The sequence below is a fragment of the Martes martes genome (assembly GCF_963455335.1).
Source record: "Martes martes genome assembly, chromosome: 4".
Lineage (NCBI taxonomy): Eukaryota > Metazoa > Chordata > Mammalia > Carnivora > Mustelidae > Martes > Martes martes.
The window spans coordinates 10,758,570-10,830,658 of record NC_137891.1 but is presented as its reverse complement, the minus strand read 5'-3'; positions in this window follow the sequence as shown (position 1 = coordinate 10,830,658).

The window sequence follows — 72,089 nt, the reverse complement described above, 5'->3', positions numbered from 1 at the left end:
CCTCTCATATGTTCTCTTGCTACAGCTTTTCAAACCATCCCCCTTCTCCACTCCTACACCTTCTATTCTCTGCACAGCAGAGAGAATGATGGTTTACAAAGACACATAAAACTGTGTTCAGATTGTTTGGACTCTGGGTTATAGACCCCAACTGGTCTCGTGCCATCTCTTCCCTCTCTGCTAACACACCAAACTCATTCCCCTCTTTGGCTCCTTCCCTCTGCTGGGATTATCCTCTCCCCAGTCTTTCTACTGCTGGATCTTTCTGGGCCTTGGATTACAGATTCAGATTAAAGATGACCACTTCAGGCCTGGACCATCAAGTGTGCTTTTCCCAACTAGTCTTTTGCCTATTGAAAAAACTGGTGTGATGGGGCGCCTGGGTGGTTCAGTCAGTTAAGCGTTTGCCTTCCGCTCAGGTCATGATCCTGGGGTCCTGGAATTGAGCCCTGCATCGGGTTCCCTGGTCAGCGGGGAGCCTGCTCCTCCTTCTCCCTCTACCATTCCCCCTGCTTTTGCTCTCTGGGTCTATCTCCCTGTCAAATAAATAAAATCTTTATAAAAAATTTGTGTGTTTGTCCTCTAATTATGGAGTTGTAGGAGTTCATTATATATTATGGACACAAATCGGATGTCGGATATACATATATGCTCTTTAATTAGATCCTCAAATTAAGGGAGTCTTTGGCATCAGTTTTTAAAAAGTGTGCAGGTGATTCTAATATGAAGCCAGAGTGGAGAACCTGTAGTCTGGTCTAGCCTCATTGCTCCAAGTATGGTCCAAGAACCAGAAGCATTGCTATCACCTTGAAGCTTATTAGAAATGTAGAATCTCAGGCCTCATCCCAGCTCGACTTAATCTGAATCTGCATTTTAACAAGATCTTCAGGTGATTTGTACTCACATTACAGTATGAGAAGCCCTCTTGATGACAATCTTCTTGGGCTGTTTTTAAAAGGGCAGTCGGGGGCTGAGCCTGGGTGGCTCAGTGGGTTGGGCCTCTACCTTCAGCTCAAGTAATGATCTCAGTCCTGGGATGGAGCCCTGCATCCGGCTCTCTGCTCAGCAGGGAGCCTGCTTTCCCCACCCGCCCGCCTCTCTCCCTACTTGTGATCTGTCTCTGCCAAATAAATAAATAAAATCTAAAAAAAAAAAAAAAAAAAAAAAAGAGTAAAAGGGCAGTCGGTGAAGAGTGAGGAGCAAGCCAGAGTTACGAAGGTCAACCCTAGTCTCCTCCTGCTTCCATGGAGTGTGCACATAGTGCAGGCTCTTATGGTACATATTAGAATACTGATTGTGTCAAAAAAATTTAACTGAGTAAATTGTAAAGGTCTTACTGGCTTTATTCAATGGTTCCTGAATTGGGCGGCATCCAATCCAGTAACAGAAAGGAGCTTGGAGGAGCTGTACAAAATGAAAGACTTTTATAGGCAGATGGGAGCAGGAACGAGGAAGTTACACTAGGCAAAAAAGTGGGTTGGTCATTGCAAGGTTACTTTCCTAAATTTTGGGGAGAGCAGGATCTATCATGCAGATCACCTAATAGTGCTGGTTTCAGGTTTCATTTCCTGGAGAGCAGAAACTGTAATTAAGTTAAATGTCAGTTTGGTGATGTGAGGCTTAATGTAAGTGATTGCATTTTGGGCCTGTCGTTTTATTATTTGTTTGTTTTAATTGAAATACAGCTGATGTTCAATGTTGTATTAGTTTCAGGTGTACAACATAGTGATGTGACAATTCTATACACTATTGAATGCTCACTACAATAAGTGGGCTCACCATCTGTCACCTCCCAGAGTTATTACAATATTATTGGCTTTGTTCCCTATGCTGTACTTTCCATCCCTGTGATTAATCTATTTCATAACTGGAAGTTCTGTTGTCCTGTGTGTGTGTGTGTGTGTGTGTGTGTGTGTGTTTTAAGTAGGCTCCATGCCCAGTATGGAACCCAATGTGGGGCTTGAACTCATGTCTCAGAGATCAAGACCAGAGGTGAGATCAAGAGTCAGATGCTGAAATGACTGAGCCATCCAGGTGTCCCTGTTGTCCTGTTTTTAACAATAAGTTGGTCCCCGAGTTTCCAGACATTCCCCCATGCTTTTGTTATTCTTCAGTTATCCATAAAATTTCTGGAAAGGCCTGCAGGGACAGCTCATTACCAGCAAGAAAAATAGTTTAATCAGTAACCCATCAGAAACAAATGTGGAGTCTGAAGACGAGGCATTTGTGACTTCGCCAGGTGTCATTTTGTAATCTGTGCTGTCTGGCTTGGAAGGGGACCAGGGGCCAGGAACCCCTCTTTTGCTGCTGTCACCTCCCCATATAGTCCCCTATTGTTTCTCCTCTCTCTCCACCTTCTCTTCTCTTCTCCTCCTTGTGTGAGAGGGCTTTCTGATCTTTCAGATCTTTAAGGTAGAACATCTGCCAGAGGAGAAAACTGTTCTCTTTGGCATTAAAAATCCCTCTTAGAGCGTCACACTGAGATATTCTTATGTTAGCAAAATATCCTGTCTCTTCACTGAGTTACCAAAGGAAGCCTCAGGAGATGAGGCTGCAAAGGGAAAGATCTAGATGAGGAAAAAAAGTAACCCTCACCCTGCAACATACATATAGAGACATGTTAGGTTTTCTTTGGGTGTTTTACAAAATTGAAATCGTAGTGTGTACTATTTATATAGGTGCTTTCTTTTTTATTTAATAATATGTCACATGCGTGTTCCCATGCCATAACTACACGTTCTTTTTCAGCACTTTATTGAAATATGATTTACATACAGTACAATGAACAAATCTTTAGTTTATAACTCAATGACTTATAACATATGTATATAACATATATATATATATTCATGTGTCTACAAATCATAACAAGATATAGAACACTTCTATCACCCTAGAAAATTTCCTCATGCCACTTTCTGATTAATCTACTCCTTGCCTCCTGGCCCCCACCTTAACTAAGACTTTTGTTTCTATCACTATTCTCCCCTGTTCTTCCACTTCATTTAAATAGAAACATGTCATATATACTCTTGAGTGTCTCCCTTCTTTTGCTCAACATATTGTTTTTGAGATTAATCTTGTTGTTGCATGCATCCAGTGCCCTTAAAAAAAAAAAAGCTGATGCGGGTACCTGGGTGGTTTAGTCGGTTGCATGTCCAACTCTTGATTTGGGCTCAGGTCATGATCTCAGGGTCATGAGATTGAGCCCCCTGTTGGGAGGGGTCCTCATTCAGCAGGAAGTCTGCTTGGGATTCTCTTCCTCTGCACCTCTCCCACTCTTCTCTCTCTCTCTCTCTCTACAAGTAAATAAATAAATCTTTAAAAAAACAAGAAAACTGATGCGTTGTGAGACCCCTTTTCCTCACTGCAGATTGCCAACTTCTTATTGTAGCCTCAAATTGTAGGAAACAAAGAGAGGAAGCAAGTTCTCTCCTGATTCTTATAAAAGCACTAATTCAATCATGAGGCCCCTATCCTCATGACCTCATCTAACTCTAATCACCTCCCAAAGGCCCCATCTCCTAATTCCATCACATTGGGGGGTAGGGTTTCAATACATGAATTTTGGGGGGACACAAACTTTCAGTCCATAACACGAACTATGAACAGTTCTGTACAAAGCTTTTCATGGACAAATGCACTTGTGTGTACATACTCGTGGATTGCTGTGCCACAAGGTAGGTGTATGTTTAAGTTCTTTGGAAACTGCCAAACATTTTTCCTAAGTGGTTCTCCCAATTTATACTCCCACCAGTATGAAGATTTCCACCTTTACCCACTGCTTGCCAACATGGTCTTGTTCATCTTTTTAATTTCAGGGGTTTGGTAGATATTCTTTGGTAATGGTTTTCAATTTCCATTTCTTTAGCCACTATAAAATTAAGTATCTTTTCAGATTCTTACTGGCTACTTAACTATCTTCTTTCAGGAAGTGCCTGTTCAAGTCTTTTGCCCATTTTAAAAACTGGGACATCTGTCTCTTACTATCATAATTTATAACAATTCTTTACATAGTCTGGGTATAAATGCTTCATAAGATACATGTATTATGAAATTTTCTCCTGGTCTTTACCTTGTCTTATGATTTTCTTACCAATGTCTTTAGATGAACAGAATTTTAATTTAGATAAAATCCTACTTACCAAGTTTTCATGGCTATTTCCTGTATAGCTGAAGATGTCTTTGTTTACATCAAGTTTAAGAAGACATTTTCTCATATTTTCATGAAGGAGCGTCATGGTTTAGTTTTCACATGTAAGTCTATGATTCATCTTGAATTAATGTTTGTTTATGGTGTGAGACAGAGATTAAGTCTCATTGCACACATACATTCAGTTGTTCCAGTGCCATTTATTGAAAAGACTTTCCTTTCTCTCTTGGTTTGTAGTGGTACCTTGGTCAAAGAACCAGTCATCAGATATATGTTGACCTATTTGTGGACTCCCTATTCATTTATATGGGTTTATTTGTCTATTCATAATGAACCATTGTCTTAACTCCTGTAGCTTTATATTATAGCTTGAAATATGTTAATGTGAGTCTTCCATTTCTGTTCTTCTTAAGATTATCTTGGCTGTTCTAAGTTCTTTCCATTTCCATCTACATTTCAGAATCAGCTTCTTAACTGTTTACCTTTTGAGATTTTGGTTGGAAGGTCACTGAATCTATAGATCACTTTGGGGAGAATTTACATCTTAACAAAAGTAAATATTTTAGAACACTTATACAATATATCATTTTTAAAAGGTCTTTTTTTTGTTTTTAATTAATCTCAGCAATATTTTGTAGTTTTCAGTTTGTAGGGGTGGGCACATCTGTTAATTTATTCCTAGATATATGTGAATTTTTTTCAGTTTATTGTGTTTATTGTTATAGCTACTGCAATAGTCTTTTGTGAACTTCTACATCCTAAACATAAGCAGAACCCAGTATAGTATGATTTTAATATCCATACTATACTTATTTTAGGTGCATTTTAAAGAATCCTTTATTGTTGGATATTTAGGTTATCTAACTTCTATTCATTTATAAGTGAAACTGAACTGAATGTTTAAATGAAATATACTGAGCCAGATACTGTTCTTAGCACTTTGTTTGTATTAGTTTATTTAATCCTCAGTAAAGCCATTTTGTTAATCTCTCATTCTTTCCATAGGATAAATCACTAGACATGGAATTGCTAGAGAACAGAGTGTGTATGTGGTTGCAAAGCTCTGGCAGAGCAGTAGGAACTTCATGCCAGGTCATTTCAGTGCAGTAAGGCTAACAGTTTGAACTGTCTGCATCTTGGCATTCAGTGTTTCAGCTTAAAAACCCAGGACATAGGAAATGCATCAATACGTCTTCGTCTAATGGGTAAAAGAATGGAGGGATGTTTCGATAAGCCATAGAAGCAAGAGGTCAGCTCAACTGGTGTGAACTTTTCCTGGATCTGAGCCAGCTCTGTCCTTGCCTAACTGTATTCATAAACTTCAAATTAAAAACACAAACACCATGAAAACCCACATTGGTTAACTGCGCATGCCTTGCGGTTCATTAATATTCATTATTAGGGACTCATTAACTTTCATCATCAGAGAAATGGGTTAGGATATCATTATACAAATCATGCCGGTGTCTCCTCCAATCTATCTCCCATTTCATACTCCCACCCATACTGGTTTCAAAACTTTGGATTGCACTTCATCTTTCCTCCAGCAGCCAGGCATGTTGCCCATGTCCACAGTGCCAGCACACAGCAGAAGGCACATTCGTCTTCCAAAAATCTCCTGGCTTTTGACTTCATAACGTCATCCTGATGAGACCAGGAAGGACAAGGCTATTGAGAGTGTCCTAGAACTCATGACTAGAATCACTGGACAGACCACGGAGGTGGGGAGACAAGGTAATGGGAGTCAGTTTTCCAAGGGTCTTTCAAGTTTCTGCACATCTTGTGGGCAGAGACACTAAGAATTTTGTTGCCAGTTATCCTTCCAATGATGTTTGTACAACAAAGAGCTTTGGAATGTAGAGATAGTGTCTCCTTCTCGGGCAGAGGGCAGATCTGTTTGTTGACCAGTAATGTCTCTCTCCAGGGCAAATTTGGGAAGATTTGCTGATAGCTCCTTTGAAAGACTAGAATTTCTTAAACTTGGGATTCCTGAGTGTGCAGGAGTTACCTGGCCCTCATTTTATTGCCTTGTGGGAACTGGGGTTCAGGGCACCAATGCTGAAGATGATATTCTCTCTATGGCTACTGTTGTGAATTATAAGCCGTCCTTTGTATCTGGCCAAGAATGTCTCATTTTCTGCCAGCATCCACGAATTATAGTAGGTTAACATGTCAGATTTCAGGTAGGATAAAATTCCAGATCCTTCACAGTTCTTCCTGCAAGATAGGCATCCAGAGCTGAGAGCTGGGCTGAATGCAGAATTGCTATTGGAAGTCAAGACTATGAAACAACTTATGGACTTACGTAACTTCCTGCTATTTTCATGACCTACTCAGGCACCGGAAGAAGCCTCAGCCTCAGACTGGAGACCATTGCTGAGGCCTCGTCTGGGAGGCAAAGAAAGAATGAGAAAAAACTAGGCACTGTCAGACAGAAGTTAAGACCCAGTCAATCCTTGTTGTTGTCAACAGCTTTCATTAAAATCAAAATGGTATGGTGAGAGAGAAAGTGGTGATAGAGCATCATGGACAAATTCTGACACTATGCTTTCATTCACTCAAGTCTTCATTGCCTCCTCATTGTGTGAAGGTCAGTAAAGAGCTGCTGTGCTCTCTCCTTCAGGGTTGTAATGAGCCTCAGATGAGATGATGTATGAGAAAGCTCTAAAGCAGGAGTGGGGAAAGGAAGAATGTCATTCTCATATACTGCCTGGTGCTCTGTTAACTGAAATAATTAAATCTAGTGTTAGGCTGAAAGTAATAATAACTACCATTTGCAGGGCACTTATTGTTCTGAGTGCTTTCTAGTCATTATATCATTTAATTTTCACAATAAGCCCATGAGAAAGGTAATAGTATGCTCAGAGCAGGAATGAGGGAAATGAACACTTGAGCTCAGGCTGAAAAGAAAAGATAGAATTCAGCAACTAAGAAATGAGACAGGACTATTGAAGGACTGTGCCTACTCCTTCCTCCTTGCTTTTGGGAGTCACCTTTCCAACTCCCCTTTCTGAATTCTTTCAAGATGCAGTGAAAGGAGAGAAGTCAGCCCTTGCCCAGCCACTCTTGAGAGGACCCTGGCTGGTTCTGTGCCAGAAGGTCCCCACCTTCGGAGCCCTGCTCAGGAACTCTGAACTTCCCACATCTCACCCTCCGAGCGTCAAGAGGCCAGGGCTGCATGTCCATAGCTGAATATTCAAGGAGTGTAGGAAGGAACTCCAGTGTGGCTGGGGAGTGAGAGAAGTTTGGTCAAGCAAGGACAGGAGCTTGATTCAAAAGTAAGTATGAAAAGGTCATACAGCAGAAAAGAGAATCAGAGGCCAGACTAGTGTCAGTGTAAGAGGCAAACATCTACATCAAAACTCCTCCCTGGAGAATGGAGTGAAAGAAAGTAGGAGATGGGGAGCAAGGAAAGGAGGCTCTTCTTCTTCCCATGGCTTCCTGAAAGAGAAGGAGAGAACCTGGTGGGCAGGTCACCAGGGGTAGAGTCCTATTGTCATTAGACCCCATTTGGAGCATGGCATTCAGCTGTGGACAACATGCGGGACAGGGATAAATTGGAGCAGCATCAGCTAAGGGTCTCCCAACTCTCTCACATGAGGAACTGTTGACAGATCTGAGAAGAGATGACAGAGAGGATATGATCATTAGAAGACCTATGTTGGGTGGGAAGGGTGAGAAGATCAGTTTTGTGTGTCTTCAAGGGGAAGAAGATACAAAGAGGGAAATTCAGGACAGTATCCATGATTATTCTCCGAGGGTACTCCTGGAATTATCTTCAGGAGTGGGTTCCCATTCCTGATGGCATTCAAAGAATGTAGGACCATTGGCATCAGACAGGGAGACAGTCTGGTGTGAGATACAAGTTCAAATCTAGGCTCTAACATGTTCAAACTGTGTGATTTTGGATTAATATCTTGAGTTCTCTGAGCCTCTGTTTCCTTGTACTTGAAGGGAGATAATGACACTCGTCTAGCTGTGTGTGTGTGTGTGTGTGTGTGTGTGTGTGTGTGTGTGTGTGTTTTAAAGGATTAGTGGTTATGTAAGAAGATTATCTGATTCCCAGGTGGTCTCTATAAATGCTGGTTATAATTAACCCTCATGATTCGATAACGATCTTAGGGAAAAGGTGGGAAGCTAGAGACCAGGTGATCTCGAATGTCTTGTCCATTATTCCCAGGAAATGAATTAAGTTTCTAACATGATCCTGGACAGTTTGCAATGCTATTCCCTGCCAAATCATTTTCATCTAATACATGATTTTTTCCACATATTTATGTCCCTTGTCATTCCACAAGAGTTTGCTTGGCTAAGAAAGGAAGAAGACAGATATGCCTGAGGGAGGAGAACATCTAAATAAACGATTACGACCATGAGGTGATGGTTCTAAGGGTGACAGGTGCTGTGAAAACACTGATCCAAAGAGGCATCTTGGACCCGGCCATGCGTCCAGTTGGCAGAGTCCATCTCCTCCCCCACGGCAGTGTCCTGGTGCCAGTTGGCTGCAGCGCTAGTGATAGAGAAGGCCCCTATTTGGCTCCATTTCAGACAAGTTGAATGAACATCATTAGAGCAATGTAAAAGGGGTGATGGGAAACTTGGATGAAATCACAAAAAGAGCGCTGATCAAATTTGCATTGGACTCAAAGCTGGGAGGGAGCGCTTCGATGCTGGGTGACATAATCAGGATTCTAAAAGATCCTGTCAGGCTGCAGCGGTGAACCGACATTAACTGGGTCAAATGCAATAGGGAAAAATCACGGTCCTGCATCTCGATTATAAAGCAAATCAAGTTTTGCAAACAGAATGACAAGGACAGAATCTAAGATGGCAAAGACGGAAGACTTGGCTCTAACGAACTATGAAACAGATGCATGCCCAAAACACTATAAACAAGATAAAAAGGCAAACAGTAAACTGGGAAAAATAATGGCAGCCTAGATGATAGGAGACTGGGCTGACGGGCTTAAGAGGTCTTTCAAATCAATACAGAAAAGAAAAATGCTCCATTAGAAAAATGAAGCCCGAATGTACACAAGCAGTTCAGAAACCAAGAAGTCAAAATGGTCAAACAGCATGTGAAGAAATATTTACCCACACTATTTAAAAAATGCAAATAAAACAAAAGTGGGCCTACAGTGACATAAATGAGTAATGATAATCAATGTCAGCAGGACTCAGGGATGCACACAGGCTCAGCCACCATAGGGGAGCACAAATCGGCATAGCCTTGACGGAGGCCAATTTGGTAGAACGTATGAAAAGCCTTAGAAATATCCAAGCACCCTGCTCCAGAATTCCACCTTTAGGAATCTGTCCCAAGGAAAGAACTCAGGGAAGAATACAAAGATGCCATCTACTAGGGTATTCATGGCAGCACAATTTAGAACAGCAGCAAGTTCCCAACAACCTAACGCTCACTAATGGGGGGTTCATCAATTAAGGTAATCGAAATGTTGGAATGCCGTGGGACCACTAAGAGTCAGAGTTGAGAAGCGTTCACAGGGCATTGCAGGGGTAGACGTGGAGATGTGGCACTCGGATCCAAGTCCAAGGAAGGGCTTGCTACCAGGTCCATTTGCTCCTTCAGAGTTTGTGTCCACTGCAGAGAGCAGGTTTGGCTAATGGCACATCCTTTTTGGCTGGTCCTCGTCCAGGGACTGTTTGAAGGAGGGGTATAAAAGCCTGGCCATTTTTACCCAGTGTAGAACATTCTGGTGCATCATTTATGTTCCAGCGCTCCCCAGGAGGTTGGCCAGGTTGTATCAAGGGTGCTGGGAGACAACTCTCCATGAATATTTTCATATTTTCTGCATGGTCTATGATTTTTTGAGCCAAGAGCACTGGCGAAGTTGGTTGAAGGCTGACTTTTAACCAAGAATTGCTCAATGCCTTGGAACTTAGAGATAGTGTATTGTTCCAAAGTGATTTAGAGACTTATGCTCCTAAAGCCATGTGCTCACATTCTTGGGTAAAAAGCCTGGAGATGCCTTGTGTTCTGCAGAAACATATAGTTCTATTCCAGAGTAAAGATCTTCATTTCCCCGAGGAGAGAACGGGCAGACATGCCAGCCCCTTCATATAAGCTCTGAGTGTCATGATTATGGAGTTGTAATCAATGGTAGCAGTTCTGATGAATGCACGGGGTGACGTCTGTCTCTTGTGGGCGGGGAGAGATTAGGGAACGGGAAATGGTCCTAATATACTCTGAGTGAATAGGAGACGGTTCTCGCAACCAGAGATGTCATGTTTCCGGTTAGAATTCCTCCCTCACTCTCTCTCCGTGTAAGCACGTATGTATGTATGTGTGTATGTATGTATGTATGTGTGTATCCATATATTTATATATAAACTTTACACTTGCACTAAAGCTTGACTGCTATGCCCAATCCTGCCCCCACCACAGGGGCTGACCCCTAATAAGCATCCTGCATGCGCCCCAAACCATCTCAGAGTTTACGTGCCAAGAACCCAAGCTGCAACAGCTACTATGTTGAAAAGCAGCCTATGGAACTGTATGGAAACATAATTACAATCTCTGCATTTTGTACGAGGCTGCATTGAGAAAGAGAAATGACAAAACCACAAAGTATTAGCGATTGTCCTCTCTTAGCGTGTAAACATGTGTAATTGTTTTCCTTTTTCTTGATGCTTTTCTGTGCCTTCCCGGTTGCCTGCACTGAGTGTGCATCACTTTTAATTGCAGGGCCTGCGACGGCTGCTGCCATAAGCCGTAGTTAACAGGAAGGGAAGGTGGGCACAGGCTATGAGAGCTAACATTTGCAGACTGCTGACTGCATGCCTGGCGTTCTTTTAAGCACTTCACATTTCGTTTCTCCTTACATCCTTCCTGCAGGCTTAGAGGGGAGGTATTATTATCTCTTCCTCATACACGGAGGAAAGCAAGACCCAGAGAGGATGGATGAAGCCCTCAGGGCGTGAACCCAGGCTCTGTCGTCACACCAGTGCCTCTCCACCTCTTTGGGGGTCCCCGCCTGACCCGCAGGCACGAATCAGGCCCAGGCTTGCGGCACCTAGTGAGTCAGGCTTCAGTGACTCCTCTCTGCCCAGACTGCAGGCTCCTGGTTTTACCTCCAGGCCCCATGTGACCTGCCCCAGCCTCTATGCGCCACCTGCCTCCCCGCACGTTCCCTTCCCTGGGCTCCTCTTGCTTGGCCCTGATGCCGTTTTCCATCTTTGGGGCCTCTGCCCTCGCTGGGGCTTCCACCCCTTATGTCCAGCTTCCCAGTCCCTTCGTGGAAACCTGCCCCAGCCGTGCTCAGTGCTCGCCTTGCCCGGGCTTTCCTCTCCTGCCATGATCACCCCACTCCCAGTTTTCGTTGAGGTGGCTCTCGGCTTTCAGTGCAGACCTCTTGTCGTTGGCCTGTGGGGGATGGGCTACAGCAGACGTGCTTCTCAAATCCAGTGCCTCCTCTCCTGGCCGGGCACCGCCGGGTGTGGAGAAAGGACGCACCCCGATTTTTCCTTCCGTATCTTCCCTCTGTGTCTTTATTACTCACCAGAGCCTTGTACCTCTGACCACCACAATGTGCTTTAACCAGCGATTCTTCCTGACACCGACCGGGTGTTCTGTAATTCAACCCACTTCTAAACACTCCTCCCCAGGAGTCAGAGTCAGATCCCATGGGTGAGGGGCTCCATCCCACGAGAAGGCCCCTTCCCCCCACTTAGATGTCAGCTTGTCACCTGGGCTTCTGACTCCCCAGCTGTGTAGCAAGGTTCCCATGACTCCCTCCTTGGGATCAATTAAGTAGCTAGGTCAGTGCACAGAACTCAGGGAAACACTCGTGTTGTCCAGTTTATTAAAGGACATGATAAAGGATACAAGTGAGCAGCCAGATGAAGCGAGACACAGGAGGTCTGGGAGGGTCCCGAGCACAGGAGCTTCTGTCCCCATGGAGTTGGGGCACATCACCTTGCTGGTGGAGATGTGTTCGCCAACCCAAAAGCCTTCTGAACCTTATAATTTGGGGATCTTATGGGGGGCTTCCTCATGTAAATGTGATCAATTATTAGCTCTGTTTCTAGCCTCCTCCCCTCTCTAGAGGATGGAGGGATGGGGCTGAAAATTCCAAGCTTGTAATCATGACTTGGTCTTTCTGCTGACCAGCCTCCACGAGTGGCCTTGAGGAGCTCACTCAGAGTCACCTCAGTAGAAGAAAAGATGCTCCTGGTGTTCTTATCAGTCATGAAATTACAAGGGTCTCTGTGCCAGTTAGTGGGCATAGAGACTGGTATATAGTTTCTGTTATCTTGCAGCAAGTTTGTTAACTTCTGTGCCTCGGTTTCCACATCTGTAAGCAGTTTGTTTAGAATCTTGCCTGGCACAGGGGCACCTGGGTGGCTCAGTGGGTTAGGGCCTCTGCCTTCGGCTCAGGTCATGATCCCAGGGTCCTGGGATCAAGCCCTGCATCGGGCTCTCTGCTCAGCAGGGAGCCTGCTTCCCCCTCTTTCTCTCTGCCTGTGTCTCTGCCTACTTGTGATTTCTGCCTGTCAAATAAATGAATAAAATCTTAAAAAAAAAAAAAAGAATCTTGCCTGGCACATACAGGAAGCCCCGTCTGCCTGTGAAGTTCATGACAGCAAGGACTCCCATCTCACCACCATGCATCGAGCTTCTAACATAGTACCTGGCACTCACAGGTGCTCAGCAAGTACTTCTTCTTCTTCTTCTTTTTTTTTTTTTTTAAGATTTATTTATTTATTTGTCAGAGAGAGGAAGAGAGAGAGAGAGAGAGCGAGCACAGGCAGGCAGAGTGGCAGGCAGAGGCAGATGGAGAAGCAGGATCCCTGCCGAGCAAGGACCCCAATGTGGGACTTGAATCCCAGGATGCTGCGATCGTGACCTGAACTGAAGGCAGCCGCTTAACCGAATGAGCCACCCAGGTGTCCCTCAGCAAGTATTTCCTGAATGAAGAAGGAACGTGGAGGTTTGACTCTTCTAACTGCTTATGGAGCTCAGACGCTTCATACTTTCATCTGTCCGGCCATAGCTCTGTTGAGGGAACACCTTCTCTTGTTCTAAGCTTTGTATCTGGACAGAGGACGGCCAATGTAGTGAACCTGGGCCAGGCCTTACCTTCCTGGACCCCTGAGGGTCTGTGCAGTGCTCTTTACGGATATAGAGCTCACATATGAACTCAGTTCTGGCTCACAGTTGGCGCCTAAGTGCGTTCCTCCCGCCCCCCCCCCACCCCCGTTAGTCTCAAACCTTTGAAGTGAGCTGGATTTGGAAAACCCTTGTGTAGAGTTTAGGGCCTCATAATTCAAGAAGGACCACCCACTCTCCATCGTCTTGCCAAAGTCAATACCTAACACTAAAAGAGCTTTAGAAACTTTGGTTTTATTTCCCATTTTCATTTTTCATGGATGACACAATCTTCTAGCTAAAGATACTTTTGGCACTGTAATTGTTCCCTTACCATCTCCTCTTTCTAATGATGATCTGCTCAAGTGCAGAAACCGCTCCTTGTTCGTAGTGCCTGGCACGATGGGGCACTCAGTTCAGCCCCATCACACCCATTGGTGATGACTGAATCCATGAATGAGCGTCCTACACTCATGTTCAGTGAGGGCAGGGCCATGTTTTCTCATCCTCGAATCCTCAGCAGCCCTGGAACAGGAGCTACTCAAGGAGTTCTTACAGTCAACTACTTATCAGCCGTTCCTGAGTGAGTGGTAGGTCCCACGGAGAGTGTCGGAGCTCTGGGAACAGAGATGAGCCCCATAAGCTTCCTGGCAGAAAAACCTGAATGAATAAATGAATAAATGAGTGAATGAGTGAATTACTTTGCTGACTGATTACCTTAGTTTGTAAAACAGCAAACACCACACTCAATCCTAGGATCTACTTGCAACACAGCTTCCCCCAGAGAAAAACTGGGGCACCGGTAGGGTATAAGTGATATGCACTGAGCCGGAAGACTGAGCAGAAGAAAGTATAACACACAGAGATTTAAAAGGAGCTGGGAAGGTCCCATGTTTGCAGAGAATGAAAAACAAAAACAAGAACAAGAACAAAAACAAAAACAAAAAAACCCACAAAACCCACAAAACCCACAATAAGAAGAATCAAGAAAAAATCAAGCAAATTAGTAGAGCGGCCTTGTTCACCAAGAACCTGGTCAGGGGCAGGACAGAGGACAGGATGTCAGGAATCTCTAGAGTGGGAGTTGTCAGGGTGAATCCAAGAGAAATCTGGTTGGCCATAGCAGCTGGTTTTGGACATGTTCTCCAAACACAAGGTGGCCGGTTCCCAGGAGGACAAATACACCAAGGACAGTCCCCACCAAAGAGGAGGTATATGTGCCTTTCCTTATATTTAACCTTGATGGTCACCGAGTCTCTCTTAGCACAGATCAGGGGGGAAACACATTCACTCTTCACTCATTTTCATACTTACATAGTAATAACCACTATCTACTCAGAGCCTGTTCAGTGCCAAGTGCTGGCCTAAAACTGTCCTCACAACACCCCTTTGATATGTGCAGTTATAGCTCCAGAGAGAGATTGAGAGAGAGAGAGTGAGCAAATGAGCGAGGGTGAACACTTCCTTGCTGATGGTGAGGAAACTCAACACAGAGAACTTATATAACTTGCTCAAAGTCACTTATGTGAAGGGGACTCCTAGATGGGGATCCAGTTCTGCCTACGTCAAAGACTTTTCACCGTACCATGAGTGCAGGACTGGACTGCTGCGTGATCACTCATTGCCCAGGAGATGCTAGGGAGAGGGACGGTTAAGAAGTAGTGCTTTTCCTGTAAGGAAATTTAGGGCTTAAAACGGAGGTGTTGACAAAAAGCAGGTAGATCAATTAGAAGACTTTCCAAAGTCCCTTTTAGTCCTTAGATGCTTCATCATTTCCCCAGAGAGTACTGTGGTGGCAAGATGGTTGATCTAGAGTCTAACACTTGGGGTTCCATTCTCTGTCCTGACTTTACTGGCTGTGTGCCTCTGGGCAGGACACATCATCTTGCTAGACCTTGGTTTTCTCTTTGTGACAGGTGTTTAATGAGATAATGATGAGATGTGCTTGCATCTTGGGGAACGTTGAATAATTGATAAAAATCAGGCCAGAAAAATGTCTAGGCTTGGGATTTTGGTACCAGATGTCAAATGCAGAAAGTTGTTACTTGGGCTTTTTCCTACATCCAATTTCTTTCCTTCTTCTCTAAAAGAAAACCACAAGTAAATATAAGGAGCAGAGAAGCAAAGCAGACCTCAGCTCTCCCTATAGAAACGCCTTCTGAGGGTTATTAGCTCAGCCATTTTCCATTAACAAAAATAAATTGCTCAGAACATCTGGGCCACATTCGTCAGGAATCTGCTCTGTGCTGGCCTTTCGCTTTCAAACCCTGAGTCATTCTGGACCTACTGCGATGCCCCTGAGAACTCAGAAATGTTGCAGAGCCTGCTGGGCCTCCCTTTGCCCCATCTCTCTTTTCGTTTCTGAAAAGCTTGAGGTGGCGGCAAGTAGGCAACCTCTGGGTGGACTGGTCACTCCTGGCTTGGACGGCAGCCCTTCTGCTAGCTATCAGGCCTGTGCACCAGACCCCGAGCTCTGGGGCGGTGGAGGGCATGCAGGCTGGTGGTGGGAACTAGAGTCTAAGGGCGCCATGGGGACGGGCAGCAAGATTGCATTTTCAGCTCAGAAGGCCTGGGATCTTCCACCATGGGAGGATGAGGTCTCCTGTGCTTTCCACCAGCTGTCCTCTTCCCCAACCGCTCACTCATTCCCAAGAGGTTCTTATAGTTCATCACTGTATCCATGATGAGACTGTGACTCAGCCCATCCCAGCAGGTCCCCTGGGGGCTTGATGTCCTTTGCAGATGTCCTATGTGCCTCGGGAGGCTGGTGGATGCCGTGACTGTCCCCTGGCCTTCACCAGCCACATGCCTGTGCGGCCTCGAGGCGGGTGTAGGGAAAGGCTGTAGGGATTTAGACAATAGATGGTCACAAAAGGAAGGGACCTCATCTTAGATGCGGTTCCAGTTTACAGATCAGGGAGTGGACACTCAGAGAGGGGGCATGATTTGCCCAAGGCCACATTTGGAGGCTGGAACCAGTTCTTGCCGCAGTTAGCCTGACGATCTCAGAGCTTCCCTGAAGGGATGCAGATGAGTTGTCTGGGAGATGGTGGTCCTGCTGGTGCCACCACGGGCTCAGTCAGGTTCTTGACATGTTGACTCCTGCTTACGTTTGATCCCGTGCGGTATCTGATCACTCCGACTGACGTTAAGAGGGAGAAGAGAATCTGAGCTGGTGTTTTAGTTTGTGTGTGTGCACACGGGCATAGGTGGGGGTCACACCAGGTCAGCTGATAATGACGACGACAAGCTCTCTCCCCAAAGAGGGAGAAGCCTGGGCAGACGGGGGAGGCCTGGGGTGTGGAGGTGGTTCAAGAGGAGCAGCGCTGGGGGCAGAGGCAAAAGTCAGAGCTCAGGGATCAATTAGACAAATAAATTCTGTTTTGGTTTTCTAGGAGAGTGATTTTACCTTTATTCTGGAAAGCTGCATTGGGCCTGTCAAATCCATCATTCGAAACGCATCGGATAAGAACACCAGCTGACATCTGAATGGAATTAACTATCTCTCCCCAAGACAGTTTGAGTTTGCTGACGTTTCCGCCTCAAGCCCTTCGTCCTTAAGTCATCTTCCTGTCTCCCTCTGCTCCAACATCTTCCCATCCTGCCACTCCCAACAATGCTTTTCTGTAGCTGAGGGGTTCAGATTTAGGGAAAAATGTCCTTCCTGCTTCTGTGTTCCCACTCCCTGCCCACAGCCTCCTGGTAAAGACAGAAGAACCCTTAGGACTCTATCTTGACAGCTGAGTAAATGGGAGCACAGTGAGGTTGAGTGCTTAGTGCCTAAGGCCCCCCCATCTGTCTCCCACTTGTGATTGCCAGACCCATGCCCACCTGTCCCCTCCCCCAGTTCTTCATAAAGGGACAGCCTTCATCAAATTCAAAGGCTGACCATGTCTCCTGCATCAGCTCCTCTCTTACTTTCCAAACCCTGCCTCTCTCCAAGGCCACCCTGGGAACTCGTTGTGCCTCATCTGACCTGAAGGCCTCTACTACCACCCACACTCCCACTCCTTCCCCTCCCAGTCCTCATGGGCTCCCCAAGTCCACAGTTATGACATGTGAATCTCGTTCACTTATGCAGAGTGAAGAAATCCAGCACTGCCGTTGACCTGGCTCTCCAAACCTGAAATGTAGCTGAAAACATCATCCCAGGCAAAGGGGAGGATGCAACCATGGGAGGGATGGTTGTGGGTAGTGGACAGGGGAGAGAAGACCTTGAATCGTCCTTCAGGAAAGAAGGTGATGGATGCCCAACCCTTGCTACCCATTCTTGCTTGAAGCGGGTAGTGGATTAGAGTGAGAGAAACACTGTACAGAGGGCTGGTTGACTCGGGTTCAAAGCGTGTTCAGCCATTTACCTAACTGTGACCGTGGATAAGTCATCTGTGTCCTTCTCCGCCTCAGCTTGAAGGAGAGGTGGTCAAGATGTCTCCTAATGTTCCATCTGGGTGTGATTTTCTGTAACTCTCTGGCAGACCCAGGCTCATCGGATCAATGCCTCCTGTGAGCTGAGGTTCACGCCAAATCAGGGTCCTGGTTGGTTCTTTCCCTTCTCTGCTATGGAACTCTCTCTAGGGTCAGTAGCTGCCCCCAGTTTCCTAGGAAAGAGCTCAGCCACCACCCCTCTGCCCTGGCAGTGTCATCTGGGATTAATTCCCCTCCGGAGACAAGAGCCAAAAATAAATCGTGCCCTGCTCTGCAATCAGTCTGTACCTCCCGTACCTCATAAATGACAGCGAGATCAAGGCTAAGGGGCCGAGGCTACTGGGCTCTGATGCCAGGGTGGGGGCCTATGCAGGCACATGGCCAGCAGACTGGCTGTACTCAGAGGGTTGTTTTCAAATTTGAAGTGGAACCTGCTTCAGGCCAGAGCATGGTAGGTGGTCTCAGTTCTTGGATCATAAATCACTGGAGGTAACTTATTTTTCCTGGCCCCTCTTAGGATCCAGTATAATGTTATTGTGATTGGAAGGGTGATGGAGAAGGGAATTTTCCCCCTTTCTCATTCCCAGGAAGCCTGAGATGCTTGCGTGTATAAAACTTAGCCCTTTCTGAGTCGCAGGGTCCGCATATGATACTGTAGAGAGCAGGGAGGACTGACCCCTCTGGGACCCGGGGCCAGCTCTGTGCCATTAACTCTCTGTGAACCTGGGAAAAAATCCCTTGTCTTTTCTGACCCACATTTTTCTCATCTATAACAGAGGAAGTTTGAACTGGTATTCCTCTGTGGCCCTTCCAGATCTAACATTCTGGGCTTCAAGGATTCGGCAGTAGAAGGTGTTCGTGAATCAACTGGTGAGGATCAGGTCTGCTAACATGGCTAACTGAGCTGGAGGCTCCGTGTGGCAGCTGGGTCTCTCACTGCCTCCTTGCCTTCATCTCCACCTGCCTTCCACACACACTCTCATCCTACCCAATTCTCTTCAACACGGCTCCTTCTTTCATATGTTCAAGCTCTGGTGCACGTCCGGAGGTCCTAAGATGGTGCACGTCCATCCACCTAGAATTCAGTCGTTAAGTCCTCTCCAGTTGGTCAAAACTTTCCATCTTTCCATCCTAGTTCCCCCGTCACCTCCTCCGTGAAGTCTTCCTAGTCTCTAGCTGGTGGATCACTGACTGTCCTCTGGGGGTTCCCAGAACTGCAGGAAAACACTTCCTTTATATTGTTCCCATGCAGGCTCTTGGTATAAGTTAGGCCCTGGCGTGGGCTGACTTGTGCCCCTTGGCCCGAATTTGTATGTCAAAGTCCTAACCCTTAGTACCTTAGAATGTGACCGTATTTGGAAACAGCATCTTTAATAGGGTAAATTAAAGTGAGATCATTAGGGTGGACCCTAGTCCTATATGCAGACTGTTGAAATGGTCTTAGACACAGACATGCACAGAAGGAAGACCATCTGAAGACACAGGGAGGAGGAGACGGCCATCTGCCAGATAAGGAGAGAGGCCTGGGACTGATCCTTCCCTCCCAAACCTTGAAAGGATCCAACTCTGTCATTTATACGCTTATATATGAAACCCCAGGTCATTCCGAGTCCCAGCTCGGTCTCCGCTTTCTACTCCCCACCCCCTTCTGTTTTAGTGCTCCTGAGCCTTGCTCTCGCTTCCATTTCAAACGAGAGGCCCTGGAAATGGCTCTACTTCTGCTCCACCTCTGGCCCGATTCTGTCTTCATCCTCAAACACGGAGCTTTCCTTTCAACCCTGTAAAGAAACTTGGATATACCCCTGCAGTTGAGGGCCAAAACATCTCCTGGGGCCCTGGGGTTGTTGACATTATTTCTTCCCAGCAACGGCCCTCCCTGGTTGAAGTTAAAATTGATAGCACCTTTGGAAATTCCATATGGAAACCATGCCAGCCCGCTCTCTATCCCAGGAGGCAAGCAGGCGATGAGATGACCAAGCATTCTCTTCTGTTCCCACATTATAAATTATAACTTGCTGCGGCCAGTGGGCGGGAGGTGAGTCTGAACGGTGATTTACAGAACAGTTTCCAAGCATGGGCTGCTAGCTCATTGCTGAGGCCAAGAAAAGACCCAATGCTCAGGTGCCTTTTCTATCTTTCTCCCAGTGATAGCTCCTGCCCCAGCATCAAAGGCTAGTTTCCTCTGTGAGGCCAGCAAAAATGTATCTGCGCCTTTTCAGGCGTGAGTCATTGGTCCTTTTATGATTGTCCTCTGGAGCTCTTTTGGGAACAAGGTAATTACTGAGTCTGAGATCATGGCCGTCCTTAGGGTGTTCACTTGAGCCATCTGGTCCCCAAGATGTTCCCAAGTACCTTTGTACCCAGCAGGCCTCTGTGAGTGCTCTGAGAATTCACCCGAGCAGTCCACAGACTGCCTGTTCATTGCCCTGCATGGTGTCTTTGGCACTTTCTCTCTCATTATGTCCTGGGCTGGTGTTGAAGTCATTGCATTAGGCAACATCCCAGAAACAATGGTCATGGTATATTTTTAGAGGAGGCCACATGCTATTGTAGAAGCCACTTCAGTAATCCAGGCCTGGGATTCGAACTCTGGCTCTGCCACTTATCAGCGGGGCAAGTGACCTAATCTGACAGTACCTCAGTTTCCCTGTGAGCCCAGTGAAAATAATTATGCCACCCACAGAGTTATGGTAATGAAGCAAAACCGATCTATGTATGTAATGTGCTAAGAGAAAGGCGTGGTTCTCACTAGACACCTCAACAATGGTCAAATTATGTCCCACTTTCCTTGAGTTTTTATTATCACATCTTGTATTGGGAGGAATTAAAATTCAGCTGAGATTGCTTTTATGCAGAGCCAGGGACAATATTTCTCCAGTCGTCATCTCTGGAGGAAAGAAAAGCTGGAAAGGAGGACACTGAACACATGCTAGGTGGCACAGTGTTTGGAGTCACTTGCTCCTCCTGTGTCCATGCGGTGTGTTGGGGTTTGCAGAAGTGCTCTACATCAGGTGCTCTGTCTTCTTCTGTGTGGCTTCCTCCATGGGTGGCACCATCTGACCCTCTGTTGGTAACGGTCAGACAGCTGTCAATACCGTTGGAGCCAATGAGGGAGAAGATTCAGTTGCTGCAGCCACATAGTACTTGGCTGGAAAACAAGAGTTACTCAGACCTGCACTGAATCCTCCATGATGCCCTGGACCAGCTATAAACACATGGCAAGTCATCTATCTCTCTGGATTTCAGTTTCCTCTCCTACACACTGAAGATGGCAATATCTACTTGTCTCCAGGATAACGGGTAACAAGGAAGGGAAAATTCAACTCCAAATACCGTAATGATAAAGGAGACATGGCATTATAGAACTGAAAAGTAAAGAGGTAGGACTTCAGGCATAGTTTGATCAAGGATTTGGCTCCACACTTCTGCCAGGATCTTAGGTCCAGCTCCAACTTATCCTATGTGTTGGCTTTATCCTTAGGCTGGCTGTCTTCATGTATTAAGATACCCACGTGTAGTTCCTTTCCCATAATTAGAAAAGTCTTAGCTTCGATGGGACCATCTTAGGTAACATGACCACTATGGCACTTTGACCATTTTCAGCCCACTCTGAAGATGGTGTAGGTTCAACTCAAATCATCTGCTACACAGGAAGAGATAAAATATGTTGGAAGACAACTACCATTTACCCAGAGTGGAATTTTGAGGAGTAAGGAGCCACCAGGGTAATACTAAGACTGAGAGTTTTTGAGCATGGACGCTGTGTCTCAATCCTCACAATGACCTGTACCAGGAAAGTAGTTAGCTCTCTTAATTGGTATGTGGCAGTTTTCTTTCCAGACTCCTCTGACTATTCTGGGTCTCAGATTTCCCATCACTCTATCCACCTGCCTGCTCTGACACTAATATTAATTTATACGGCCATCTGCATAATGAGTGCCAAAAATATTCACATTCTAACCCCAGGACCTGGGAATGTTACTTATAAAGCAGAAACTCTTTGCAGATATCATGGGGTTAAAGATCCGGAAATGGGGACATTAACCTGGATTATCGGAGCAGGCCCTACATGTGATTGTAAGCATCCTTCTCAGTGGGAGGCAGAGAGGTACTTAACAGAGGAGGACAAGGGTGACAGCAGGAGCAGAGACTGGAATGTTGTGCTTTGTATGCGAGGAAGGGGCCACAAAGTTGAGAAGCCCCAGCAACCACTATGAGCTGAAAAGGCAAGGAAGCCAGTTGTCCCCTCAAAGCCTTCAGAAGAAACCAGCCCTCCCGTATTTTAACTTCAGCCAGTGAAACCGATCATAGAGTCCTGACCTCCAGACCCAGAAGAGGAAGCGTTCGTGTTGTTTTAAGCCACTAAGTTTGCGGTGATTTGTCCAGCAGCCACAGGACACTAATGGAGAAGGTAATAAAATAGCTATAAGGTATTGAACCAGACACTCATCGAAGTATTTTAGCTTTGTCTCACTTGATTCTCACAGTCCTAGCGGGTGGTCAGTGTTGTCATCATTCCCCCTCTATAGATGGGCAAACGGAACCAAAAGGACGTTGTGCAATTTGCCAAACACACAACACTCACACGGGGCGGAGCCAGGGCTCACACTTGGGCTCTGGCGTCAGAGTTGGCTCTGCTGTTCACTGCTCTGTACTGCCTCCTGCTGGGCAGCTTCTCCCTTCCTTCTCGCCAACTGTTTGCCTGCCCTGTGCGCCCTTGGGAGACCAGATTCCCCGTGTTCTTAATGGAGTCCTGCTCCTCTCTGCTGGGCTTTTCTCCTGCAAGCAGAACAAATGTGCTGGCCCCTCCCTGTCTTCTCTCATCTCAAGAACTAGCACATTCTCCCTACCCAATCTGAACCCGATCGGGCATCTAAAAGAGGCGTTGGGGTGGGGGATGGCATAACTGGGGGATGGGCATTTAGGAAGGCATGTGATGGAGTGAGCACTGGGTGTTCTGTAAGACTGGTGAATCACTGACGTCTACCTCTGAAACTAATAATACACTATGTGTTAATTAATTGAATTTAAGTAAAAAAGTAAATTCCGTAGTTCTCGCTGTTAAAATAAATAAATAAATGAATGAAACAGGTGTTGAAATCTGGTGACCCATTGGCTGGAGGTTTCATCCACCCGGGGCTATGTTTAAAGGGCAGTAAAACCAGGCAGGTGTAATGCAGGGCAAGCAGCTTGTTCCCTATCTTGTCTCACATCTGCTGCAGGAGGAAGGTTCTCACATTACAGATGAGATGGGGGAACTGAGGCCAAGAGAACCCGGGAAAGTCAATTGGCTCATGCGTGGTGGAAGTTGACTTTAAACCAAGGCAGTGAACATCCGAACCTGTGATCTTACCCACCACCTGCCTCTCCAACTGCCTAACACCTTGGTGAGTCTGGACTAAAGGGAAAGCGAAGACAATCTCCCCTGTGACTGCATCGAAAAGGCCACATGGACACATGTATGTTTGTGCAACAACATCCCATCCTCGCACTCTGAACTCTCTGAGCAGAAATGGAGGGAGATGAAAACTCTCAGGTGAAGACAAAGCATACAGAGTTCATCTCGTAGAGCCTGGCAGGGAATAAGTGCTCAGAAATTAGATACGATTACTTCACACGTATGTGCTTAACTATATATCAGATATATATTTATACATATATATCATATGTATATCTCATGTTTGGGTGTGTGTATGTATAAATAGGTGTATAAAATTGTCTGCCTCTTATCACATTGCTTACAAGTGACTGGACACATTTCTAGAGTGTGAGATAATCTCACATAAACGCTGACCATGTGCCAGCTCTGGAATTCACTTTCAGGGACTTCGAGAATGGACATCCCAGGGTGCAAGGCGAAACTGTGGCCGGGCAGAGGCCTACAGGGCTGCTGGTGAGAAGCAGGACCCTGTGCATGTGATGTGGGCAGAAAAAGAAAATGAATATCCAGTGTGAGAAAGGGCGGGCAGAGCGCGCCTCTGAGTGCAGAGCTATGAGGCAGACCCTCTCAGTGCAGACGTGGATGCCTAGTACAGATGCTTCGTACTCCACGCTCCTGGGTGAGAGATTCCCCTATGTAACCATACGCGCCAGTAGTGCCTTGTGCCCACGTTGTGAGTGACACACACCCGGGACAGGAGGCTGAGAGCGGTGCAGCTGGAGTCAGAGATGGAGCCGGGAAGACCTCATGGAGAAGATGGACAGCCATTTTGCCGTAAAGATTGAGTGATGGCCTAGAGCGGAGTGAAGAAGGCGGTCTCTGGGGGGTTGGAGCTGGGGGCTGAAGTTAGAGTAGACACGAGACCGAGAAATGGGGATCCGTGGATTGGGCAGCTTGGGAGGCAGAACAAGTCAGAAGAAAGGAAGCAGGAGACACACCATGCTTGGATGTTCACTGCAGGGGCCCATTTTGTTGAGAAAACCATGGATTTCTTCTATTTTATTTTATTTTATGTTATTTATTTTTTTTGGAGAGGGGGAGGAGGGAGAAGGGCAGAGGGAACGAGAGAGAGAGAACCTTAAGCAGGCTCCATGCCCAGTCCAGAGCCTGATGAGAGGCTCGATTTCACAACGTTATCTTAGCCCGAGCTGAAATTACGAGTTGGCGGCTTAACCAGCTGAGCCACCAGGCAACCCACCCATGGGTTTCCTCATGCAGGCAGGACTGACAAGTGCTGGGTAGGGAGCTGCTTCCTGAGTTAAATTTTGAGTTTTATTCAAGGCTTTGACACTGTGTTACCCAAAGCAGAAAACTCTTTGAATTTATGACATGTTGGTTTATTGCCAGTATTTTCCCCACCAAAGTCACCTATAAATATTTTCCCACAGTAAACTGCTTCAAAAGGTCTTCCAATACAATGCGTTTATGAAATTACCCATTTTTGTTTTTGTATGAAATAACTAGCTTGCTAAGTGGAGCAGGTATAATTCCAGGAAAAAGCAAAAAGGGCTATTTTAATCAGAAAACACAGGATCTACTTGCCAGTCTTTTTGAAATGCTGAAAGTAGCTTAAGTAGTTTATTACTTCCTTCATGGTCCCCAAATTGAACACTTACAGAGTAAAGAAAGAAGAGCAGACACAGAATTTAAGTAATCTTTATATTTTTATCTATCAATACCGATGGACATATACCTTATGTGCATAGAAAGAAATGGAGAAAAATGTCTGTAATGGTTAGATGTGTACACCTGGCTAGGTGATAGGACCCAGTTTTTAATTAATTAATTAATTAATTAATTATTTTTAAAGATTTTATTTATTTATTTGACAGACAGAGATCACAAGTAGGCAGAGAGGCAGGCAGAGAGAGAGAGAGAGAGAGGAGGAAGCAGGCTCCCAGCTGAGCAGAGAGCCCGATGCGGGGCTCGATCCCAGGACCCTGGGATCATGACCTGAGCCGAAGGCAGAGGCTTAAACCCACTGAGCCACCCAGGCGCCCCATAGGACCCAGTTTTTAATCAAACCAAATCTAGGTGTGGCTGTGAAGGAATTTTGTAGATGGGAGTAACATCTCCAATCAGTTGACTTTAAGTAAAGGAGGTTACCCTTGAAATGTGGGTGGGCCACCTCCAATCAGTTCAAGGACTCAAGAACAAAACTAAGGTTTCCCAAGAAGGAGAAATTCTGCCTCAAGATTGCAGCATCAACTCATGTCTGAGTTCCCAGCCTGCTGGCTAGCCCTGTGGATTTTGGGCTCATCAGCCCACACAGCTGCATGAGGCAATTTCTTATATTAAATATTTCTCTCCACACATGCACGTGTGCGCGCGCACGCGCGCGCGCACACACACACACACACGCACACACATGCACACTCTACTCTGTTTCTCTGGAGAATACTGACTGATATAATAGACATGAATAGTAAACAAGGTCAGGCTCATTTAGAATGACAGCATGTACACATTCACATCCATATGCTGACATTCGAACATCTAAGACCACGTGCGTTGTATGTTATCGGGTAAGATACAGGCTCCTGGCAAGGAGTGGGGAGCACTGAGCCGCTGCAGCTGCAGGTCTGCTTGTACAACCAACTGCATCAATAGACCTAAAAAAAATCCAATTGTGTGTATATCACCTATTTGTTAAATAGTCAAGTATTTATTTATTAATAGGTGAAGTGTTTTTTTTTTTTAAAGATCTTATTTATTTGACACAGAGAGAGAAAGTTTAGAAGGGGAACACTAGCAAGGAACACAAGCCAGAGAAGCAGGCTTCCTGCTGAACAGGGAGCCTGATGCAGGGCTCGATCCCAGGACCCTGGGATCATGACCTGAGCTGAAGGCAGACACTTAACAACTGAGCCACCCAGGCACCCAATGGTCAAGTATTTGCTGAGTGCTTACTAGGAGGTTCAAGTGTCTTTCAAGTGAATATAGATACCATTGCGTATAATCAAATACAAAATCATCTGAAAAAGTTTCTGAATTCACAGCTTTTACCTATTTGAATTACCAATAGATTCCAAAGGACAATCACACTCATGTGGGCATTTGTGATCATTTTTTTTTAAAGATTTCATTCATTTATTTGACAGACAGAGATCACAAGTAGGCAGAGAGGCAGGTAGAGAGAGAGGAGAAAGCAGCCTCTCCACGGAGCAGAGAGCCCGATGCGGGGCTCGATCCCAGGACCCTGGGATCATGACCTGAGCCGAAGGCAGAGGCTTTAACCCACTGAGCCACCCAGGCGCCCCATGTGATCATTTTTGATATTAAAGAGGGTTCTCTGTGTTAGGAAAAGTGGGCAATCAATGAAAGATCATAAATATGTCAACTACGACATGCCTGCGATGGATTCCACTTGAACTCTGATGGGCTCTGTGGGACGTACTTATCATATCCAATCAGCACTGGTTTTTCCGTATGAATAAGATATGGACACTGGAGTCCCAAAGGGATCAAAATAATTAACTTTAATACAGATCCCTGGATTAGTGAAGGGGGCTTGGACCTGAAGCTCAGATGGCTGGCGGTGCTTTCCCCTCGAATGGGACTTACCACTGGGGGCTAAGACAGAGCGGGTGGACAACCTCAGGCCTTTCCCCATCTGGACTCCCAGAGGAAGAGACTATCGTGCCTAGCCCACCTGAAGGCACAGGGAGATGAGAGAGGAACACGGGCCACGTCCCAAGGACAGAGCAAGAACCAAGAAGACAGGCCTATGGTGCTCACTGCTTCCTACCCAAAAATGCACCATGTGGATCCATTGCTTACCGTCCTGGGAGAAGACCAAAGAGGGTGTTTTGCTGGATGAGTGTGGTAATGCTCCCAGGAAACTTGCCTGGTTTTCGTGTCTGACTTAAAGAACGGTGAATACACAGAGTCTTTTTTTGTTTTTTTTTTTTTTAAGATTTTATTTATTTATCTGACAGAGAGAAATCACAGGTAGGCAGAGAGGCAGGCAGAGAGAGAGAGAGGGAAGCAGGCTCCCTGCCGAGAAGAAAGCCCGATGCAGGACTCGATCCCAGGACCCTGAGACCATGACCTGTGCCGAAGGCAGTGGCTTAACCCACTGAGCCACTCAGGTGCCCTACACAGAGTCTTTTTACTTGGTCCTTCAACCTCCCAGTTTCATGGTAAAGATAGCTTGAGAAAAAATACCTCTAGCTAAACCCTCTGGAGAGTAGAAAGGGGTTTGGTGTAAAACAGTTTTTTTTTTTTTTTAAGATTTTATTATTTATTTGAAAGAGAGTTCAGTGGGAGAAACAGACTCCCTGCCAAGCAGGGAGCCTGATATGGGGCTCGATCCTAGGACTCCAGGATCATGACCTGAGCCAAAGGTAGTCGCTCAACCAGCTGAGCCACCCAGGCACCCAAGACAGGTTTTTTGTAGAGCAAAGCTCTGCCCCTTACGGGTTGATTGGCCTTGGGCAGTCTGTGTCTGCACTTGTAAACTAGAGAAAATAATAATCCTGACTCCAAGGCTGCTGTGTGAAATAAATGAATTTCTATAGGCAAAGTGCTAAGAATAATACCTGGCCCATAGTAGTTACTGAATCAGTGTCAGCTGTTATTAAATCGAGATAATCTTACTGATGTGGTAAGACCCTGTATAAGAATTTTCAAATGATTATGAACAAAGGAAGGCCCTTCCTTCAGAATTTCTCATTCACTCATTTAAAGCATATGGTGGGAGCCTACTACAGGCCAGGCACCATGGAAGGAATACAGGGGTGTAGAGTAGAAATAGTCACAGCCTTTCAGACATTCAGATCCTGGTGAAAGAGAAAGACAAGGAGACAATGGCAGTGCATAATATGATACGATGTGTAATATGTCAGAACAGCAGCAGAGGTGAATTCAGGGGAGAGCACCTTGCCCAGGCTGGGAGGCAGGAGTGTATAGGAGATGTTCTGGAAGGGAGGAAACTAGATAGATCCAAAAAGTGGAGGAAATGAAGGAAAGAGGATTTCAGGGACAAGGAAGAAATGGACTGTGTGGGAATTACGGAGCTGACAAGTCAAAGGAGTAATGCAAAATGTTAGTTGGGTTGGCAGCAAAGAGATTGTCAGCCAAGAGTAATGTTGGAGGGCAGAGATCAGATCACAGGGGGTTGAGGCAGCAGGTAAGGTTAGCAAGTGGACAGGGGAGGTGAGGACGCCTCATTCAAGATTCTTGGCTGTGAAAGGGATGTGAAAGATGGAGTCATGCCTGGGAGGGAGGTGTCTGAGCAAAGGAAGTCTTATGCTCGGATGGAAGGGAGCTGGGGGGTAGGGAAGCCTGAAGAGAATGGGCAAGTGGAGGAGGAGAGGTTGATGGGGGAGGAAGGTGGGAGGAAGAGAGAGGCAGACAATGAGAGAGAAGATCATCACCACGTTCCATGGTGCCTGTGAAGCTGGAGGCTGGTTCTGTGTTAGGATTTGTTTCCAGCAAGCACAGGGTGGATGGAGGTGGCTATAATGGGGTGGTATTGGGATGCTGGAGTATTCCCACCCAACGGCTTCCACTCTCCTTTGTGGTGGATGCAGGACCACCTGCTAAGGTGAGAGGCAAGAAGAGGGAGGGCAGGAGGCTTAGGAAGAGCATAGAGCCTGTGACTAGCTGCTATGGGAGAAGGGGTGAGGGGCCTGATTGGGAAAAGGAGGGAGGATTGCCTTGCCTTTCTAAGGTCCTGGGAAAGCCAGAGACTTGGAAAGTTCTATGCCATTAATCCACATGGTCCTGGCCTTCCACGGAAGAGACTTCAGGGAAAATTTGGTTTGATTGTTGCGCTCTCCCAACCCTTCACCATTTGTGTATTGGCAAGTTGAGGACTGGGGAAGATGATGTGATTTCAGGAGCCTCTCCCAGTAGCTCCCAGCAGCATTTCCAGAACCCAAGTCATGGGGCTCCAGACTCCAGGCCTTCCTAGCACAGCAGCCAGCAAGTCCTGCTTCCCTCTTTGATAGAGCTGTTGGCATTTGTGGCTACTACAGCCAAAAGCTATGTGTCCACTAAATGCAGAAATCTTTCTTCCTTGGCTCATGTCGGCTCCACCTTGCGAACAGAATGAAGGGCTCTCCAGGAGATTGTAATCCATGTATCACTGTGCTGTGGCCAAGATCGGATGCTACGCTGCTCACACCCTGTATTCAATGAGATTCAGGGCCTTTGTTCCCTTGTTATGCTCTGCAAACAAACATTCTGTCCTACCTAGACACTCCCGAGGCTGTATGCACCCCCCGCCCCCAACCCCCCGCAAAAGACAGTATAGGCTGCTGAGGAGACTTCTGGAAATGCTGATTGAGGAAACTGAATATGTGCTGCCTTAAAAATAATAATAAATCAGTGGTTGTTTGAAAATGTATTATTCAGAATAATAGGATAGCTAGATATTTGGCCAAGCATGAACAAGCCAAGGGCTCCTAATGCACTCTGAATTAATCATCAATCCATATATTGGTAGAAGACCACTTCAACACACACATCAAAGGAAGGGCAGAACGGTCTCAAAAAGCCTTAGCTAATCAGAATAAGTAAATCCATCTCAAGGTGACGTTCGACTTTATGGGAAAAAAATTAAATTCCCCTAGGTGCTTGGGAGCCCAGAGTATTTCTAGCTCAGCTTCCACACAGCAGAGGCGTGCCAACGCATTATTTGCCAAATAGAATTGAACCTCTGGTTTAAGTCCTATACTGCTGTAAAACCTTATTCCTGGTCCTTGACTATTTTCCAGATAGAGCAAGTCACCCTTCAGATGGGACGATGAAGGGCACAGTGCAGACACATTCACCACAGAAATATTCATGTTTCTCTGAGAGCACCCTGATGTCATCCAGAGGTTATTTTTATCTATTAAATGTGTAATGTGCACCTACATGTGTAAGCAGCACCGTTGCAAATGCTGGGATTATATGGAAAAGTCCGGTAAGGTTCTGGTCCTGAAGGACAGAAAAGGAAACATTTTATACACTCATGGATCCAGGGGTATGAGGCACCATGTCTGCTCTGTGGACAGGAAGTTCAAGAGACACGGAGACTATGTGAGAATAATAACTAGTAATACTTTAATTCTTCCTACCAAAGGGACCTGGAATAATGGTTATCAAACCCTTCTCACCTTACCAATAAAATGGTGGGGAGGAGAGAGCAAAGAGTGGAGAAGGAAGCCAGATATTATTCTGTGGTGGACTCCGTCTCATGGACACATGAAGATTGGAGAACAGAAACCCCTCTAATTATGAGGATCTGGGTGGACCTAGCATCAGGCAAGAGTCAAGCTCCCTACACAACTCCCTCTCTTCCCCTCTCGGCTCCTTCTTCTCTGCACAGGGGCCTCATTCGCTTGTCCACACCACAGTGTGTCCACACAGCAGGGGAAGATGGCTGACAGAAGTCCAAGTATAGCATCGTTCCAACCCAGTAACCCCTCCTCAAAGGAGAAATGGGGGTCGTGATCAGAAAACCAAAGAAAGACAGTGGGAAGGTAAACAATGACAACAAAAATCAGGCAAAAACAAAAATAAGTCAGATGTCGACTCCATAAGAGAACCAGGTCTATTGAGACACCTGGACTCTTTGGCTTCTTTTAACCCAGTCCCCTAAGCCAAGCTTCCTAACATTCCCCCCGACTTCGAGTACTTACAGTCCTGGGGTGAATTCCAGAAGTCTCCTCCTATTGCCCTACAGCCAAACAGGCCAATAGTTTGACTCACCTATGACCTACCCCGCTTGATGTTATTTTTAGCTTTTAAGATGCAAAGAACATATTCAGTAATGGCTACTTGTTCTTTAACTCCAATGTCATGGTATATAGAGAGAGTCTATAGAAAAACTGGGAAAGGGTAAGACCTCCTATTTTGCCTGTCCACTGGTTCAGGGCAAAAGGCAAGAGAGTTGCTTTCTTACATTTGGAAGCCAAGGGCAAATACTAGGTCATGTTCCAGAGCAAATACCCTGGGCCAGGCCAGAGGAACGGAGACCATGATTAGGTGTCTTGAAGTGAGGAACAGGTCAGTGACATTAGGTCACTAGTCAGAAAGATGTCAAGTACCAGTAGCTTTCAGAAACCAGAAGTCTGCAGCTCAGTTATTATCAGCAATAGAAACTTGTCAGTGTGGACTTCCATATATGTCTAGAAATGTGTTCTAGGAGTGAGTTGAATGCATAGGAAAAACTGGGATTGGGATGGACACACAGCAGATTTTTGGAATTATGCCGTTTAGACAAGTTATCTTCCTTTAAAACCTGTTCTCCTTTCTTCTCCTTCCTTTCCCTCCCTTACCTTTACCCACTTCCCTTCTCTACCCCTCCTCTCCCTCTCCCTGTCTTCTCTCTCTCTCTCTCTCACACACACTTAATGCATGCTATGTTTCCATCCCCACAGTGGAAATTGGTGGTAGTGCGGTGGTGGCTGGCTAAGACTCACTAACAAAACAAGTCTAGAGAGAGGACTTACAGAACTAGAAAGAATCATAGTGATTTCCTCTATCAACCCTTTCAAGAGAAATGAAGGTGACCTACCCACTTTTTATACCTGGGAGACAGAACAGAGCTAGCACTCCATCTCTGGGTACCCAGAGCAGCACATGGCACTGTCTCTGGGTGTGGCATTCTTTCTGGGTCTGGAAAGTAAAGGATGGATGTGAACCAAAGCCTGTCCAATGTGGAAGGAGACATGAAAATTGCAATCACATTAGTTGTATGGACCTTGGACAAGTTACTTCTCTGAGCTCAGTTTCCTTATCTGGAATATAAGAGTATATACCTTATAGTGTCGTTTTAAGTAGTAAAGTAATTCACATAAAAGCCAACGTTACATTAATAAAATAATAATATAAATATGGAAGTGAGAATCGAAAATCTATCGTTAAGGAATAAAATCTAGCACATATAGAAAGAAGAATGTACCACAACCAAGCAGGATGTATTGTAGGAATGCAAGGGTGTTTCAATATCAGGAAACAGCAAATAACCCATCAGATGAAAAAATTAGAGGAGAAAAATGTGGATCGTATCAGTAGAGCCTGATTTTATTTTTATTTATTTATTTATTTATTATTTTTAAAGATTTTATTTTTAAGTAATCTCCACCCTCAATGTGGGGCTCGAACTCAGGACTCCAGACCAAGAGTTGCACACTCCACTGACTGAGCCTGAGCCTGCCGAGCATCCCAGAAGCTATGTTTAGAAATGGGGTAATTTATTGGGGCACCTGGGTGGCTCAGTGGGTTAAGCCTCTGCCTTCGGCTCAGGTCATGATCTCAGGGTCCTGGGATCGAGCCCTGCATTGGGCTCTCTGCTCATTGGGGAGCCTGCTTCCTCCTCCCTCTCTCTCTGCCTGCCTCTCTGCCTACTTGTGATCTCTGTCTGTCAAATAAATAAATAAATAAATCTTAAAAAAAAAGAAATTAGGTAATTTATTAACATTCCTAGCAGAGTGCTTGACACATAATAGGTGCTCAAGCAATGGGAGTTGTTATTATTAACCACAGAACCATAGTTAATCCACACCAGCTGGGTTATATGAAGACACTGACTTTTATGAAGATTGCGATTATTTCTTGCAGAATTTTCTGAGCTAGATTTCAAATATAAACAACACACTTGACCACACTGAGGAAATAAACATGCTGATTTTTATTAGGTTCATCTGATCCCCACCCCACCTGCTTCTTAAGTCAGAAGTTATTTTTAAACTCTACGACACTGTTCCTCCATCTGTAAAGTAGAAATGATAATGCATCTCCATTATAGGCTCCTGAGGTTAAAACGAGACTTTGGTTGCACGAGCACCTGGCAGATTGCCTCCACAAGGCAATCCTTTGTCCCCATCCTCCTCCTCCCCACCTCCCCCCGCCAAGAGTGGCAGTATGAATTCCCGGATGACAGGTCTCTGGTCTGGGTGAAAGTGAAGAGTCACGCAAAAGTTGGTGGGAGTTAGTGTCATTTGTACCACTCATAGGTGGCTTCAGCTCTCATGAGACTATCAGCCAGGTCAAGCCCAAGGTGAGAGGTGTTGATGGGTATCTTTCAAGGAACCATACTAAAGCAGAGAAAATATTAAAAGGAGGATACATTGCAGGAGAATTCCAAAGAAACAGCAAGAGAACACTTTGACTTGGGCGAATGCATCAGGAAAGACTCAAGGAGACATCGTAAAATGCCCTATCTCCTTCAAGGTGTATGACCTCAATGCTTCTCAGTGGAATAGTTTACTTATTTATGACTCATTTAAAATTTTAAAAAAATACTTTGAAACTTAGAGAAGAGTAGCAACAACAGTACAAAGAACTCCCACATTTCTTCCTCCCAGCATCCACCCAAGCTTTGCCCAATGTCCCAGTGATGCCTGTATAGCCAGAGGCCAGTCAGAATCACTGTCCCCCTTAGTTGTCATGCCTCATCTGCCTCCTTCAAGTGGAACAATTCCTCAGTCTGCCTTGACATTTATGATTTTGGCATTGGTTTTTTCCCCCTTAAATAGCATGTTCTTTTATTTTAATTTATAGCAGTAATTATTCTAAGAGAAATAAAGCAGATTAGTAATGGAGGTAGATGCTGGCCAAGTTCAAGGTCCATTGTAAAGTTTTGACAGTGGAAAATGCACTTAGAATATCTGGTGATAGTCTTATGAATTCTTATGATTAGCTGACTCTTCTTGGATGATGATATTTTTAAAAAACCACTTTTTAAACACAAAGGACATTTATTCCATAGAATGTCCTTCAGTTTGAGCTTGTCTGATGTGTCCTGATTATTGGGTTCAGGTTATGCCTTTTGGCAGGAATTTCACAGAAGTGACCGTGATCTCTCAGCTACGTTTCATCAAGTGGCAAGGATGCTGCTTTTAACCCTTACTGGTGTTTTAACTCTGATCACTCCATCAAGATGGACTTCTCCGCTATAAAGTTACCCTTCTTCCCTTTGTAATTCATCAGTATTTTTGTGGACAGACACTATAAGACTATGTAAATATCCTCTTCTTCATTCAATTCCATACCCCCTACTTTAACACCCATCAGTGGTTGTCTGAATTTTTACAGTAACTGTTGCCAAATGGTGACTTTCTAATTCCATAATTCCTTCCATGTTTATTAGTTGGCATTTTATTAAAAGCAAGAGCTTTTGGAAGGCACCTGTGGCTCAGTTAAGCATCTGTCTTTGGCTCAGGTCATGATCCCAGGGTCCTGGGATTAAGCCCTGCATGGGGCTCTCTGCTCAGCAGAGGAGTCTGCTTCTCCCTCTGCCCTCCCCCTAGCTCATGCTTACCCACTCTCTGTCTCTCTCTCTGAAATAAATAAATAAAATCTTAAAAAAATAAAAGCAAGAGATTTTTATTTTCCCCATTTATTTATTCATGTATTTCTATCAATGCAAGAGTATGGATTTTTAATTTATTCAATGACACCTGATCCATTATTACACTTATTTATTTTGATAAGCAAATTGTCCTAGATTTGGTCAGTGGGATTCATCCTGGATCCTATGTCCTTGTGATGTGTCCCCACCCTTCTTTGAGCACGCATTTCTAATGCAGTAAGTTATGCCAGTCTCATCTCATACTTCTTCAGACCCAGCCCTGGAATGGGTCTCTAGGGAGTCCTAGTTCCATTTAATGGAAAATGTTATTTTGAAACCAAGATCTGGGCACTAGGTGTGCTCATTGTGACTTCTCTCTGGAATTCAATGCCACATGGTTCATTTCAGCTTCCCTTTTCTATATTTGTAACTCCCTTCTGTAATAGTGAGAGACATTATCCTCAAATATTTACATACTCGTTCCCCTTCTCCCAGATCTAACCGATCCTCCAGTCTTACTGGGCTGACACCTGCTTGTCTGCTTTTCTCACTGGGGTTCCAATCTCACGGGACCACCTTCCTCCCTCAAGTCTGCCAAATGGGTTTGAATTGAATTATTCAGGGAGAAAGGAAGAGAGGAGGGCATCCAAGGAAATATAAATCTTTATGCTAATAATATCCAGTTTGGCCCTGGATATGGGGGGAATGGGCATGTTCATCAATAGCCAGGAAAAATATGTATTTGAATCATGCTTTTGTCTTATATGTTGCTCAATTCCTATATATCCAATATAGATGATAACACACACACACACACACACACACACACACACAATCATGTTCTAGAATCATGACCTAGAGATTTCACTTACAAGAAATTGTCCTAAATAGATGATTGGACAAGTGTCATAATATACCTAACATGCAACTATATACCTAACAGCAAAAACCTGAAAATGTGGATGTCCAGTAAATTGTAGTTCATCAGTATAATGTATCAGATAAAGATTATGTAAATTTATATTTTTTTGTCATAGAAAATGTCAATAATATCTTGTGCAATGATAATCAAGGTAAGGGGTGCCTGGTGGCTCAGTCGGTTAAGCGTCTGCTTTTGGCTCAGGTCATGATCCCAGGTTTCTGGGATGGAGCCCTGTGTCGGGTTCCCCACTTCATGGAAGGCTGGTTTTCCCTCTCCCTGTGCTGCTCCCCCTGCTTGTGCTCCCTCTGTCTGTCAAATAAATTAATAAAATCTTTAAAAAAAATGACAAGTTAAAAAGAGTAAATATCCTCTTTTCCTTTGAATATACATGCACATATTTATAACTTTATGGGGCAGAATCTCAAAGGCTATTCATCAACAGTGGTTTTCTCTAGAGTATAGTTCTATTTTATTTTCTCCTTTTGCTAATTATAAATTCAACAGTGAACATGTATTGTGTAATTTTAAAAAAGGACCAGAAACAATCACAAGACCTAATATCTTGTCTGAAAAACTGGCATTGACCCCACAAACTTGTACCAAATCTGCACTACCACCACTATACCACCAACCACTGGGTACTAATTATGAGTGCTCCCCATGGAGCTCATGGCACAGAATTGGGGGTGAAAGTCAAAAAAATGATAGACACAGCAGCCATCATCATTTGTAAAGTGCTGTATAAAAGTGAAGTGCTGTGAAGGTCTTTGCTGTCATTACTATTATTTATTATTATTATTATCATGCTAATTATTAGTACTGATGATTTGGGTTCTTTCTATAAATCCCTGTTTTCCAGATTCAGAGGAGAAATTGCTTGCCTCTGCTTGGCTGTTTGGAACAGGTGAGAAGAACTGGAAAGTCACATTCTCTGAAGAACTTGAGGTCTAGTTGTAATATTCCAACACTTTCTCATCACTCAGCAGAGAAGGCCAGGCAGCAGCCCAGGGGAGGTGCCGGGCTGCGTCCACCTCTGCCAAGCAATCCAAGACCACAGAGACCCCTGTGGGCTGGGGAGTCGGGGGCTGCCGTAGCATATCTTTGTTGGGTGCTAATTGTATATTGTTCATTGCTTTTCAAATGCTGTGACTGGATTTATTCACACTTCATGAGGAGCATGTACTGCAAGTTTAGAAACTAATTAGAAGGATAAAAATGATGCTGAGAATAAAATCCACTTCGTTTGTATTTTTAGAGATCCTGCATAGTTTCACAGGCTCTAAAACTCATTTTATCTGGGATAATAATATCCCAAAGACAAATATATGAAAGTGTGGGTATAGATGTGTGTCATCCTCTCTGGCTCCCATCCTGGCATCAGGGAAGAAAAAAATATCAACTCCATGAATATAAGCTCCATATAAAAAGAGTAATTTGGTCCGTTTTGCTCACTGATGTATTCCAAGTGCCTAGAACAGTGCCAGGCACACAGTAGGAGCTTAGTGAATACTTACTGAAAAAGTGAGTGCACCCTCATTTTCGCTTCTAATACACAAAGTAGTTATAGTCCCCCCCTCCAAGTTTTAATTCAAATCTCAGCTACTTAACATACAGTGCAATATTAGTTTCAGGGGTAGAATTCAGTGATTCATCACATTCAACACCCAGTGCTCATCATAGCAAGTGACCTCCTTAATACCCATCACCCATCTAGCCCATCCCGCTGCCCACCTCCTTCCATCAATCCTCAGTTGTTCTCAGTCTGATCTCTCTCTTACTATAGAGAACAAACTCCTTCCTGGTTTGCTTCCCTTTCCCCTGCTCTTGTGTTCATTTGTTTTGTTTTTTGAATTCCACATATGAGTGAGATCATATGGTATTTGTCTTTTCTGACTGACATATTTTGCTTAGCATAATACTCTCTAGCTCCATTGAAAATGGCAAAGTTTCATTCTTTTTATGGCTGAGTAATATTCCATTGTGTATATATGCCACATCTTCTTTATCCATTCATTTGTCGATGGACATCTGGGCTCTTTCCACAGTTTGGCTATTGTAGATAGTGCTACTATCTACAAGGGGTGCATGTACCCCTTTGAATCAGTATGTTTGTATCCTTTGGTTAAATACTTAATAATGCAACTACTTTAAGGTAGTTCTAACTTTTTGAGGAAACTCCATACTGTTGTATTTCTTTTTCAGACAGGTTGTGCCTCGATCATTGTACACTAGTGGATGTTAGTAATTAAAAGTGTGCTTGACTTGTACAAACATGTGTGAGGATTTCTTAGGATTTGGCTTTCATACTTGGAAGCCAGAGTGTTTGTCCAAGAAACCACCTGATATCAAAGTGTAAATATTTCAGAGAAATATTTGGCATCTGGCTTCTGTCTTTCAGGAAACGGATTTCCAAATTCCTTGATTTCCTGACACTTCTTTCTCTTTAGGAGAACTTTAATTAACTTTCAAACAGTGCGGTCTTAAACCTTCCCACGAAAATGTTCCTAGGGGCAGAGGCCAGCTACAGGCCACATGATGGTGTAAATTTACTATTGGTTTTTATCTTTAAAAATCAAGTGAAAATTTTCTAGTCTCTATGATATCAATGTTTATTGAAATATAAAAACAGGAAGGTTTTCTCCTAAAATATTAATCTAAGATTAACTCTTCAAAGTCTCCTTATTACCCCCAGAATATATTCCAAATTCCACTACGGGCCTTGAAGAACTGACCTTTACCTTCCTTCTGGTGCCACCTGTTCCAATCTCCTTCCGCCATGTGCATTCTCTTCTCTAGACACAGGTGGCCAGTCCTTAAGCTGCCCTCCCGCACTGTCTCGGTCTCTTGACATCTAGCCTTCACTTAGCTGTTCCCTCTAATGGAAACTCTGATCACACTCTGTTCCCTTGGTTAACTGTGACTCGTGTCCAGGCTTTTCTCCTTGGCCCTTCTCCATAGAAGAGGAAAGAAGCCTTTGTCCCCTGATCCCCATATCTCCCATTTTGTGCAAAATGCACTTCTCTTTATTGTTACTGTTTTTTTAGATACTTCTGTTCTTCATAGGTTAAGGTCTATGGGGTAGAGTTCTTGTTGAATTTTCTCCCCCTTCGCTCTCTCTGCCTACCTCAGTGCTGGGACGGTAGATTGTCTTGTTCTATTCTTATTCTGTAAATCTAACCCCTCCCCGCCTGTACTTGCCTAAAAGGATTTACTCTCTAGTTTGGGGTGAAAACCACATTGCATTGAGATTCGCCGTTGGGAACAACTTTGGTAGAAAAGAATTTACCTGATTTATTTCTGAATTAATAATATTTCTGAAGTTTAGATATCTTAGCTCCTAAAAAGTTTAATGATAGATATCGAAGTTGCCAAAATAGATACAGGACTGAGAACAATCGCCAAGAACCATTTTGAGAAAGAGGAGCGTGTCTAATCCATGATCATCTATTTCCAACCTCCCTGATGCCTTCCAGCTACTCTAATCAGCTGCTGGGTATGTACCTAACATTTGCAGCCCAGTACCTTGAACTGCAGCCAATTGTTTTTCAATGATCCCACTCGCACAATTTTTAAAATGGATGGTGTTTTAAAAATTCTACGTAGACTAGTTATATTGTCTGGATTCCTTTGAATGTGGACTCCCAGATAAACAGTCTTCTGCTGCATTAGACATAATATTGCTTCAGGTCTGTTTACAATTCTGACGAGGATGATCATTTCTTAGCTTAAGCTAAGAATGCTCGGTGCTTTCATAATGACCATAATTCCGAGACGTATTGACTGAGGTTAGGAACGCGATACCTGGAGGTTCAACCAGGTATCGATTGCATCCCGGCAGGCAGGAGTGACTGCAATAAACACTGACAGTGTAGTTGGAACAAATAGATAAATACGTTGGTTGCAGAAGATGTCTGTGGCCCACTCAAGACAGGGTCATCTCAGCTCCGTCAGCCAGCTCCTGCGTCTGTCAGCGAGGCAGCTTTGGGCTGCTGGAACCTGCCTGGCCTGTGCCCTGCCAAGACCAGGGGTGCCTGGGAATTTACACTCCCTGACCAGTGCTGAAGGATGCAGGGGAATAAATAAATAATAAATAAATAAATAAATATTCCAGTGCCCGACAACTCAGGTGTGACTTATGCTGTCTTTGAAGACCCCTCCCTCCGGTGGATTGACGGCAAGTCAAAGCAAGACTTTGCTTGGTATTGAGTCCTTGCTTGGCTTCCTCCTCTTCCCTTCCCATGCCACCAACCCCTATTGTTTTTTCCTGGAAACTCTTTCAGTTAAATCCCATTCACATGAACCTTTGTGTAGGGATCTGCTTCTGGGGAATCCAACGTATGATGACAGGACACTAGAACTGGAAACGTGGTCCTCGGTAATGGGTGGTTAGCTCCCTACCAAGAGCATTCATCCGAATGAATCTTTGGTAGGGCCTCGTAAGATTTGGACAGCTGGTCTGATGGACCTATAGATGCTAAAGCCTGTTGTTACGTGGAATGTTCTTTCCCCTCCTCATCTTCACTGACCACTTCTACAAATTCATCTTCCCTGACCACAAGTTCTAAAATAGACCCCAGCTTACCCGTTATCTCCATTTTGGCACCTTGTTAGTTTCCCACAGGGCACTTACTACAGTCCATGATTATTGCGTGTATCATTGTGTTTTCCTTTGATTTCACCTGTCTTCAGCCCAGACTGTAAGCCCCATCAGGCCAGGGTCTTTGTCTTAATCTGTCTTGTTTTCTGTGCCCCGTGCCAAACTCAGTGCTCAGGCACAATTTGTTGAATGAATGGGCACCACATATGGCTGTCCCCTTGCCCCCCTCCATTGTGTCCAGCAAAAGTGACCTTTGCTGAGGTTGCAGACATGATCTTGTATTTCCAGAACCTACAAGGAACTAGTAGAGGTCTGTTATGCAGAGATTTTGGAAAACCCACCTGGCCCAAATAAGGAAAACAGATGAAGCACATGTATTTATAGGGGTTGTTTAGCCTGGGACATACCAGCCAGTAAACAGATTGTGCCTGACAAGTCTTCATGAAAGGTGTGGAAGTTCTGAAGTCAAAGTGTTGCTGGTGTTGATTTCGTTCTTGGAAAACATAAGCCCTTTTTTCCCAAGTCCTTGCATATGACTGTGCCTGGTACCTATGATTCAGATTCTCCCAAGGCAAAATAGACCAGGAGGGGAATTTTATCTGGGCTTTACATTAACCCTTTGGAGCATTTAGGACCTCCCCACAGTAGTGAAGATGAGATGAGTTCTGAAATCTTCCACTCACTCAGATAGAGGGGACAGAGCAGAATTTCTCAAAGTGGGTCCCACGGAACACCACTACTAACTACACTATGCTAATAGTCTCCCATAGGAACAAAAGCATGTGTGGGTGACAAAATATATTTGGAATGAGTCTTCATTATGTTAATATGTTTTGTTTGTGACTATGGAATTTACGTGATCATAGAGCGTTTTCTTCACGGAGTATTGCATGGACAGTACTGCAGTGGAGATGGTCTGGAATTGTCACTTGCCACTTGGTCTTCCTGGCCATGTGTCTGCATACTCCAACCTCCAAAAATTCTCATCTTCTTCCACGTGGAACATCTCAAAGGCCTCTCCCACCAGTCTCTGCTTTGCATCTTCTGCTTATTCCAAGATCAGAGTAGCCACCAGCCGATAAACACATTCTGCGAACTTTCTCCACTGCTCGGGTTTTGTATTGCTGCATGGCAAAGCTTGAAGGTTTAAAACAGCCACCATCATTTATGTAGCTCAGGAATCTGCAGTTTGGGCAGGGCTCAGCGGAGAAGGCTCCCCTTGGTTCCATGCAGCCTTGCTGGGTTCCCACTGGAGGATCCACTTCTGGGATAACTCACAGATGGGGCTGGCAGTTGGAGCCCTCATCCGTGTCCTCTCCTTGTGGTGAGCTGGTTTCTTCACTGAGTGCTAAGTCGATTCCAAGAATGAGTGTTCAAAGACACAAAATGGAAACGTCTGGGCTTGGAACAGCTCTGTTGCACTTCTACTTTATTCTGTTGGCTTATGCAGTCACAGAGCTCAGACTCCATCTCTACACGGGAGGTGTGACAAAGAATTTGGGGTCTGTGTTTTAGAATGGCTATAGCAGCTCTGTGATGTGCTCTTAAAATTCCTTCTGTCTTTAATGTTCCTTCACTTCCACCTCTACCTGGCCATATAGAAAGCTACCAATTCTCCCAAGGCTCAGCTCTGTGAAATGTTCTCGTCTCTGTGTCCTTCACATGTTGTTTTTATTGTTGGTCTTATATTTAGCCCATCATGTTAATGTTGGTGGTCCTAGAGGACAGTGAGACATATTATCCATCCCTCATTCTAGTTCCCAGCATAGGGCTTGTGCTAAATTAATGGACTAATTTTTCAAGATAACTGTTATTATAACAGCTACCATTTCGTAAATGTTTATTGTTTAATAGGGCCTAAAATATGCACCTTGCCAGTATTATCTTATTGGATCCTCATAAGTAGGAAGCTGTTATTACTTCTCTTATACAAAGGAAGAAACTAAGATCCTAGTAAACTTCCCAATGACACACAGCCTATAAATGACAGAACCACGGTTTGATTCCAAGTTCAAAGTCTATGTTCACAACCAATATGTTCTCATCTGAATGGTGAATTAAACAGCCATTTCTATCTATCTAATGTTGACATAAGCAACCACTCTCTCAAACCGTTGATCTATGGACTTTACTCCAGTGTTCAGGTATAGTTTAATTTCATTCCTGTACACCATCGTCCATCATGTCACATGATCCAAATATTTGAAGAACTACGAGGTAGAAAGGGGATGTGGATGCGTTGTGGCTCAAAATGGCAAAGTTAGGAAAATAGGGGGAGGATAGGAGGAAGAGGCAGACTGGTTCAACATGAGGAGGAACTTTGTAAGGATTGAGACTGACCATGGGAGGAGTGGGCTGTCACTGGAAGTGCTGAGCTCCCTATCACTGTAGGAATCCAAGAAGATTTTGGAAGACCATCAGGTTGTTGCAGGGAAGTTGACTAGATATCTATAATGGATAAGCTATTTTTTGTCCCCAATATTCCTTCCCCCTTCTCTTGGTAATTATATTAAAATTTTCCTTTGGAAGGACTCAGCTAATTTTGAGAAATATCCCCATCTAATGTGTTTTAGGTGAGGTTTAGGTGGAGTTGAATCTACCCTGGCCCCTGGAGTGGTCACATGACTTAGGACTTTCCAACCAGTTTTGTGTTTCCCTTGCTACACTGATTGCTTCAGAGATGAGTAATGACTGAGTCATAGCTATTCACTCATTCAATCATTTATTCAACAATATGTCGAGGCTTTCTTTCAAATGATAAACAGGAACTATCCTTCCACTGTAAATGACTATAAATTAAGGTAAAATACAGAAAACAACTGTTATCAGACATTATATTTAGGCAATATGGGAATGTGATCTCCGAGAGACAGAAAGCAACAGAAGTGAGCCCAGGCTTTGTGCAGATTGTAGGTGAAAGACAGTTTTCAGGACACAGTACAGGAAAAGGGAGAACAAAGAGAGGCTGGGAATCCTGCTGAGTTGAGAAGACTAAGTTGGAGTTTGAGGATGCCAAGTCAGCTAGAATCTGTGGGACATGTTTCTGGAGAGGAGAAGTCTATGCAAAGAAAGAGTTCCAGAAATCTGTCCAAAAGTTCCCTTCAGTCTCTGGCTGAACACCAATCTATGTATATATAAGATAAAACCTCACAGGGTTTAGCTGGTCTTGCAGATTTGTTTCTGGGATTGACTATATCCTCTAAGGTTTGTCTGTCAGTTTTTAAGTGCATCAGCCCGGGCTTTATTTCAGCTTTCCTGCTCCCTCTTTCAACATTTCTTTGCCACAGCTTTATGGTGATTAATCCCAATAAGGACAGAGATGGCTCAATAGCTCTACAGTTGGTATATTGTTCAAAATTCAGTACTGCTAATATTTATTTTTTATTTTTATATTTTAAAAGGTTTTATTTTGTTTGTTTGTTTGTTTGTTTATTTATTTGAGACAGAGAGGGAGGAGAAACAGAGGAAGGGGGACAAGCAGACTCTGTGCTGAGCAGGGAACCTGGCATGGAACTTGATCCTATGACCCTGAGATTATGACCTGAGCTGAAATCAAGAGTCAGATGTTTAACTGACTGAGGCACCCAAGTACCCCCAATATTGCTAATACAAGTTATTGCTATCATATTAAGATTCTAATAATTGTATATTAAAGAATATTAAGCATCTTAACACAGAGAATGTCAACAATGAACAAAAGTGATGCATGCTCCTTTTCCCCTAGAATGTCCACCCATGAATCTAAAGTGATGTGACAAGGACTGTAACTTCTAATAGTTTGTTGGAAAACAGTTCCATGTTTCTATGTGTCTTGTAAGCAGGGGTACTGATTACTTTTATGCTGGACTATTTTTCAAATATACTTTTTTAAGATTTTACTTATTTATTTATTTGAGAGAGAGAGAGAGTGCATGAGAGGAGGGGATGGGAAGCAGAGGGCGAGGGAGAAGCAGGCTCCCTGCTGAGCAGGAAGCCCAATTCTAAGCTTGATCCCTGGACACTGATATCATGACCTGAGCTGAAGGCAGATGGATACTTAACTGACTGAGCCACATAGTTGCCCCTCAAAGATAGTCTTTTTTTTTTTTTTTTTAAATAAACAGGCTTGGAAGGTAGAGCATATCTTCCTAGAGCAAAGGACAAGTTTGGTTACAATTCTGGATGATCAAGATAATATCTCCCTCTGGAGCAAAGAACAGGAGTCTTTTCTGTCCATTTTAAATGAATTGGGTTCACAATAGCCAAACTATGGAAAGAGCCCAGATACTCATCATAGATGAATGGATAAAGAAGATGTGGTATATTTATACAATGGAATATTATGCAGCCATCAAAAAACCTGAAATCTCGCCATTTGCAATGACGTGGCTGGAACTAGAGTGTCTTACGCTGAATGAAATCAATCAATCAGGGAAAGACAATTATTACATGATCTCTCTGATATGAGGAATTTGAGAAACAAGACAGAGGATCATAGGGGAAGGGAGGAAAAAATGAAACAAGACGAAACCAGAGAGGGAGACAAACCATAAGAGAGACAGTCTCAGGAAACAAACAGGGTTGCTGGAGGAGAGGGGGGTTGGGGGGATGGGATGACTGGGGGATGGACATTGGGGTGGGTTTATAGTATGGTGAGTGCTGTGAATTGTGGAAGACTGTTGAATCACAGACCTGTGCCCCTGAAACAAATGATACATTATATGTTAATAAAAAAATATATACAAATAAATGTAATAATAACTGGAAAAAAAAAAAAGAATTGGGTTCCCTGAGCTCTGGGTTCCTCTCCTGTAATGCAACATAATGCAGGATCCTCCTGACATTCTTTGTGCTGCTCTGTGGGAATTAGGACTCTAGAAAGTGGCTCAAGAACATACTAGTTCTCTGGCTACTGATGCTGTGATTTAAAAAGTCCTTATTCTCTGGGACAGAATAAAAGCTTCCCACCAAGAAAACCTCAGGTCCAGAGTGTTTTGTGGGACATTTTATTCATATTTAAGGAAGAAATAATACTCTATTTATATAAAAATCATTCAGGAAATAGAAGAGGAAAAAAATACTTCCTCCATCATTTTATGAGGTTGGTATTACCCTGATGCTAAAACAAGATGTCATTACCAACAGAGAAAACTGCAGATCAATGTCCCTCATGAATCTAGATGTAAAGATCCTAACAAAAGTTAGCGAATACATGCCACCCATATAGAAAAAGGATAATCTATCCTCACCAGGTAGAGTTCATGCCAGGAATGCAAAGCTGGTTTAACATGGATCAAATAATTATTTCACCATGTTTAAAGACTCAAAAGTAAAAACCACGTGTTATTTGTCTGGATTGCCATAATAAAATACCATGAATTGGGAAGCTTAAGCAACAGAAACTTATTTTTACACAATTCAAGAGGCTAGAAGTCCAAGACCAAGGTTCTTGGTTGATTTAGTTCCTGGTGAGAGTTTTCTTCCTAGCTTGCAGATGGTCGCCTTCTCCTATGACCTCTCCTCAGTCACGTGGGGAGAGAGAGAGTGAGTTCTCCTGAGTCTCTTTTCATAAGGACACTAATCTCATTGGATCAGGGCCCCACCCTCATTACCTCAGTAAGTATTTGCCAATTAATAAGCAAATCTGGCCAGAAAATTGTCTGGCTGTCTGTCCTCACTGAGGAAGGAAGGAACAAAGGCCAGATGCTTTACTTCGTATGTACGTGTGTTAATTCTCTTAATCCTCATGATACGTTTATGAGATAGATGCAGTTATTGTCCCTTATTATCAAGATGGGCGGTAGAGTAGGGGTTATGTTCATGGAGTCTGGAGCTGGACTGCCTAGATTTGGATTCTTGCCCTGTTATTCAAGCTGTGTGAACTCAGGCAAGTGGCTTAATGTCTCTGTGTCTTTCAGATAGCTTTCCTATCTGAAAATTGGGGATAATGATAATTAGGTTGGATTGGTGTGAGGGTTCAATGAATTAAATGATGGGTTCAATTGTTGTGAGAGTTCAATGAATTAAAATAATGCAAATGCCTGGTACATAGAATTGCCCAAATATGAACAAGCAGAATATATATATATATATATATATATAAAAAATTAAGTTTTACAGGTAGACATCTGAGGCCCAAGGATCATGAATCCACTTACCTAATACCCAATAACTAAAAGTTGTGGAGCTTTCAGGATTTAGACACCAACAGACTGGTTCTAGAGGCTATCCCCAAGACCACTACCCTTCTCTCTCAGTCCTGAACTGTAAAGTTTCTAGATTAGCTAGTTGTCATCTAGCTAAGAAGAAATTAGCCTCAAGCTGTGTCTCCCACCTTTACCCGGCTGCTGTCCCAGCTTGGGGCCACACCCAGAGCCCGGCCCACTTCTCCCTGGGGCACGTGACCCAGACTCCTCTAGCCAGGTGTTCCTGGAGCCCAAACTCTACTGGCTAACCAGGCAGAAAGCCTGTGAGGGGGAGGTTTCCCCACCTGGAGGCTCCCCCAGATCTCCTCTTGCTTGTCCCCCTTTTCCAGGCACTGCCTGGAGCCCCGCTCACAGACCTGCATGTCCCATGGCTCCAGCTGGAAGAACAGAACTTAGGCATAGATTTCAGTCTCTAGCTGTCAGCTCCCAAGAACAGGGTGTGGCACACAGCAAGCTCCTGATTTAAGTGAGGCTCCAACCCTTGGGATTTGGAGCCAGAGAGTGTTGGAGGGGATGAAATTGAAAACTCTCACCTCCTTTTTAAGCTTTCCTGAGCTGACCATATTCCAGGATGCTCTCTCTAAGCAGATCCATAGACTTAGAGCCTCAGGAAAAACCCCGAATTTCCTCCACTTTTCCTCCTCCCTCCTTCCTTTTTCCTCCTCCCTGGCAGGAGGCCGCATATTTAATGGTGTACCGATAAATGTTTGACCGCTGGATCTCCAGAAGAAAAGACACCCTGATTTGTAGCACTTGCCAGTTTCTATGGTGTCAGTATTCAGACCAAGGCTAGGTTCAAGCTATCAACGTGCCTCACTGAACTGGGACTGGGGAAAAGACACGTGTGGTCAGCCATCTCTGGGGCCAGTACGAGCTGGTTTAAGCTATCAGTACATGTTGTAGGGCTGTGGGTCAAGACTTTGCAGACACACAAATCGGATACAGGGCCTGAGTCTAGTGCTCACTAGCGGACTGTCGTACAACACCTTGCTTCAACTTTGTGCACCACAGTGTCCTGATTGGTGAAGTGGGAGTGAAAAAGCTGTGCATATCGTGGAGCTGTTCTGAAGCACAGTCGGGCATTGCTCAAGCCTCCTGTGGCACATCTAAAACCTCTGTGCAAGCTAGCTCATGTTAGTTATTATTATAATAGGAAAGCCACACAATTGAATAACTTCCCCAGCCTCCTTGCTAAATATTGCAACAGACTGGCAGTAAAAATAAGCACTCCCCAGCCCTGTGAGATGTCTGGATTCTTCCTTGCAACACAATTCCAGCTGGGGACAAAGGCTCGCACTGATGTGGCAGAGGAGGCTCAGCCTTGGAGGCCCAGTGGCAGGAAAGAGACAATAATGGCAAAGATGGAGTGGCCTTCTTCTCCTCTGCACTCAAAATAGATTTTTGGCTAGTAAGCATTCTTCAATGATTCCTTAACGGCTTTCAGGAAAATAATTTAGGCCATAAAGCAGGCTGCATTGTGATGCATGATGTGGGTCATAAAGGAAATGGATGACTTTCCATCCCTGCCAGGAAGGAGGGAGAGAGAACAAAGTTTCCTGAATGGGGGACAGAGGTAGGTCACAGAATGCCTCCCATACTCAGTGGCCTGTGTGTCTCCATCTCCACGGGACCTTGGCCAGTGGCAAAGAAAGACATGGAGATAAGCAACGGTCTCTCCATAACAGTGGTGTGAGAATTATGTCCTGGGATCCCAGCTGAGATAAAAAGGAAATCTGCCTGGGCTCGGTATGGCAAGATTTACGCAGGAGGTGGCCTATGAACTTGGTCTTGCACCGGGAAGGACTTCACCTGTTAAAGGAGGCAGTGGAAGCTTCCCTGGGAGAAGCAGCGTTTAGTCAGTGGGTTACATTGTAGGGTTAATTAGTTAGTTATTCTCCAACCCAGACCTAGCTCTCCAGCATGCACTGAATTCATCTACTTGTACCCAGAGGCGAAGCCAGTCAACAATGTACTCCTGGGGCTGGTGGAGGGGAACTGCCCAGTGCAGACAGGGAAGGGTGCATTGTCTGTAAATAATTCAATCAGGGTCTGTGGCACCCAGGTGGTGTGGAGATGGTCTGTGCAGATCCCCAGTGGGCAACGGGGATCCCACTGCCATCCCACTGACATCCCACTGCGATACCACTCTGTGCCCTGACACTCAGCTTAGCCTTCTTCCCACACCTCAGCACCCAATCCCAGAGTTCCTTCAACCCTTCCAACATCCCTGGGCATCCATGAGCCCCCTTTTGCAGGGAGTACATGGCCACCTTGAGCAGAGATGCTGACGTGAGGGTAACCTGGTCAAGGTGCAACCAGGCAGTTGGTTTAGAATGGCCCGTTGCCTGCTCCCTCCTGCTACCCAATGGCGGATAACGGAGAGTGAGTGAGTCAGATGCCGCGTTAGGGCAGCTCCCACGGGTTCCTCATGGAATCTGCAGGAATGCAGCAGGGGTGGAGGAGAAATCACAGACAAGAGGGAAGTCAAGCTGAACTCTGTCTGAGAAGGGCCTTGGGAAATCAAAAGTAAGAATTTCATAGAAGAGGGAGCGGGCACCCATCAAACATGCTTTAGCTGGGTTGGGTCAGATGGGTCATGTTGGAAGAAGATGGTTCTGGAGGCAGAGTGAACAAGGTTTAGAAGTGGAGACACTGCGGAATCCAAGAATGGGGTTCCAGCCCCAGTCTGGGTAGAAATCATAAAAGGTGAACAGGATGGCAGAGACAAGGGCCCCATGGAGAACGATGGATTAGGTCATGTAAGAATTAGAATTGTTTGAACTTGTTGCTGAAGGAGACCGAAGGGTTGAGGGTGATTGCACAGGTGCAAGAGAAGGCAACTAGGTGAACAGTGCCTTTAGCCAACTCCAGGATCTTGGGAAGGAACTCGGGAAGTTCATGAGCCACACAGGGCAACCCTCCGGGTCAGGTGTGCTGCTAGGGATGGTTAGTAAGGCTGCGCCTCTGCTGCCTGAGCACCTAGCTCACATACCTGGCCTGTAGCTGGCCTTTAGTACATGTTTGTTGAGTTTAATTTTATGAAAACTCAATGTGTTATATTGAAACAAGCCTGATTCCAACCAGTGAGGGAAAAGAATCCCATTGTCTGGCAACAACATTGGTCTGCTACTCCAGACCTGTAGCGTAACAAATCAGTCTCGGAAAGGGGGAAATCAAAGGAGAATGAGCAGCTGGTTTCTTTCCAGTGGGGGACGATCACTCCCATTTGGGGACATCTGGTTCCCTGTTTGTGGATAGGGGTGTGTGGGCTCTGATAGCTGCTGGTAGTGGACACAGGGAGTCCCCTCTCCTAGGATGAGGGGGAGCCTGACCGGTCCCAGTGCTGCTGTCATCTCTTCCAAAACAAATGCGTTTTTGATGAAGATAAACATCTCCCTGGACAGGGGAGCTCGAAGGGAAATGTTTCACAGTAACTATTTCTGTCTGTGTTTTGTGCCGCTGCCATATGAAAGCACTAGTCCATTAAAAACATTCTTGGAGATGTTCATGTTCAGGTTAGAGTTCTTCCTGGGATCCTTTCAACTCTGGAGTGAGTCTGCTTTGGCTGGGAAAGCAGCAACTCGGGTCCAGGGGCCGGCTGGGCCGGCTCCCTGGGGCACCAGCAGGTGAAGGAGAAGCAGGCATAGGGCCCCGGGGAGGGGGCAGCCTGGGTGGTGCTGGCTCTAGCTGTCAGGCCTCATCTCTTCTCAGGTATGGTCCCGGTGAGCGATGGCACCATGGCCTAGGAGTCATGGGCTGCCCATGCCTGCATGTCCTCCTAGAACCCACAGACTGCTAAGAGGTTGATGGTGTATGTGTGTGCATAAGGGGGAGAGCCACGCTTGTGTTCCCGAAAGGATGCTACTACACACTGATGAACTCACTGATCCAGAGGACACCTACCACCTCAGGGTCTTCATCCCACCCCCTTAGGTCATCAGGTGCTCACTTTGTACCAAGTGCTGGGGTCACAGAGCTCAGGGGTGGCCAGAGTGGGAGGGGGTGATGGCAAAAAAGCTACTGTGTGTCAAGCATCCATGGTGTTTTGGATGCTTACATATTATCTTAAATATCTAACATTACCTTGACCATCTAGAACATCTGGAAGTGACTTGAATATCAAGGTATTATTCACGATAACCTCAGCGGATAGGCCAGATGCTGTGTGTGCTAAGCAGTGGAATGGATTTGACCCTTCTTAAAGGAACCCGGGAGGGACCCACCTTGTTTTTCATTTTACGGATGAAGAAATGGAGTGCCACAGCTGCTTGGCTCTGACTCTTTCACCTGCGGCCTGTCCGCAGAACAACCTCCTTGTCTCTGAACAGGGTTGAATGATGCCTGCTTTGGGGGATGGATGGTAATCAGCATCCAGTCCACGATAACTTCAGAGACAATCTGACGACCCTGGCTGTCTGCGGGCAGCCCGGGACCGGCACAGGCGAAGCTGCTGGGAGTTGACTCCGACCTGGGCCCCAGGCTACTTCAGCCACTGTCCTACCCACCTGGTGCGCTGCCACCCCTCACATCACTGCTGCTGTCCTCTTGCCCATTCCAAGTTGATAGAAAACAAGAACCAGACCTCATGTGAGGGCTGTGACAGCTGGGGCTGTGTCTTTTCCATCTCTGTGTCTCCAGAAGGGTCTGGAGTGGTGCATCTACTCAGTGTAAATGGCTTCAGACCTGAACTGGGCACCCTCTCAGCCTCGTGGGTCACAAAAGTTTCTGCTGTACCACGCCCTCCACTACCATGAGCATTTGAACATGCCGCATCTCGTCCTCATGTCAGACCTAAGTGGTGGACATTGTTAGCCCTATTTTTTAAAAAAGATTTTATTTATTTATTTGTCAGGGAGAGAGAGAGAACAAGCAGGGGGAGTGGCAGACAGAGGGAGAAGCACACTCCCTGCTGAGCAAGGAGTCTCAAGCAGGACTAGATCCCAGGATCTCAGCATCATGACCCGAGCTGAAGGCAGACACTTAACAGACTAAGGCACCCAGGGGTCCCTGCTCAACTTTTTTTTTATAGTAGACTCCAAGCCCAGCATGGAGCACAATGTGGGGCTTGAACTCAACCCTGAGATGAAGATCTGAGCTAAGATCGAGTCAGAAATTTAAATGACTGAGCCATCCAGGTGCCCCAGTTAGCCCTATTTTTATATCTGAGTAAAATAGAGGCTCAGAGAGGGGAGTGAAGGGTAATGGGTTGCCCAGCATGAGAATAAGGCTCTAGAAGGAGCTCTGTGCATGGCCACAAGCATAGCTTCTCCCTGTGGGTGGCAAGAGGTGGTTGGCAGGGGTGGGGGTGTGGAGCCCAGCTCCAAGCCCACTCCAGGCTTTGCCGCTTTACCCACTTCTGTGGTCTCCAGTAAATTGCTGCAATATGTGCTCTTTGGCACCAGCACTGAAGACCACCCAAGCATTGAGGCAAATGCAAAATGCAGCCCCAACCTCAGCCCAAATCCTGTCCGGGTTGGAGCCAAGCATGCCCTGTGGTCTCCCCAGTCCTGGGGTCCCTCCCAGGTGAGCTCCAAGCAAATAGGACCAAGAACCTGGTCACACACACCAGTGGGGGAGTTGCAGGGCCTGGAGAGAATCCAGATGGTGCTCCTATGGGCTGAGGACCTTCACTACCCTCCCTGGCACTGACTGTAATGTCTGGATTCCCAGAAACCCTGGTGGGTCCGCTTCATGCAACTGGTGACTTTCTGCAGGACTGGGTCAGAAAAACTTAAAAATCTATAGAAGAGCTTATGTTTTTCAAGGTATCATCCTGAAATCCTATTGTAAAGAAAGTTCTAAATCCTGATGTGTGCATTTGGGATTTACTTTGTGCCCTACTTCCTTGCTGTGCCTCCCACAGGCCCCACTAATTAGGAGGCAAGGCTCCTAAACAGGGGCTGTATGCCCTTGACCTTGGGAGAGCCACTTACCCTTCCTCCCGACTAAATGATACAATGTATTTCAATGGCAACGACAGCACACTGCCCAGCACGAATTAAGCACCGGATACATGGTAGATTTTGGGGAGAAGGAGGCTTGTGGTTTTCTTCTCAGCAAAAAGGAAACACTACCTTCCTTGTCTCTTCTTGGGGTAATTGAGAGTTACCGCAGATCACGGGGCAAATTAAGCTATTATTTATTCATTGATTTCACACCTATCTTTGAGGGTCTGCTAGAAATTCATGTTCTCTTTGGAAATAAATGATCCCAACTCAGTTTGGCCATAGTTTTAATGGAGAAAAGCACATCGCAGAAAGCACAGGGTATGGAACGCGGGATTTATTCTCCCCAGCGAAGCGGAACAGGCCTGGAAGAGCAGAGATACGTCACGGCTGATGTTCACCGAGTTCTGACCACGTGCCAGACACGGAGAGCTGGCCCGGCGAATGGGCCCGGGAGGAGCGAGCGCCCGGGGGAGAAACCGCAGGATCAAGGCGCGGAGGCATGCGAGGGAGCATGTGCGGGAAGACTCGGCGGTGAGTATCAGATTGTTCCTAAGGGAGCGTCACCGCGGGATTGTGGGAGTGACTCTTACACAGATGGGGCCGGGGCGGTCTCTGACCCCTACTTCAGTCTGTAGCCTGGTAGCAAGGTGGTCGCACGTCACAAGGGTACACTTGAGAATGTGGGGGAGCCCGTTTTGGCTGTTGCCATGATAGGATGCAGTCCTACAGGCCTTTGATACTCGGGGCGCAGGAATGTTATAGACACTGCAATGCACAGGACGGTTGCACATGATGAAGACTGGGCCTACCTGAAATGCCACACCGTGTCCCTCCCCTCTGTCCTCAAGCCCCTCTCTCTGCTTTAGCTCCACCAAAGTGTGCAGCATTGAACCGGTGATTGTGGGAAATCGAAACGCTCTCCTGGCCACCCAAATCCACTGAAGCAGTCTGAAGAAATTGGCATCCACCCCCCGCCCCCGCATGAATTATATTTGGCTTCAGAACATAATATTTTCTTTTTCTTGATTTGGGGTATCACAGTTGGTGGGAAAAAGACCCTCGTTAGGTTTCAGGGCTCAAACCTGGTTCGAGCCACTTTATTCTCTGGGTGCCAAGGCCTGTGGATTCCTCAGCCTGAATACCACAGGAAGTGAGCCCCACCACCCACACTCTTCCCAGTGTGGGCCTTCTTCATGCCTGTGGGGGCCTAGCTGCCTCCCCCATGCCGGGCTCCCTCACTGCATTCATTCCCCCTCTCGGTTGCTGGAGAAATCGTCTTTCCCTGATGCAGATGCGATTACCTCTTCTTCTGCTGCAAATCCTTGTGTCAAAGAAGAACTCAGACTTGGCGGGGCTGAGCAGGGCGCCAGTACAGTTGGGCAGGTACTTCTCAGCCTGCCCACTCAGTCCCTAGAAAAATGCACATGTATTTTTGCCCACCTCTTCTAGGGAAGCTAAAAGTTGAAAAGTTCTGGTAAGAATCCCCATCTCCCCACACTGAGTTTGGGATATCATCCAGCAGTTTAGCGTTTGGTACCTGGGCTACACCGTAGGTCCCACCTGCTCACCTGGGCCAGCTCCATCTTTGGGCTCCCCAGTGGTGCTGGGACAGGGCTCTGGGGGTGACTTTTTAAAGGAAGATGGGAATGGAATGATTCAGAGATGATGCTAGGGATGGATTTCCCAATATTCCAACAGGTGAAGCCTTAGCTCCCAGACCCAGCTGGTACAGCGTGGCACAGTTGTTCAGGTCTGAGGAGTGCAAAAGGTCAAGTGACATACTGAGACTCCTTTGAGGGACCGAAGGCAGGTTCCTTTCATGGACTCCAGAGGCAAATCTGCCCCCCCCCCCCCGACGGGAGGGTGGATTTATTATTTTTAATAGACATAAATCATTCAGAACTGCATTTTATAAATAAGAAGGGAGAACAGCTCAGAAACACTATTTTTGGCTCCCCAAATGAAATGGAGGCCGGTAAGTTAATAAAACTGATCTTCTCACTTGGATTGGGACCCAGCTGTAAAGGTAATTTCCAAAGAAACATTCCAAGCACATCTCGAGCAAAAACAGCTTCATTTGAATAAGCCCACGGCTTGGTGGGAGAGCAGGAGAATGCTTTGGAAGGGCCAGCTCTCATCTGGAGGGTAAGTTCTGGCATGCTATCTTAAAAGATCAGCCTCATTATATTATAAATGAAAACTAGCATTTGCAGAGGATTTAAAATTTCAAGGGATGTTTGCATTTGTTATCACTTTAGAGCTCACAAGACCTCTGTAAAATTATTAAGGGCAAGTGTTTTCAGCCCCATTTCATGGGTGAGGAAGTAGAAGGTGAAGGAGCTTGATGACTTGCCAAAGGTCACAGAGCTAGAAGGAAGAAGAGCCACCCCAGACTTGCCCCATACACTTGCATGTCGTCAAGGAGGCATAGGAGACCCACAAGGCACACACATGTTCCTTGTGGGTTCCAGGTAATTGTTTCAGGTAATTGTTTCAGTGCTGCTACTTGTCCTCCTTGAGGTGAAAGTAGGGAGATGCATACTTCCTGTGAATCTGTGGTTTGCTGGAGAGGCGTGATGATGTCGAGTTAGTTTGGACGCTATAACTGCATAGACCTGAACAACAAACATTGATTTCTCACAGTTCTGGAGATTAGGAAGTCTGGAATCAAAGGACGGGAAGATTCCATGTCTGGTGAGGACTCTCTTCCTGGTTCACAAATGTCTGTTTTCTCACCATGTCGTCACATGGAAGCAGGACTGAAGGGTTGACCCTGGGGTCTCTTTTATAAGGGCCTTAATCCCATTCATGAGGGCTCTACCCACATGACCTAACAACCCCCCCAAACACCCCATATCCAAATACCATCCCCTGGGGATTAAGTCTCAACTCATGAATCTTGAAGGAACCCCAAAATTCAGTCTATAGTGAAGGGTCAAGAGCATAGACTGTGGAGCCTGCTGGCCTGGATTTGATCCCAGCTCTACCACTAGCTAACTTGGGACCTAGGTAAGTCATTTGCATTCTTTATGCCTCAGTTTTCTTCTCTGTAAAAGACAGCTAGCCACTCATAAAATGTTGATAAATAATGTGCTAACATATGTAAAGTATATGAACAATGCCTGGTGTGTAACAAGAAGCTTTCACTAATCAGTATTATTTCAATTTAACTTCTCAACCACTCTGAGAAGTCCGTGGTGTTGTGCCCCATATTACAGATGGGAAAACTGAGGGTTAGTAATTTGTCTTAAAGTCCTAGAACTGGAACCTTGAGCTAGGTCTCTGTACGTAATACACCATGGTCTTGATTCCTGTATTTTCTCAAATTGTGGTCACAGATTTGTCAGGTGACCATGTTCATGTTACTATTTTCTAAATACAGTAGTAAGTCCCCTTTATTCCCCTTCTGGGTCTTCCTTGGAGAATGTCTGAAAATCAGTGTTTGAAAGTCAAATCATATCCTTATATATTGCCAAGGGGTCTCCATCCCTAGAGGACTACCAAATATAATTAAATCTCCAATTATACCTCACTTTTACAGCATAGTCTTCAACAATACAGTTTCAGCACCCAGACATGTTCTTTGATTGTTTGTTTCTTTCATAATTAAATAATCGAGTTTGATCCTCTTGAGGTTCAAGATTCCCAACTCAAAGTACGCCTAATGACTTCCATCTCTGTGGCAAATGTCTCAAATTTATGAGATCTGTCCTTCTTCTTGCTAAGATCAGTACTGTCATTTTTTTTTTCTAATGCAGTTCAGTTTTTACAAATAGTGAATACAGCAGAAACAAACAAACAAATTTTCTGTACAAATAGGGCAACTCTGCCAACATCGAATGTTAGCTCTCAGGCTGCTCTGCCATACTGTAATAGCTTCAGTCGTTTTCCAGAACACAATTACAAAAGTCTATTAAACACACAAGAGGGAAACAATAACTTATGACAAATCCAAATAGAAGGATGAAATAATGAATGCAGAGGCAGGATGTCTTGGGGGTGAGGAACTCAAAGAGAGTAAAGAGGCCAACTTTGTCAAGATATAAAGTATTCTGTAGCTTAAAGGCACTTAACCAAGTAGGAACCCGCAAATTAACCAGGAAATTGATTTTTTTAGGACTCTGAGTTACAAGTAATAAAAGACCCCATTTCTAGTGTTTTCTTATTTGTCCACAATTCTTCTTTTCTTCCCTGTTCTTGTCTTGGTTTCCCTACTGGCAGGGTCTAGTTTTCTTCTGTGGATTGTAGGCTTTGACAATATAAGACTTGCTTTGGACAATGGACCATGGCTGGATATGATAGTTTCAAGCTGCCATTTTCAACTTGAGGTTTAAGAGGCAAATTTCCACCAGTTTTCTGGAACTTCTTCTTACCACTGTTGGAGGAACATGCACCTTATCTTCCAGTCTGGGGCCTGGAATGAAGACAAATGAAGAAGGCCTAACCATACATAACCAGAAGCTGAGGTCCAGCCTGGTCTAGCTGATCCAACAGTGTAATATATACATTTGCAGTAGTAAGTTGTTGAAACAGTAACTTGGGGATTGTTTGTTAAGCATTATTACAATAGTAACAACGACAACCAAAACCCCAACTAATGTACAAATTAAGCTAGCTGAAGAGGAAAAAATGTATTGGTTCATGTTGCAAGTTTGCTTTAGGTCAGGAGCTCAAATTATGTTGCTTTTCTTCATTCTTCCATCTATCCATCCATTCATCTGTCTATTTCTCCATCCATTTCCTCACCCCTGCCTGTCTCTGCTTCTCTTCATGTTTGGACCTCATTCCCTTCTTGTAGAGGCAGGACCATGTTGTGCATTTCCTGAAATGTAATTTGCGGAACACTATTCCTATAAGATATTTTGGAAGAAAGACGGGTTCCATGGTCCAACAGGTGTGGAAAAGAATGTATACTACAGTTCAGCTAGCGATTCACAGAGCATTACTGACAAATAAACAAACATACAAAACAAAACAAAAAAAACTATGGGGTTTTCTCTATTTTCAAAAAATCTTTAATGTGATTTATTTAATGCAATACTTTCTGAGGTTATTTGACCATCCAAAACCATTCTGGCTGTTAAAATCGATTGAGAGTTCCTTGGTATGCACTCAGGGGAATGGTGGTGTCAGGGGGAGCACACTGGTTTGGAAGATAGGAGACCTGCATTTCCGTGTCAGCTCTGCCACGAGCTCCCTTGGTACTGCCTCAAGGACATCATTTCCCTTTCCAGGCCTTGGAGCCCCATTCACAAAATAAGAGGGCTCAGATTTGTTAGCCTTTTAAGACTATTGGGGCCAACAATCTCTAATTCAAATAGTACACTGTATTTAATGGAAGAAAGGCTGATGTGGCCTCCCAAAGGATGGCTAATGGTTGCCAGGGAAGGACCATATACATCCATGGAGAGTATTGAGTCAGCTCTTTGCTTGCTCTGGGCTCAGACATTATGGTCCAACACATTTTGAGTGGAGATTCTGTAGGGGCACCTCTGGTGTCTTCACCTTGCCCATGGGTATGGAGCCTTCGTCATAGACTCCTGAGCAAATGTTTGCACCATGTTTCTGCCCCACTCTGGTGACACAGAGGAGTCTTTTCCCTTGCTCCCTTGTTCTTTGTCCCCATTCCTCACAACTTCTCAGTCCTTTAAATCTCTCATATTCCATCACCACTGCCCCCTAAATCCCTCCCCCTCTTATGTGCAGCCTCTGGAATGGGTTGTTGGCAATTCTCGGTGGCATTCGGTTCAGCTGCTGGGTGGAGGAGGAGGGGGAGGAGAGTCTGCTTGGAGTCCTGTATTAGTCAGGATGCTTTTGGTGGCAGAAAAATAAGCCTGACTCAAGCTGGCTTAAACAATAGGGAATTATTATCTCACATATCAAGAATGCCAGGGGGTAGGGTGGGTCCGAAGCTGGTTGAATTAGCCTTTCAACAGCGGCATCCAGGAAGAGTTTCTCTCTTGCTCTCTGCTGTGCCATCATCAGTTGGATTCTTTCTCCGCCTGGTGACAAGATGGTGACAACAGTTCCAAGCATCCTCTACAGATGGGACAAGATCTAGGGGAAGAAAGGGTCTCTCTCTCTCTCTCTCTCTTTTTTGTCCTGTGGCTCTTTCCTTGAAGCAAAGACATTGTCCCCAGAAGCCACCAAGCCACCACTCACTCCAGAGGACTTCTCATGTTTCCTTGGAAAGAATTGGTAGTATCCCAGAACCAGTCCCCAGCAAAGAGAACAGGATTACTCTTAGGTCATTGAGCCCATTCCTGGGGCTGGGAGTGAGGTCAATGCCTCCTTAGTCTAGTGTTGGAGAGATAGAACAATGCCTGCCTTTGGTTAGGAAGCAAGAGGACAGAAATGAATGTGGGGTAGACAATCCATAGTAAGGTCTTATGAGTAGAAAGGGGAGGGAAGAGACTCTTGAAATAATCTGGGCTCCATTAAATCTTTCAATTACCATCACTAACCCATTGCAAACATTTCTTGTGTACCATACTGTGCCAAAAGAATGTCAGTCTCCTTCCTAGTCCCGAGTTACAGACAAAATACTTTCTCTTACTTTAGGATCTGCCCATGCTGGGCTCCAGAAGAGATGGCAGAGAGAGAGAACTTGATCTGCCCTCCTTAAAGAATTCTGTTTAAGCTACCCAAGTTTTCCACATTTGAACAGCCGTACCCACTCACCTCCTACCTGGAGTCGCCAGTCTGAGGGAGTATGCTCTCCACACAAGCAATCTCTGTCTGTGGGGGTGAGGGGGCTAGGATCCGGATTCCACCCAACTGCAGAATGTGATACAAAGTGGCTGATCAGCGCTCACACCTCCAGCTTGAGAGAGACCTAGAATCTTACCTCTACCACATCCTAGAAACGGAATCTTAGGCAAATTGCTTATAACTTCCTTCTTCCTCAGTTTGCTGCTCTGTTAAAGAGAGATAATCATAATTCCCACCTGATAAAATTACGGTGAAGATAAAAAGGGATCACACTTATAAATGCCTCTGCACAAGCGCCTCTGGCAAGGGGCTGTACCTAATGGCTACCGATGCTTGTTATTTTTAGGATCAGAGGAAGAGAGCTATTATTATGACATCATCTAGAAAAATCCCAAAGCAGCCAATAGAGTCAAGTTGGTGCTTCTAACCCTGCTGGGAGCAGGCTTTTCTTTTTTTTTTTTCCCTCCTGGTGGCCCTCAGTTGGTATTCCTCTTCCTGAGTGACACAGCATCACACGGCAGGAGAAATGAAGCCAAGAATGAGACGGGCACTCGATTCAGCACAGTGACTTGGGCTGCCAAGTAGGCTTTTGGAAAATGTCTTGCTCCCCCCTCCTGGAGCATATTTTGGACGCCTACTTGTCATATTGCAAAATGTATGTGACAAAACAATCTGGGATCTTGCTGACAATTATTCCCTTCATGCCGCAACTTGGAATCTCTTGTCTGGGTTGTGGGGAGTGGGAGGGACGCTGCCAGCCTCAGGAGTCCTGGCACAAAGGCAGCCAGAGGACGGAGTCCTGCCCAGCAGGAGGGGCCGGGGGCAGGGCAGGAGCTGGGACCTACCTTCCTGCACATGGGTCTTTTCCTTTGTGACCCAGCTCGGGCACCTCATGGAAGTTTGACCTCCTTCTGAGGGCAACAAAGCAAAGTGGGTCAAAGAGACGCAATATATAATAGCAATCGTGTACATTTCTTATGCCCTTTATTATTTTCGTGAGGATGCTGTGGCCAATTCCCCCAAAGTTGATGACTTAAAACAAGGGAAATGTGTTCTCTCACCGTTCTGGAGGCAGAAGCCTGAGATCAAGAAGTTGGCAGAACCAAGTTCCCTCCAAGGGTTCTAAGGGAGAATCTTCTTTGCATTCTCCAGTTGCTGGTGGCTCCAGGTGTTCCGTGGCTTGGGGCTGCCATCACTGACATCTTTGCCTCTGATTTCACGGGGTTTTCTCCTCTGTGTATCTCCTGCTTTTCTCTTTTCTTGGAAGAACAACTGACATTGGTTTTAGGGCCCATCCTAATTTGGGATGATCTCACCTTGAAATCCTTAATTACATTTTCAATAACTTTTTCCCCTAATAATGCCATATTCCTACATTCCAGGCAGTTGTGTCTTTGTGGGTCCACCATCCAACCACTGCAAGCCCTTTCCATGGGGCAGGTGCTAGAGGAAAGATCTATGACCTCACCACTCACGCGAGAAACCTAGGAGTCTGTGCTGTTTTCTATCCCCATTTTCAGATGAGGAGCCTGAGCTGTCCTGTTCACGATTCATGATTCTCCTTTGTTCTTCACTCAGCCCTAAGCAACTGAGACGGTTTTCAACTGTCATTTTATAGATGAAACCCCTGAGGTTTAGAAAGATTTTGTAACTTGCCCAAAAGCTAGTGAGAGGCAAATCCCAGTATTCTAGCCAGATATTTCTCAGATGAACTGGATAGAAAGAAATAACTCTATTCCTTCTGCAGTACTATCTCAAAAAGTATTTGCTGAATGAATAACAACTTGAAGATAAAACAGCACATTTTCATCTCCTAAGGAACTCAGGGATGTCTCCTTCTTCTTGCCTCCTGGTAGGAAGAAATGCAAATACCATTGCCAAAATTCCCATGAGGCCTTGAGGGACGGGGGCAGAAGATCTCTGACTGGCTGGTCAGCATCTTGTTCCTTCTTTCTGAAAATGACAGGAAGTGTGCGTTCCTGGCTGCAGGTAGGAACCTCCCATAGGAGAGGTGGGAATTTGCTCAGGACCAGACTTGACTTTCACCAGGAGACCCAGAACGGTCAACCAGCGATGCCTTGGGAAGAAAGCTGATTCTGGTAACAAATCCAGCTTTTGTGTGCTTTTCCGTTATAGGATATTAGAAGCAGGAGCAAGGCTGTGATTTGTTGGTCACTCGCTTTGTGTCATACTCTGCAATAGGTACTTACACAGACATGATCCCAGTCTGTCCTCAGATATGATTACCTCACTCGGACCTCCTCGAAGATGTGTAGCGTCAGGGATAAGAGTGTTAGGGATAAGAGTGTTAACGGAAACACCAAGCCATGTGTTTAAATATGTAAAAGGAGACAACCAGATCACACGCTGTCAGCACCCCACCCTCATATCCGGCTCATTCCAACCCCGAACCCCCAACAGCTGGCCCTGGGCCTTAAGGTGTGCTCCTAATGGAATGGTCTGTCCTCAGGAAGGGGAAGTCCTCCCTCCCCCAGACTCTGGAGGCAGACTTGGGGACATTTGAGCAGGGGACTCGGAGTCTTGTGTACCTTGTGTATAGGGTAGGTATGTCCCCTTGGCTCCTCTGGCTCCTTGTTCACTGCAGAGGATGTGTGCGGAGCAGAGGAAGAGATTGGGGCCTTCTAATGTGCCAGGCTTCTCGCCTGGGTTAGGGTGCTCTGTCTCCATGTTTTGCTCACAAATGAACTAAACAATAGTTAATGTATTATGATCTATTGCCACGAAACAAAACTGCCTCCCCCCGACCCCACCCCACAAACTTAGTGACAGAAAAGCAGCTAACATCCTTCATCTCAAAGCTTCTGTGGTCAGGAGTCTGGGGCCTCAGGCTTGGAGTCTCTCTAACAAGGATAGAACTGGGGCAGCCCACAAAACATGGCAGCTGGCTTCCTCAGAGCAAGTGAGCCAGAGGGAACGACAGAGAGGGTACAAAAGACAGAGGTCACTGCCTTATTAAAAATTGTATTGTGGTAAAATACTCATAATATTTACCATCTTCACCATTTTTAAGTATACCATTTAGTGGTATTAAGTGCATTCACCTTGTACTTAAAGCAAAGCTATCCATTAACCAGTGATGAATGGGCACTTTAGTGTGTGGCCAGGAAAGGCATCTATAAGAGGTGACATTTAACCTGAGTTCTGAATAATAAGAGAGAGTCAGCCATTAAAAGATTTAGGGTTTGCGGGGAGAAGAGCCAGGGCAGGGGTCTGTAAGATGGGAAGGACTTGTCATGTACAAAGGAGAAAGAAGACTGCCGGTGCTGGACCAGAGTGAGCCAGGGGAGGGACAGCCAGAGAGGAGATGGGAGGTCACATAGCCAGGTCCTTTGTAAACTGCCCCGGGGCCTTCCTGGATTCTCCGCATGACGGGCTACCATTGGCAGAAGGGAGCAGAGGAGTTAGCTCAGAATAGAGGTGATGGGGGAAGAAACTGTGTGTCCAGGGAGGGGTGGTTGTAGAGCTAGAGGGCCAGCTCACCTGGGTGACCTGCTACGTCACTTAGTCATTTGACCTCTGTTTCCTCGTGGGGGACTGGTTTTTGGAACCATTAATTGAGTACTTCCCCAATAATGTTGCCCTTGTAACAGCTCCAAGGGACAGCTGCTAGTATCCCAACACCATCCCTCATGGGTTGTTAGAAACATTCAACTGAATGAGAGAAGGAGATGAATTAGTGATATGTGGCACTTACTGTGTGCCACGGACAGGTCTGAGCACTTCACATGCTCTGTCAGGTAGATGTGACTGTTGGTCCCGTTTCACAGATGAGGACAGTGAGGCCCAGAGAAATTAGCCAGCTTGGCCAAGATTATGCCACTAAGAAGGGCGTGAGTTAGGGTCCAGAGCTTTCTCCCTGATCACTAAACTCCATCATCCGCCACGTCTCCCTGAAGCCCTAGCTCAAGCACGTGGGTCCTGAAAGGCATCTAATCATTTAATTCATTGTTTCGTTTTGGGTTTTGCCTGGTTTTACCTGATAGCAAGGCAGAGGAACATGACTTTGTCATCAGAGTAAATTGTCAGCTTACACAGGATGGCTGTGTCTCCTTTGCTGCGGGCAGCTCGCTTGAAGACCTGTCCCACCATCCTGGGCACTCTGTTGTGGTTGTAAACAAAGGACGTATCCCTCAGGCCCTCTCATTAGGTGTGTTCTAACATTCACAGCAGCAATAACAGATAATTAGTTTATCCCCAGACTCTGGGACACGATTAGTATTTTCTCTGTGATGTTGAGTAGATTTGCTTCAAAGTTACTGAGGAGAACTGCAGGTAGAAGCTAAATTTACACTTCCTCTTTGGGAGAAGTCAAACCTGGTAATTATTATTTTAAATTCCCTGCTGAAAATGAGTCAACAAATTACCTCAGTCATTAGCCATAACCAAGGCAGGATCATCCGAAAAGTCTGCTTGGAATAAAAAAAAAAAAAAATGGCTCCGGGTCTCGAGTCAGAGTAGGTCTGAGGAGATGCTCTGTGATGTTGCAAACACGGTGATGTAGAAAAGGCCAAAGAAAAAGGTGTCTCTTCTGGGGAACATCGTGCTGTTCACCTGTGGTGTCTGGATAAGTGGCAGCCAGCGTGGGCCGTGAAGTACAAGGCTAGCTTGCAGAGGGTGACATTAGAGAAAGACAGGAAAATTCTAGGTCCTCCTTCGGGTTGTTGAGGGAGTAGATTAACAAATTGTGAACTGTCTTGCTTCCAGGCATTTTGGTATCTGAGAAAAGAAGTCCTTTTCTTGTTTAAGCCATTTTGAATCAGGGTTTCTGTTACCTGAAGTTGAAAGCATGCTCACGGAAGCACTGGGCCATTATGAGGAGTAAAGGATAGAGTTCTGGACGTCAGTTCTGGAAGTCAGAATCTGGAAGAGGGTAGGAAGATATGGCATGGAAAGGCCAGAGATTTTCACAGCCATACAGGAATGGGCAGTATGTGATCCAGGGCTGTTACCGAAGCTTCTTGAGCCCAGGTCAGGCATCAGAATCCTTTCAAGGCCAAGGCCACCTCCTGGGGCATGGTGTGGCTCACCTCACCTCTTCATTTCCCATCTCTTGGGGAATCACTGTCCTGCCTTGCCTGGTGGCCAATGCTTTCTATATCTTGTCCATAAAATATTCATCATGATTAAATGATCGTATCAGAATTATATGTGTTATAATTATATATCATTGTACACAATGTTGTATAACAATCATATAATATATGCACAAATACACAGTATACAAAACACACAATTCTATAGTGTACTATAGGATTAGTAAAAAGAAAAAGAAAAAGGAAAAGAGGTGGGAGAGTCACTCACACAACAAAAAAGAAAAGGCTTAAGTTTTGTAACAGGAACAAAAGCAATTATTTGTCAATTCAATGTCCTAAATGTAAATAAAGTTTACTTGTTCACCTTAAAAAAAAAGAATTAGTATAACAATGATTATAATAAATTAACAATGATTAAAGTCCTGGTGGTTTACATTTTAAAAAAGATTTCTCACTATGAAAGGAATAGTTGGTATTTCCTTAAAAGAACATACATATTATGTATAGATGTGTAATTATATAATGTAATTATTATAGCAATAATTAATGTCCTCAACACAGACTTCTCACTGGGAAAGGAAAGGCTTGGTATTTCATTAGGGGAATTTTAAGCAAGCAAGGTTTATGGAGCGGTACCTTCTGAAATCACATCTCATGGATCCCAAGTTATCGTGAGCAAAACTGAGCCCATTGGAAGATTCTGCGAGTTCTTGGCGCAAATCCAGGCTATTAATGTCACTGCAGAGCCTGGCTCAAAACACCATTGCTAGAACCAGGGTAGGTGAAAACAGACCCGTGACAGCTTCTGCTCCTACTTTACCCTGGCCCCAACCCTTAAAATACATCTCTGAACAACACAGTACAGTTTAGCAATGGATGGAATTGTGGCTTCTGGTTACGGAAAGCAAAGGGACAAGCCACTTCCTCGGTGAGCAGGAGAGGCTTGGGGAATGGTCAGATCTATAAGCTTCTGGACATCAGCTCAGCCTCCTTGAGACTCATCTTCCATCTAAAAATTGATGGCTTCTGTCCAAAGTGCCTGAAGTGCCAGTTACACTGCAAACTAGCCAAGGTAACACTGCTTCCAATGTTTTCAACCTCGGAGGCACTATATAAATTATTGGAGCTAATAATCTTCAAGTTCCAATTGGACAAGATGAAGCAACTCCACCCAGTAGACTAATTCATTCTATCATTTGGGGAAAGATGGGTCAATTGCAAAAAAAAAAAAAAAGAAAAGAAAAGAAAAGAAAAAGACTAAATTCTTCATTTTTTTCTTTCCTGCATTCATATCCTTGTGGTGTGCCTTTGTAGTCCACCTAAAGGTACACTATTCCCTTGTCCCTTGAATCTGGGCTGGCCTTGTGACATGGTTTGGCTGCTAGAATGCAGTGGTGGTGTTCCAGTTCTGAGCAAAAGCCTCAAGAGACGATGCATCTTCCCGTCTTCTATTTGTTGGAACCTGTTCCAGAAGCCACGCAAGCAAGCCTGGGCTAGCTTGTTGGAAGAGAAGAGAAGCCAGCCTCCATCAGCCTGCCTCCCTCCTAGCTGGGAGCTGCCCAGGTCACCATCTGCAGATATGTGACTTAGCTTGGTCAACACCAGAGAGCTGCCTGGCTGAGCCCACGCTTAGAATGCTTGACTTGAAGAATCATGAACTAAATAAACGGTTGCTTTTTTAAGTTACTAAGTTTTGAGGTGGTTTGTTACACAACAATAGAGACTGATAGAAACATTTTGCAGAAAGTTGATTGCTTTTGTTGGTAGTCAGAGAGTGCTTCTAAATATGTAATTTGGCCAGGAGTGCATATGAGTTAGGGACTATAGGTATTAAAGGAGAAGTCAGAACTTGGCTTCTGCCAGCCTTTGTGAGTTTTGAGATAGCCCAGGTGTTTCTGGAAAGGTAACAAAGGCGTATATTAAGAATTTGTCCTCTGGATCCACTGCCCACTCTCCCACTTTCTCAGTATATTCAGTTATAATAAGGATGCAATGAAACAGGCGTTATTGCATTAATAATATGAACAGGCTAAAGCCTTTCTATTCATTAATAAGTATTTATTTAAATATACCATATAATACGGGATGGGGTTACAGGATGAAACATAAAGCTTCTATTCTGAAATTATGAGGACTTGATGCACGATTTATAAGGAGTAAAGGACAAAAACTTAATTATGAAACCAGCTCATATACACAAATTAAATGTTGGAAAAGAATTTGGCAATCTGTGTCAAAGGCCTTAAATTATTTTTACTCTTTGGTGCAATGATTTCTCTTAAAAATATATCCTAAAGAAATGATCCAAAATGTAAAAAAGACTGTATTCACAAAATGTTCTTCTCTTTATGTAAACATAGGTGAAACGCATTAATTACCAACAGCGAATTTGTTAAGATGTATCTGCTAGCTAGAGCATTACCCAGCCATGAAAATGATGTTTCTGGAGAGTCTGTTCTAACAAAAACAATTATGACATGCATTGGATAAAATGCAGAATACAGAAATACATTGGCAATCATCGTAAATGAATAACAAAATAAAAATTAGAATAAAGTACTCTAAATGTTTAGACAGAGAGGGGAGAGAAGAAAATTAATGTTTTTTGATGGTGTATTAAGTACATATGTGTTTTGTTCCTTAAGTGCTTTTTTTTCTTTAGAAATACAGTTCCCTCTAAAACTTCTTTTTTTTTTAAAATTTTATTTTAGTTTTTCAGTGTTCTTTAAAAAAATTTTCATTGTCACTATGACTCTCCAAGGTTCTTACTATCATTGCTGTATTACAGATAAGGAAATGGAGCCTCGGAGAAGGTGAATGACTTCCCAGGTGGATAGAGCTGGTGGCTGGTGTAAACTGCATTTGAACTGGGGAGGATTTGACCTCAGGATCATTCTTTTTCCATCAGAGCTGTCAGACTGCCAGCAAAGGGATCATAAATGGATTTTATTTTACTTCTTTCTCTTTATTAGCACTTCTAATTCTTCCTCGATAAACTGTATATCTTTTACATGTAAATAATATTTAAGTAATGGGCAGATGGTTCACAGGTCTGGCCCTCTGGGCCACATTCAGGCAGAGTCTTCGCTGCCTACAGAGGGACTCCCAAGCACTTGGGGAGAACACCCCCAAACCTCTTCTCCTAAGTAGAATTCTTTAACTATGGGATGCATTGTCCATTTCATGATCAGAAAGAAAATCCTAGCCCTGCTCAAGCCCAAACCCTAGCCACAGCACTCCCTCACACTTCCAGCCAGGATCTTCTAGAATATTCTGGTAAAGGGGAATTCTCACTATTGCAAGAGGCAGCCCATCCCAAGTTTCGCTGAACTCTAGAAATGGAGACGTCCTTCCTTGAATTAGGGTGAAACCTGATCTCTCATTCTATCCTCATGAAATACTCTCCCTCCAGAGGCTTTAAGTGGGTAGAGGCAGGTGCTCTGTTTCTTGCAGCAGACCTTCCTGGTCCGCTAACCAATATCAATTCTCACTGCCTTCCTTAGAACAGAGCTTAAATTTTATTATTTATTTATTTATTTAAAGATTTTATTTATTTATTTGACAGAGAGAAAGAGAGAACAAGAGAGGAAACACAGCAGGGGGAGTGGGAGAGGGAGAAGAAGGTTTCCCGCTGAGCAGGGAGCCCAGTGTGGGGTTCAACTTCAGGAACCTAGGATCATGACCTGAGCTGAAGATGCTTAATGACTGAGCCACCCAGACATCCCAACGGCAAATGAAATTCTTAAGGGACCTTTGGTCTTCCCTGCCTCAGGCTCAACATCCTTTGTTCCCTTAAGAGTCCTCCTTGGTAGAGTTCAGGTCCTCTAACCTCTGGACATTCTACCAGGAGCTGTTCCAGTCTTCCCCTGCATCTCTCCTAAATGATGCTCTTAACTGAATACAAACTGAGCTCAAGTGTAGATCAGTCTGGATGGAGAAATTGTGGTGCCTCCACATGAGGGCTGTCTGTCTTTATTTGTGTTCCATGGCCTCCCTCCTTTCCTCTTCCCTTGGCACTTACAGTCACAGTTGATGACCTTGACTGAGAGCTTTCTATGTGCCAGGTAGCACAACAAGCATTTTCTGTGCATTATCTCCATTTATCTTAAATGTAAATTCCTCCTGGTGTGCCTGTCTTCCCTGCTAGCATGCGAGCCCCCGGGGAACAGCAAGCGTGTCTCATTCATCAGTGGTTCCCTAGTGCTTAGAATAAGGCAGGGGTATGTGAAATGCTTGTTCAACAGAACTGAACTGATACCCAGGTGAACTTGGAACTGGTGACCCTGCCTTCAAATCCAGCTCTACCATTTGCTGGCTTGACCCTTAAAACACCTACATCTCTGGGGAGCCAGGGTGGCTCAGTTAGTTTAAGCATCTGACTCTTGATTTCGACTCAGGTCACAATCTCAAGGTCATGAGATGGGGCTCTGTGCTGGGTGTGGAGCCTGCTGAAGATTCTCTCTCCCTCTGTCCCTCCCCTGTCTCTAACCCCTCCCCCCTCCACCCCAAACCCACCTTTTTACATAAGATCTCAGAGTCTTATGTAAAGAGGAGACAATGCAATTTAACCTGCAGAGTTGTGAGCCCATTAGAGAAATTTCTATGTGAAATGTGAACCCATCTCTTGTGGAGAGCAGATTTTTGGGATAGAGCAGAAGCGAAAGCACAAGGGTGTTTTTACCATAAAGTAGAAGGTGTCAGACAGGGGAACCACAGAGGGAGGAGGCGGCAGGCATGCTGGCAGGTCTCAGTCCACTACCCACTTCTCCTTTCAGGTGATTCTGCCTCCAGCTGTCCTAAAACCTAGGAGGCAGAACAAGACTGAGCCCTGGCTTCGGTGAGCAGTGCCTTCTATCCTGCCTGCCCTCACACGCATGACCCACATTGATGCGGGTTGTAGAGTTAACGTATAAGAACCAGACTTTACTACCTTACGACCCAACAATTGCACTACTGGGTATTTACCCTAAAGATACAAATGTAGTGATCCGAAGGGGCACATGCACCCGAATGTTTATAGCATCAATGTTCACAATAGCCAAACTATGGAAAGAACTGAGATGTCCATCAACAGATGAATGGATAAAGAAGATGTATATATATACAATGGAATACTATGCAGCCATTAAAAGAAATGGAATCTTGCCATTTGCGATGACATGGATGGAACTAGAGGGTATCATGTTTAGCGAAATAAGTCAATCGGAGAAAGACAATTATTGTATGATCTCCCTGATATGGGGAATTGGAGATGCAATGTGGGGGGTTGGGGGGTAGGAAAAGAATAAATGAAACAAGATGGGATCGGGAGGGAGACAAACCATAAGTGACTCTTAATCTCACAAAACAAACTGAGGGTTGCTGGGGGGAGGGGGGTCGGGAGAGGGTGGTGGGGTTATGGACATTGGGGAGGGTATGTGCTATGATGAGTGCTATGAAGTGTGTAAACCTGGTGATTCACAGACCTGTACCCCTGGGGCCAGTAATACATTATATGTTTATAAAAAAATTAAAAAAGTAAAAAAAAAAACTTTTTTTGAAAAAAAAAAAAGAAAGAAAACCCGACTTTAACAGGGATACTAAGAAGTAAATGAAAATGCTTATTTCTATCCGATAGCTGGAAAGTTACTGCTAAATCTTCTCTTCCATACTCTAAGAAACTCAAGGGCAATGACTGTGTTCTGGTTTCTCAGGGGTGTGTTGGGAAGCCAGCACCTTGCCTGGCCCATGGTAGGTGCTCAATAAATATGTGTTGAACGCATGGCTACATGATCCGGAACCGCCCATTGGGACGAACGGTGTATCTTCAACTCAACAACTTCATTGAATATGGAAGTAAATATAATTATGAGCAAAATACTATTCTTCCTCAGACTTCAAGGAAGGAGAGTGAAAGAACTAAAACCTATTGAAATTTTACTACAGGCCAGGCAGTTTGCGAGGTGTTTCTATTGATTATTTCGTTTATTCACCAATATCACCAGGTCAGTACATTTAGGTTAATTTTACAAATGAGAGAGAGTAAGCAATTCGACCAAGTTCAAATAGAGTTTTCTGGTTCCAACATCCACACCCACGTAGGGATGCTGCTTTGCCCCTCCCACAGGCACAGACTTTCTCCCCTACACCGTCTCTGCTCACACCCAGCTTTGTCCTCCTCCTCATGGACACACACATCCGAGGTCCCGGCAGACCGTCCACCTGAAGCCGCCCGAGGATTTTAACACAAACACTGACTCCCAGACCCTGTCCAGTTTTATAAACATCTGTATGAAAATCGTAGTGATCTCGGTCTGATTTCCCCCTATACACCAGGAACTTCACACGCAAGATTTTAGAATCCTCCATGAAGACTAATCAGAAGGTGTCATTCTTACCATCTAATAGAGGAGGAATTTGAAGCTCAGGGAGTTTAGGAGCCTTGACCAAGATCCCACGGCTTCAACCTAGAGCCAGTGCTGGTACCCGAGCTTTGCCCGCCTTACCACTCTGTCTCCTTGGTGTTAAACTCTGCCGGTGTAAAACAAAGAGTAGGATAGTTTCCATCCCCGTAGGTCTTTCTTTTGTGTTGGGACACAAGGCAAAGCCCCTGTTTCCCGGCACTGCCTGTTCTATCCTTTCCCTTTGCAGGGACTCAGGGACGGCTGGGGAGTTTCTCACCCCTACTCCCCAAACCTTCCATCCTCCAGGCTCCCTTTCTCCTAAATCTTGGCCCTGACACCTGTTCACCAAGTGGCCCTGGGGTAATTCACTTTTGCTCAGACTCATTCACTTCATCCATCATTGGGGGCCCTGATGTCTACATGACAGCTTAGCAGGGGGAGGTAGGTTTTCTTTTTCAAAGATGGTAACACAACCAGTACCTCTCTCCCACATGCTCTTTCTCTGCTGTGGATGTGACATGCCTCCACTGGGGTGTGGAGTGGGGTGGGGCAGATGTCTACCTCTCTTGTCCTTGAACTTTGCCGGATCTTTAGGACTGCCTTGACCAACAGACTATGGCAGAACTGACCCCTCATGACACTTGAGGTTGGGTCATAAAAAGCAAAATGGCTTCCACCCGGCACACCCTCTTGGGAGCCCTGAAGTGACCTGGAGGAAGTCCTAGAGGGCATGTTAGATAGAACATGGAGAGACACCCCACAGTTACTCTGTGCCCAGCTACTGGAGTCTTCCCAGCCCAGGAGCCAAGCAAGTGAAGGAGCCTTCAGATGATTCCAGCCCCCAGCGGACGCTCATTGGAGCAGAGACAAGTGTTCCCACGGAACCCTGCTCTGTACTACAAGTTCCACAGCACATCAATGTCCTTGTCTGAGGCCACTTCGTTTAGGGGTGGGTGGTGATGCAGCCATGATCTTGGTGCAGGGTGAGAGCATTAACGGACAGGAAGCATGGGCAGGGCTTGGCTCTGGGCTGAGAAGAGCCAGGTTTACCTGAGGTCACCACGGTGAGTCCAGATGGAACCATGAGACTTGGGTTTCTGGTTTTCAGAAATTGGTGTCAGAGTCTTTCAAGTTAGTCAACTCCTCTGGAGGTAGGATTTAGCCAATTTCAAGAGCTACCAGCCCACAGGAATGTAAAACTCAGTTCAAAACACACCATAAACTGACTCATTTTCATGAGACTATTTAAAAAAAAAATAGTTGAGTATATGCTTAATTTTCTAAGGGCTTCCAAAAACAATAGGAAAGTCTTTCAAATGGACCCATGTGTGTGCAGATCTGTCTAGAATCCCAGCCCTTTCCTAACCTCGTTAGCCTGAAGAAAATTCTTTTGTTTCACTGAACCTGGAGACAAAGAAAATTGCTGGGCCGGAGAAACGGGCTTTGGTGACAGGATCGGAAAAGCGGTTTCAGGCAGAGATTACTAAGTAAACTGGGGCACTCTTCCCTTCTGGGTCTTGATTGTGTACAATGTACACCTGACTTCAGATTTGATGGATCCTAGGTGGTATGGAGGGACAGGAAATGTAAGTAAAGAAGCTGAATGTTTGGTGGTGTTTGATTGCCAAGGAGTTGTCAGAACTGGGAGAACTTTTAGCGATCCTCTAGGTAAAAGCCTTTGACTCTTACGGGTGAGGAGCTGGAAGCACAATGAGGGACTGTGATTTGCAGAGCTAGTCACACCGCTGGCCGGGCAACGGAGGAAGCGCCTTTTTTCTGAGACATCTGGGAGCCTGCTAGTTATCATTACCCTTTTTAAACTTGCCTTTCAAAGTGTTTAAATCCCCAAAGGAAGCTGTGAGAAGGGAGCAATGC